Source organism: Dromiciops gliroides, chromosome 6 (genome assembly GCF_019393635.1).
Source record: "Dromiciops gliroides isolate mDroGli1 chromosome 6, mDroGli1.pri, whole genome shotgun sequence".
Lineage (NCBI taxonomy): Eukaryota > Metazoa > Chordata > Mammalia > Microbiotheria > Microbiotheriidae > Dromiciops > Dromiciops gliroides.
In genome coordinates, this window is record NC_057866.1 from 19811597 (window position 1) to 19872544 (window position 60948).

At 35.1% G+C, this 60948-nt stretch overlaps 6 protein-coding genes across 6 annotated transcripts in view; 1 reads left to right on the plus strand and 5 right to left on the minus strand.

The window, feature by feature from the left end:
* LOC122731894 (olfactory receptor 1020-like) overlaps window positions 1–3366 on the minus strand; it is a 5385-nt gene extending 2019 nt beyond the window's left edge. Inside the window, exons 1-2 of the mRNA XM_043972144.1 lie at window positions 3348–3366; window positions 884–1806 (exon numbers count right to left, since the gene is read on the minus strand). Coding sequence (XP_043828079.1) covers window positions 884–1806; window positions 3348–3366 — 942 coding nt within the window. The remainder of the gene's footprint in view (window positions 1–883; window positions 1807–3347) is intronic.
* An 11104-nt stretch (window positions 3367–14470) lies between these two features.
* Window positions 14471–15415, plus strand: LOC122732567 (olfactory receptor 5D13-like). Its single transcript, XM_043972797.1, has one exon. It carries the CDS (start codon window positions 14471–14473, stop codon window positions 15413–15415), a length of 945 nt encoding a protein of 314 aa, XP_043828732.1.
* Window positions 15416–25700: 10285 nt separating this feature from the next.
* LOC122731895 (olfactory receptor 5L1-like) lies at window positions 25701–26672 on the minus strand. Its single transcript, XM_043972145.1, has one exon. It carries the CDS (start codon window positions 26670–26672, stop codon window positions 25701–25703), a length of 972 nt encoding a protein of 323 aa, XP_043828080.1.
* Window positions 26673–36398: 9726 nt separating this feature from the next.
* LOC122731896 (olfactory receptor 5D18-like) lies at window positions 36399–37342 on the minus strand. The gene is given in 2 exon segments (XM_043972146.1): window positions 36399–37027; window positions 37030–37342. Coding segments are annotated over 2 exon segments (942 nt in total).
* A 6916-nt stretch (window positions 37343–44258) lies between these two features.
* Window positions 44259–45230, minus strand: LOC122731897 (olfactory receptor 5L1-like). Its single transcript, XM_043972147.1, has one exon. It carries the CDS (start codon window positions 45228–45230, stop codon window positions 44259–44261), a length of 972 nt encoding a protein of 323 aa, XP_043828082.1.
* A 9560-nt stretch (window positions 45231–54790) lies between these two features.
* On the minus strand, window positions 54791–55735 carry LOC122731898 (olfactory receptor 5D18-like). Its single transcript, XM_043972148.1, has one exon. It carries the CDS (start codon window positions 55733–55735, stop codon window positions 54791–54793), a length of 945 nt encoding a protein of 314 aa, XP_043828083.1.
* Between the last annotated feature and the right edge of the window lie 5213 nt (window positions 55736–60948).

Here is a 60948-nt window from a genome sequence, read left to right on the forward strand (position 1 = left end):
GCTGGTTTTAAAATGGAGGGAAAATGAAACAATAATAAATAGCAATAGTTGAACCAAATCAATTTAATTTAATTTAGTTCAACACAAGGAAACAAAAAAAAACATGTTAATTATATATTGAGAATTATTGCTAGGAGATGAAGAATGAAAGGACAAAACTAAGTAGTCCTTTTTCTAAGTTATTTTACATTATATTTTCATTAACACATTTGATGAATTGGAAGAGACAAGTACAGGATTTTTCTCTTAAGCACTATTGCATTAGCACAGAGAATATAAAAATGAAAATGGGTGGATTTTGCCTATTCTGATTTCAGTCTGCAACTTTATCACACATGAACACAGCCGCAAAATGACAGTTAAAAAAAAAAAAGAACAGAAAGAAAGAGAAATCTCTTTATTCTAGTAATTCAGTAATAGCTAAGTTGAAACCAGGGCCTAAATTTCTGCTGACTGTAATGATTGGAATGATGCCACCTGCTGGAGACTTACTGTAGGAAAGCTCCAACATGAGGAGAGGGCCTCTGAGGGCAGGACCATGCATCTTTTCTTTGGCATCAGGAAGTGACGTTTGCTTGTGGGAAGAAGAAGGGGGAGTCTGGTGCTCAGACTCTCTCACTTTCCTGAGGACTGGTGGAGAAGGGAGCTAGGAATGCTCTCTCCCTTTAATAGATAGATGAATCTTGGTCTTTCTCTCTCTCTCTTTACCGAATTCTTATTCTCCTTAATAAATGCTTAAAAGTCTAACTCTTGCTAAAGCTTATAATTTATTGGCGACCACTCATTAGATATTTTAGATAGTATCGCTAGAATTTTAGCCCCTTTCAAGACTAATACATAATATTCCAAATGTTCTCTTTCAAAGTACTCACTGAGAAAGTACTCTTTGGTGGATTATCTTTCTTAAGGCATTTTTAACATCTTTGTTCCTCAGACTGTAGATAAGTGGATTCAACATGGGGATAATAAGGGTATAGAAGACTGAGGTCACTTTGTCGATATCTAGAGAATGATCTGTGCTTGGACGTACATAAATGAATATCAGAGTCCCATGGTAGATGGTAACTACAGTCAGATGGGAGGCACAAGTGGAAAATCCTTTCCTTCTCCCTTCAGCAGAACCGGTCTTAAGGATAGTGACTATGATGTAGGCATAAGAAAGGAGGACAGTCAAAAGACATATGGCTTCAACAAGACTAGCAAAGACTACTAGAACAATATCGTGAATATAGGTGTCAAAACAAGACAGGGAGAAAAGAGGGGAAATATCACAAAAGAAATGATTAATTTCATTAGAACAAAAAGACAATTGGAATGTGTTTGTGGTATGAATAATGGAGCTCATGGTTCCACCCAAAAAAGCTCCAAAAACCAGCTGGCAGCAAACTCTCTTAGACATTACTACTGTATAGAGCAGTGGGTTACAGATCGCTACATACCGGTCATAAGCCATAGCAGCCAAGAGAAAAGATTCTGTATCCACTAAAGAACAAAAAAAATATAATTGTGTTGCACATCCATTATAAGAAATAGCCTTCCTCTCTGAGAACAAATCCACCAGCAACTTTGGGGCTATGACTGAAGAGTAACAAGCATCTATAAATGATAAAATACTGAGGAAAAAGTACATAGGGGTGTGTAGATGTGAACTGGTTGTGATCAATGTAATCATTCCAAGGTTTCCCAATAAGGTCATGGTATAGATGAAAAAGAACACTAAAAATAAGAAAATTTGAAGCTCTGGGTGATCTCTGAAACCCAGGAGAAAGAAATTTGTCTCCATGCTACTATTTTCTTTGTCCATCTCTGTAGTCCTCTGATTTCTGGCCTGTGTAAGAATAAGAATGGTTATGTAAATGGTGTAGATCAGAGATATCAAATACATAGCTTTAGGTGCACCACATTCCCTAGTGTTAAAGGAATTGATTGAAATGGAAATGGGAAATATTAAACAAAAAAGAAATAAAAATACAACAGAGATATGTAGTTCTCTAAGTTATTAGGCTATCTGTAGTATTTTTAGTGATATCCCCTCCCGCCCCTGCCATTTCTGTTTTCATTTGAGACCACTGACATGGAGTAAATGGTGGTGAATTGTGCCAGGGAAAGGTAAGAGATGTCTGGATTCATTTGGTTATCCTTAAATCAGTCATTGTAGAACTGATTTTTTTTTTCTTTTTTTGGTGAGGCATTTGGTGTTAAGTGACTTGCCCACGGTCACACAGCTAGTAAGTGTTAAGTGTCTGAGGCCACATTTGAACTCAGTTTCTCCTGAATCCAGGGCTGGTGCTCTATCCACTGTGCCACCCAGCTGCCCCCTAGAACTGATTTTTAATCATGATTTTTACCTTCCCTCATATCTAGGAAGGTTTAGAACTGCATCATAATATGAAAAGTAAAGCATAATATACTTAGTCCCCTCAGCCATCATTATTGTCCCATATCCCAGGGATGATGATCTACTGAAAATGCTGAATAATTTACTCTACCACTCCAAGCCTCTTCTCCTCCAGACAGGCCAACAATGCTGCACTGTTCTTATACTTAGTAAGGGCCCTGCTTGCACTGCCTTGGAAGTAATTAGAAGGTAGAACAATCTCTAAATATGCCATTACATTGTAATAGTACAGGCTAAAGGAAAACCAAAGTGTGACTATTTTTCTTTAAGTGATAAAACAACAGGTTTCAGTTTGCCAAGATTTCTATAAATGAACTAAGGTTTTGAGAGAGAAATATTTCCATTTTCAGTTCTCTTTATCCCATAAATTTTTTTTATCACATTTGTTTAACAATATGTAGAATTCCTTAAGTTATACTGACCACAGTGGCATTTGTCTGTTATACAATAGATTCCAAAAGGCCTTTATGTAAATATATATATATATATATATATATATATATATATATATATATATATACACACACACATATACACACACACACACACACACACACACATATATATATATATATATATATATATATATATATATGAGCAATCACATTTCTATGGCTTTACCATGAAATTTGAATAAAGCATGGAAAAGATCTGAACTTGTTTTCTCTTTTTTCCATGTTACTCATATTTCACTGCTCAATGATAATATAACAAAATACATCTTGCATTTATGTCATAACTGACTTCTTAATTAGCTGACTTAATTCTTCATTGATAGAATAGGATTATACTTTTAATAAAAGCAAATGCATGCCATGCTTAGGCTCCATTATTTATAGTAGAGTCAATTATTGATTATATTGATGCATGAAGATCATACAAATCCTGCAAAATCACACCCAAAAATGGGAATAAACACTGATGAATCTGTTTCTTCATCCTGGGTAGCTCCTACCATTTTTTATCATGAATAACTATTATTGGCATCAATATCATACTTTACTCAGCATACTTCCCTCATTAAACTCTAAGTTCCTAGAAAGGAAAAATTAACACAAATGAGTGTCAGATATTGTGAAACACAATGAATTTGAACTAAAACATACAAATTACAACTTACAAATTAATGGGTATATGCAAAACACATATGGATTATTTGGAAATAACTTTTAAGGGGTAACAATTTAGCCACTGGGAAACTATCTTTTTTCAGAAGATAAGCTTTGAAATAAATCAGAGGGGCAGCTAGGTGGCACAGTGGATAAAGCACCAGCCCTGGATTCAGGATGACCTGAGTTCAAATCTGGCCTCAGGCACTTGACACTTACTAGCTGTGTGACCCTGGGCAAGTCACTTAACCCTCATCACCCCACAAAAAAAAGAAAGAAAGAAATCATAGAGAATAATTGATCCTATGAGGAATGAGAAGGAGATGAAATAAGATGAGAAGAGAAAATGTTCAAGTAGAGAGATGGCATGGAGATATGATTTGATATGTTCTTCTCAAGGAAAAAAAAAGTAAGACTGTACTGATGTATTATTGAGTATATAAGGTATAAAGATAAATGTATGAAAGAGCCTGGTTCTGAAGTGCTTTAAATTCTAAACAAAGGCCTTTATATATTATCATTTAGGTAATAGGGAATCACAAGAATTTATTGAGGGGAAGAAATGGGGGAATGACATAGACAGATCTATATTTTAGTAAAATCACCTTGTCAGATGAGTAGAACATTGATTGCAGGAGGGAGAGATTAAATTCTTGGAGACCAATTATTGCAATGGTCCAGCCATTAGTCATTATTCTAACCTTCCTTCCTATGTAGGAAGGTTTAGAACTACATCATACTGTGAGAAGTAAAGAGTAATCTACTCAGTCCCCTCACCCACCATTATTACTCCATATCCAAAGGCTGATACTGGAAATTCTGCATGATCTACCTTACCACCTATAACCCATAAAAGATGGTGACTCTGTGAGTAGAGAGAAGGGAGCTTAAATGAGCGATGTTAGAAAAGTAGAAATAAGAATATGTGGCATTGGCCATAATATTATATTTAAAGGTGGTCTTAGACATTTAGTCCAGCCTTATCATTTTTCAGATAAATAATCAGAAGCTCAGTAAGTTAAAGTGATATATGCAGTATTACAGTTGTCACAGATGTCAGTGGTTATTTTGGACTGAATCTTCCTTCATATGCTTATTCCTGGACTTTTGTAATAGTCTGCTGATTGATCTCTCTGGTTAAAGTTTCTCCCCACTCCAGACCATCATTCACTCAGTTGTCAAAGTGATCACCCTATCACAAAGTTGACCATATCACACCCTCTATTCTCATTCAAATCACTCGTGGCTTCTTGTTAGATCCAGGATCAAGTATAATATGCTCTGGTTGGTGATTAAAACCTTTCATAACCTAGACCTTCCTCCATTTCTGATCTTCTTACACCTTTTTCCCTTCTACATTCTTTGTGACCCAGTGACACTGGACTCTTTGGCATTCCTCACATATGACACTCCAACTTCAGAATCTTTGCAATTGTATATGCTTTCCCCTAGGCTTGTAATTCTCTTCCTCTTCATATCCATCTTCTACCTTCCCTAAATGCCATTAAATCTCATCTTAAATTCCACCTTCTGCAAGAAATCTTTTTTGTTGTCCTTTAATTATAATTTCTTCCCTTTGAGATTATACCCAATTTATCTTGATAAGGACATCATCTGACAAATAATGAGACCTTAATATATTCTTGTTTTTACTGTGAATTTTTTTTTTAATTTTGGTCTCTGCTTTTTATGACTTTTCTTTCTCTCCTCTACTTTTCAGTGGTAACCAATCACTATTTTCACTTAATCTGCCTATGAATGACTTTCTCCAACCATTGAAATCTGTTCAGGGTTTGATAGCCAGATTACCAAATTTTTAGAGCAATGTTTAAAAGAAGAGTAAATAGACTCCTACTGGAAAATTTAAGATACTATTGTACAACCCTCATGACATTTAGTGAATTCACTTTGTCACTTTCACTTTATTCAAAAACTTTCTTTGCTTCCTTCATAATTTCCTACATTTTTATGGCTAAATAAAACTATGAATGATTGATGTTTTCTTTATCTCTGCTTGATACTTTATGCTTTTCAAATCATCATCATCCTGATCATCATCGCTACAGAATAGGTCACCCTATTTGCCCAAGTTGGAAATATAATGACTGCCTGACCCTACTAATGATTATGTTGGAAGCTTTGGTTAATTCTGCTACTAACCTGCATCAGTCTGCGCCTCCTTAAAGAGACCTGTGGCCCTCTTCTGGGAATTTAAGATTTAAGTATAAGATTCACTGTAGATACCCCATAGAATTAAATCTATTTTAGCTTAATAATCTTGACCTCACGAAATCTACCAGTCTCATCATTCTCCAGTAACAGGGATGAAAATGTATGCACCCATGATCAACTTCATTCTCTCTAGATCCTTCTTAAAATACAGCATTCAGGATGCAGAATGCTTTCCCAGGTATAGTCTTTCCAGGGCATTGTAGAGGAGCGATGTCTATTTTCCAGTCTTTAGCACTATTCTTCTCCATGTTGCTAGATTCATTAGATTCTTGTCATGTAATTCTATTCACACACATTAAGGTTAGAGGCCACTAAAACCTGCAGGTTTTTTATTTTTTTGAAAAATTGTTCTTTAGCAACACATTTCTCATTTTGTCCTTATGAAGTGGCTCCCCCTTTTATCACCATTTGAAGGGTAATATCACATTTTCTTTTGGACATAGTTGTTTAATCATCTTAAGTTCTACTGAAGCTCAGAACTTCTGAGCATAAGCAACTCACCAGTCTCAGCCTCCACAAATAGCAGGCATTATTGGCATGCGTCACCAAACTGGGCTCAATTCACTTTCATGTTGTTTTTATCGTTTGTCCCTCATCATCACTTTGTACTAGCTAGGAGATGTTCCACTAACCTCAATTTGGGGAAAAGGAACTGATCAATTAAATGATTTAATCAGAGCTTACAAATTGATGCAATAATAGAAGACTAGAAGGCAGGTATCTGAAAAAAAAAGGATCCTTTTTCTATGATCAAAATATGACAGTATTTAGAATTGCTATAGAAACAATTTCAATTCTTTAATTTTATAAATTAAGAAATACATTCCAAGGGAAGTCACATATTTTAGCTATATATACAGAGGTTTTGTCTGTATAGCAGGGCTTTTTCTATGGTGGTACACTGCATTGTGATATAGTCTTCACTTCTCATAAATCAACTTCTCAATGCATTTCTGATAGTTGAGTTTGGCTTAAAAGTATTCCTTATGGTTAGCTCTTATACACCATTATACCCTTCTCCTTTTAGACTGTTATATAATCAATAAACAGTTGTGTGTTTGTGTGTGTGTGTGTGTGTGTGTGAGTGCCAGGAAAAAATAATTTTAAAATTAAAATTGGGGAACTAACCTTTATGTACGAAATGAAGGTGCCTCAAACTTTTAAAAAAGGATTATCATGTCTTGTGTTATGAGTTCTTCCAAACCTAGAGTACTTACCAAATTATCACCTGTTTATCTGCTTTCTTTGTAAACTGTTATCTGTGTAAGATGGATGAGTTTTCAGTGGGAAAAAAAAATAAGTTCTCTTAGGCTAGTATTATTTCTTGATTTGGGCTACTAATACCTTAGTATCAAACACATCACATTTTCTAATTAGTGAGAAATAGCCCTGCTCTGGAAAAGAGCACTACTCCTCATATCCCAAATGCAGCCCATAGTTTCCTAGGAGATGTAGGGACATTTTATATTTGACTCTGTCTTCTTAAAGTCATTTCCTTGATAAGGTCACTCAAAGTTGCTCTCAAACTTTGATACTTCTAATTACCAAGTCCCAAAAGAAACAGACACATGGGGATTTGTGGAATGTACTCATTGGGAACTAATAAGATGCAAGATGTAATTTGTTCTTCATCATTTTCAGACACATGAGAGAATCATGTCTAGGTATTAAAAATGTCAGCTTTTTGAAGCTATGGAAAGAGGCTCGTCACTCTGTGATTCAGGTAATTAGTGAACTGGTAATCAATTTTATCCATCAGCTTTAGGAAATACAAAACTTGGGCCACCCATGTGACAATGGGCTTGTATGATAATATAATTCAATGGAATTCAACACAAAATTTTAAAGCATTTAGGATGTTACATGTAGTATGAGCCACACAGAGCATACAAAGACAATACGAAAAAGTAGTTGTCGTTGCACTTTTATTTGGAGACAAGAATGTGCACACATTTAAGTCATTACTGTAGGGCCAAATTTTAATTGGGGAGTGTTAGTTAGGCAGCTCTCTGCAATATTGGGGAAAGGAAGGAGAGTGACAGCCTCTTTTTAAAACAGAACAGGCGGGGCAGCTAGGTGGCACACTGGATAGAGCACCAGCCCTGGAGTCAGGAGTACCTGAGTTCAAATCCAGCCTCAGACACTTAACACTTACTAGCTTACTTAACCCCCATTGCCTCACTAAAAACAAAAACAAAAACAAAAAACAAAAAACAGAACAGGCTTTATTAACAAGAACCAACTTAAAAACACAAGTAAGATTAGTAGAATTAAGGGAAAGGAAAAAAAAAAGGAATGGGGGATGGAAAATAATACCACCTGAATCACACCAACTTTGGGCATAATTCCAAATTGCTCTGCAGAATGGTTGGATCAGTTCACAGCTCCACCAACAATGCATTAATGTTCCAATTTTCCCACAGCTTCTCCAACATTTATTATTTTCCTTTTTTGTCATATTAGCCAATCTGATAGGTGTCAGATGGTACCTCAGAGTTGTTTTAATTTGCATATCTCTTATCAATAGTGATTTAGAGCATTTTTTCATATGGAAAAAGATCGCTTTGATTTCTTCATCAGAAAACTGCCTGTTCATATCCTTTGACCATTTCTCAATTGAGGAATGACTTGATTCGGCTTTTAAGATGGCCTGTAATTGCCTTGGTTGTTTCCTCTCTAGTAAAAGTTTCCATAATTATCCTGGTTTCTCCTGAAAAAATTTTCAAGACCCTCAGTTACTGCTTGCCTAAGTTCTTGCTTTCTAGTTCTACATTCTCTCAATGAGTGTCCTTGTTTTTCACAGTACTGGCACATTTTTCCTTTCAATTACCCCTTCTTCTCCCATTATACTTTAGGTTCTTCCAACATAATTGACTCTTACCCTTGCCCTCTGTCTATGTAAGCTCCTTTTAAATGCTCTAATAATGATAAAGTTCTCAGAAGTTACATATATCATCATCCCATAGAGAAATGTAACCAGTTTAGTGTTATTGAATCTCTTATTATTACTCTTTCATGTTTACCTTTTTATACTCCTCTTGAGTCTTATCTTTGAATGTCAAATGTTCTATTCAGCTCTGTTTTTTCATTAGGAATAGTTGAAAGTATTCTATTTCATTAAACATCCATTTCATCCTATAATATTAGGTTGGTTTGCTGGTTAGGTTATCCTTGGTTATAATATTAGTTCCTTTGCCTTTAGGAATATAATATTTCAAGTCTTCTATTCCTTTATCTTGGAAACCTCTCAATATAGTGCGGCTTGACTGTGTTTGAATTTTTTGTTTCTAGATGTTCTTCTCTTCTCTCTCCCATTATTGTTCTTCTGTTCTCTAGGACAAAACTGTATGTGACCCAAGAAAATCCATGAATATGATAACTATTAAATTGATATTATGTTTTTCTGTCTGTCTCTGATCTATTTCAAAGGAGGATAGGTATCATGTTCTCTGATCTGATTCATTTTGTAAGAGATATAAGATGTAATTTCTTTGATCTGTTTATTTATGTTGTAGGAGATTAAACATTATTTTTCTTATCTGTTTATAGGAGACAGGCAGATACAAAGCTATATTTTAATATTTAATAGTTATTAGTATAGTCATTTTGTAAAGACATCACAACTTCATTGTGTAAAAAAGATGCAGCTTTTTAACTTTTTTGGAACAAAGAAAAATGGAAGGAAGGAATGAAAGAAGGAAGAAAAGAAGGAGAAAGGGAGAAATGGAGGGAATGAAAAATGGAGGGAGGAATGGGGAATGATCATTTATAAATTACATCAGTAATTTTAAAGGTAATAAAGAAATAAGATCTGATGTATGTTAAAGGAGATAAAAGGCATTTTTTTAATTTTTATGATTAGTTTTACTGTAGAAAAGAAAGGGCCCCATGAAAGATAGTAACATTGATGTTTGGGGTGCATTGCAAGATGCTATTAAGGCAATGTGATAGTTGACTTTTTATTTTCTTTTTGTTCTTTCCACAAAGCCCACCAGAAAAGCAAAGGATAAAAATGTTTAAAGAAAATTATAATCCCCCCCCAAAATATTTAAAGATTTGAAACAAAATTAAAAAACAACACATCTTGTTTGGATGAATTGAAAGTACCTGACCCAGACAAACTACATTCCTGGCACTGGGAAAAAATGGTAGATATATAATTTCTGTGTCATTGTCAGTGACATTTGAGAGGAAAAAGAGAGGAGATATAGGGTGTAGTTCATTATATCCATATATGTACATATATGGATAGAAAAATACATGCAGACAAACATATATTCAAACACACATATGTTTACATGTACATTTACACATGAACACACATCTTTACAAACACATACACACATGAACAAATATATATGTGTTTATATGTGCATGTACGCATATATAACATGCACATAGAAATACACATGCATGCATATGTATGTAAAATGATTTTCTGTGACTCAATCTGGGAGGGACCTACAATAATGTTTGTTAAGGGGTTTAGAACCAGCCAGAAATAAGGCAGTCAGTAAATAATTCTCCTGAAAGATGCTTCCTCTGTAATTTCAAGGACATCTAATTATGCAAAGAAGACACTATGGCTAATTACTTACTTTATGGCCCATGGGAATGAGGAAACAACAACAACAACAAAAATTAGTAATGGGTTCTCTAGAGTCTGGCTCTCAAAAGTCCTCGGGGTAGATTTTTGTTGCATACTATTGTCAGCATTCTTTTCTCCCATTTCATTAAGTTTTCTTATCTTTTACTTTTTAATCCATTCTTTAGAAATCACATATGTAGAGGCAGTAGACAGTGTCTAGGGTCTGTGTCCCAAGAGTCTTTGAATCAAATGCAAGTTCCTTAACATAAGGACCATAATAAGATTTCAGGTACAGTAAGAGGACATTTCTTTGACTCTGAGCTTTCTGTGAAGCAGAGAGAACCATATTCTCCATATAAAGTCAGTGAAAAGACTGTGATTTTCTGTTATAATGTATACCAATGAATTAAATCTTAGTTTTACCATTAAGGAGACATTAGGAAAGTATCTAACCATAAAATTGTTATATCACAAGTTACACTATCTGTATTATGGACATAGGAAATGAAGCATCTATGACAATCTATGTTCTGGTGAGTAGATGTATCTGTATTTTACTCCTATAACCTTTTTTTCTGGTCTTTTGACTGGAAAATAGAATATTCCTACATTCCCCAAACTGGAAATCAGAAAGGAACTAACCAAAAAAAATAAGGTATTGGGAGGTCTTATCTGAGACCATCCTCATCATCCTTATCACCATCATCCATATTTTGGTCACCATTCTTCTGAAGGGAAGCGAATATCAGTGAATATGAGGCAAGATCATAGAGAGTCTCTTACTATAAGAGGTTGTCAGTAGATGTGGGAAGATGAGACAGGTGTATAAAAATGCCAATACTAATACTATGTAGCTATTGCTAAATGTCCCCTAGAAATTACAATCAAGATTTTAGAAATTGAGGTAAAAGAGGAGTTCCTGTGGGTGACGAGAGTAGGATTGTCAACAAAAGCTTAACTTCATCAACCACTGTCTCAGATGCTAAATTTAATTTAGTAGCATTCAAAAGAGAAGTCATCATGCTCTTGGAGAAATGATATATACAAAGACAAGAAGGCATGAAGGGGTGTGCATGTGTGTGTATGTATATGTATATATGTGTATATCTATTTATCTATATCTATATATTGATATAGATATGGGAAATGAGCAGAACAATTTGGCAGCAACTGTGACTTCATATAATGAAATTGTTGGAAGATAATGTTGGAGATGATCAAAGTTCTATACCTGGCAAATATAAAATGAAAAATGCATACTGAAATTACTACAGAGGGGTAGAAAGGAATCATAATATGGTCTATATAATGATAAATTCAGAATAAGGGAAGCATTGGTTCATTTGTAGCCTATGAAACAACCAAGCTAAGTCAAAATTGGGGATGGAGGGAGGTAGGGAAATGAGTTTAACTTTCCACTCCTAAATAATTTTCAGAAGTTATAAATTAAAAAAGAGGTCTGCAGCTGTATACTTAGAGGTAGTTCAGATGTATGAAGCTTCTTATAACAATGGAATCAAAGATTCAGGCCAAGCACAAATATTTACCATTTAATTTTAAAACTTAGGGGCAGCTAGGGGGTGCAGTGGATGGAATACTGGCCATGGATTCAGGAAGACCTGAGTTCAAATCTGACCTCAGACACTTGACACTTCCCAGCTGTGTGACTCTGGGCAAGTCACTTAACCCCAATTGCCTCACCAAAAAACAAACAAACAAACAAACAAACAAAACAAATCACTTAATCACATTATTTGTTCCTATATTACCATTATGAAATAATATTCTTAAAATAATTCTTTTTAGAACTATACCCTCAAGAAGTTTTGGAGTAATATACAATTATAAAACCTAAACAAACACAAACTTGCCATCACCTTAAATATTTTTCAATAAGTTATTATTTTGATTACTTGAGATTCCTTAATATAATAAAACACTCTAATGTTCTCAGTATGAATAAGTATGAAGCAACAATAAGTCATGAAATGAAATTTGGATGGAAAGTGGAGAAATTTGAATATCTTGAATAGAATAGCATAGAACCAAAATTACTGCAGCAGAAATTGCAAAGAGTGAAATGTAGGCTTGATGTCAGACAGATCTTGTGAACACTGAAAGCTTATTAAAAGTGAAAGAGAGTGACTCAGTTGGTGAGGGGATCTGCAGGTTCCAAGGTCATTTCTCTTTCTCTTCCTTTTAATACTTGTTTTTGCCAATTGTTTACAACTTATTTCAATATTTTAAAAGACTAAAACTATAAAAAAACAACAATATAAAACTACATACAATGACATGAAGGAACTCATAATGCATGTTATACAGGTTAACATCTGCATACTAAGATCCATACTAGTACTTAAAATAAAAGCAAACACCTAAGGTGTGTTAAGAAATTGTCTTAAATCTTTGAGAAGAGAGACTTTCAGATTTATTCACTGGAAAGAGAATTGTCAAGGGATGTTTTGAAATTATAGATTTACTCAATTCTGAAGGGAAATTTTAAACTTTCTCCAATTAGAAAAGCAGATATAGATCATTGAGACAATAGCTATGGAGAGAGCAAATGTGTGGAGCTAATAATATCCAATGTAATGATGGTATAAAGAATATACACTTTTCTGTATACATGAGAAATAGGTTAAGCCTTTCAAAAGGGAACAAGGACAGATAGGTCAGCATAGAAAAGTCATGATAGTAGGTCAAGAGATGATGGAAATATTTGAAAAAATTAGGCAGTTCATGAAAATTTGTATAATGTCAACTATTTGCTCCAACATTACAGCAGAATGATGATAATTAAGGAAAACATATCCTCAAGAGATAAATTTTAGTCTGGGGGAAACAATGTTAAATAAATGGAATAAGCTAAAATTAGCACAGTTAATGAAGAAAAAGGAGAGAAAATATATAGAATAGATTTAATCTCCATGGCTGCAATGGAAAATTGAACAGTATAATTCTTGGATAAAAAGTGTCAATAGAATAAACCACACATCTGTATTCACAACTTTGGAATTTTCAGTTTTCAGACAGCATATACTCTCTGGCCCATTGTTCCTATATGGTCATGGAATTCATAACTTTTTCTGCTAATGTTTTATTAAAAGAGAAATAGAAATTGGAATGATAATTCCCATTCCTTTTTTTCATGGACCCATTTTCTAAGGCACAAACCCCAATCAAGAATAACAATCCTCAGGAAACTAAGTCTCACAGCTTTGATTTTTCTCTGCATCTGACTCATTCTCTGTCTCTGTCTCTATCTGTCTCTGTCTCTCTGTCTCTTTAATTTTATCTTTTTTTAGAATTGTTTCTCCTGTATGGAAGTGAATTACTACATTGTGATTTTCTTTAAAAGAATAGTGATTAGGACACCCTGGCAGAAAAGATAATACATCAATCCCAAAAACACCTCACTTTAGACTTTCTCTTCTTCCCAATAGCTTTAAATGACTTTTTTCCATTACACCAAAAGTTTTAAAGAAAAAAAAAAACTTCAGTGGTTGAATCTAGTATTCAGTTAATAAGGATCTACCTTCTTTTTATAGATGTTCTTTTCATCCTACTTAGAAAAAGTGGAAGGGACCATAAAATTTTAGTGTATAGATTTGGAAGTAACTGTAAAATATTGAATGTATAAGGTTGCTGGGAACTGAACTAGATTAAATGGGTAGAAATGCCATATTCAAGATGACACAGTGAATATAAAAGTGGAGGGGAGATGAACCACAATTGTCCTTATATTTTGATGCATTAAGAAATTAAATAAGCTGCCTTACTAGTTAATGGTTTCCCTTTCAATTCATGGTTCTGAATGAGCTTTATTTTCTGGAATGTACCTTTATTAAAGTCCAAATTATACTAGATTCAGTGAATATACCGTCATCTGTATATTCATACTTTTCTGTATGTCACACTTCCATTGGATCCTTTCATATTCCATTATTTAATCTCAACACAAATATATAGATCTTTAGAGTCAATGATGACTTTGAAAATAACACTATTATCATCACCATAGTGATTATAACAATAATAATTTTCTAATTCATACACCATCCTGCCTTATGCTATGTTCCCCGATTTCGTTGATTTTTTTTTCTTTCCATCATCCATTTCTAATTTTCTCCTACAGGAATCATGATGGGCACTGAGAAGAATCAGAGTACTGCCATTGTGTTCATCCTCTTAGGATTTTCTGATTATCCAGAACTCAAGGTGCCCCTCTTTCTACTATTCCTCACCATGTATGCAGTTGCTGTGCTGGGGAATCTGGGCATGATTGTGATCATCAAGATCAACCCCAAACTCCACACACCCATGTACTTTTTCCTCAAGCACTTGTCCTTTGTGGATTTCTGTTACTCCACTATAGCTACACCAAAACTACTAGAAAATTTAATTGTAAATGACAGAAGTGTCTCCATCAAGGCCTGCTTGACACAGTTTTCCAGTGGTGCTACCTGTGTGCTAACAGAGATGGCTATGTTGGCTGTGATGGCCTATGACCGCTTTGTTGCCATATGTTATCCTTTGATCTATACTATTACTATATCCCCAAAACGCTGTGCCCTATTAGTGACTGTGGCATATGCATGGGGCATAATTTCTTCGATTGTACTTACCTACTCACTTGTTATATTGTCATTTTGTGAGACCAAAATCATAGATAACTTTGTATGTGAATATGCTCTCTTCCTCTCTGCTTCCTGCTCTGATACACATTTCAGTGAAATAATGCTTTCTATCTTTACAAATCTCAGTGAATTTTGCACCCTCATCATTATCCTTACATCATATGTATTTATTTTTGTAACTATCCTAAAAATGCATTCAGCCAGTGGGAGGTACAAAGCGTTCTCTACTTGTGCCTCCCATTTGACAGCTGTCACCCTCTTTTATGGGACCATCTTCTTACTCTATTGTATTCCCAGTTTCCAATCTTCAAAACTTGTAATGAAAATGGGATCTGTTTTTTATACTGTGGTGATTCCTATGTTAAATCCCTTAATATACAGTCTAAGGAACAAGGATGTGAAGGAAACCTTTAGGAAATTAATGCATCTAAACACCATTTCTCAATAAAATTATTTATATGGAATATATTATTACTGACTGAACTATTCTGATAGTGTTTATGAAAATAATTAATTCCATGAGTACTATTCAGTTACTCCCTTTTTGGTGGTCACACCTTCAAATTATATGACCATCTGAAAAGTAGTTAGGAAAATTCTTGGGTAAATGAAGAAAGAAATTTGAAATGAAAAAAAAATCACAGCCATAAAATAATTAGAATATAATCTATCATGTGGTATTGACCAAATAATCTTTCATCAAAACTCCATAACAATTTGTTGTAAAAACAAGTCTACTGATTATCCAAGAGTGACTACATGCTATCTTTTTTACAATATTCACATTTATACTACTTCATATAAAACAAACAAACAAAAATCTAAGGTGTGAACTAGTGGCATGTGCTAGTTATGTAAGCAGGTTTTGGTGGCCTTACAAAAAGAAATTCATTGATGAGTGACTTGATTCAGTGTTGAAAAAGAATAATTGTCACTGACTCCTAGAGGAACTCAATGGGGTAATGGAATTCTTAGAAAGCCTAGGTCAGTCTTAACAACAAGTTTAGTATGGTTCTTGTAACATAGTAAATGCTTAATAAGTGCTGGTTGACTGATTAATTTGTAGCGTGAAAACAGATTACTGGTTCTCCCCTCTTCCAACCTGAGGAATTATACCTTTGAAATTGGCTTCCAATATATATTTTATATTATTATTTTTAATTTGTTTAATATTTAGAATTTTATTTTCCAAATTACATTTAAAAACAAATTGTGACATCAATGTTTTAAAACTTTGTGTTCCAACTTCTCTTCCTCCCTCCCTTCCCACCCCCACTGCAAGAACTCAAGCAATACAATATAATTTATTCATGAGTAGTCATGGAAAATATCTCCACATTAGCTAGGTTGTGAGAGAAACCAGATAAAAAACAGAACTTCAGATTAAAGAATCATTAAAAAATTGTTTCAGTCTGTTTTCAGATACCATAAGTTTGTCCTCTGTAGATGGATTACAATTTTCATAAGTCCTTCAGAGTTATATTGGATCATTTCCTTGCTGAAAATAACCACATGCTTCCCAGCAGATCATATTACACTATTGCTGTTATTTTGCATACAGTACATTTCAATCTGATTCAGTTCATGTAGGTCTTTCCAGGTTTTTGTGATAGCATCCTGTTCATCATAAGTTTTATACAGTACCTTCAACTTGACAAAGAATTTTCTTCCCAATAGCTCAGAAGAGTAGGTACCATATGTTTTGCAATTGTAGCCAATCATCATAACTATTTCCCTCCATCCTATTGCCTTCCAATGATATTTACTCTATTTTCTATTTTATTTTGCCCTATTCCTCCTCCAAAGTGTTTTGCTACTGACTGCCCCCTCCCCCGCTTTACCCTTCCTTCATTCACCCTTCCCTCCTTATCCTCTTCCCCCCCCTACTTTCCTGTAGGGTTAAATAGATCACTCTTCCCAATTGGGTATGTATGTTATTCCCTCCTTGAGCCCCCTCTTATGAGGTTACAGTCTTTGAGCTAATTCTATTTTCTTATTTTTTCTTCTTCCCTCCCTCCTCAACGCTCCCTATAAAATCAAGTAATTCAGTATATGTCATACATGTGCTATTATGCAGAACATCTTCACCTTCCTCAAAAGTGTTTTACTTTTTACAGTTCCCTCCCCCAAATTTTCTTTTTCTTCTTCCCTTCTTCTCCCCCCACCCCATCTCCTTCCCCTCCCACTTTTCCTCAGGGCAAAAATATATTACTATACCCACTTGAGTATGTATGTTATTCCCTCTTTGAGCCAATTCTGATGATAGTAAGGTTCATCACTCTCCCACTCCTTCCCTGTCTTCCTCACCCACCATAAGCTTTTTTCTTTTTTCCTTCATGTGAGCTAACTCTCCCCAGTCCACACCTCCCTTTCCCCCTTCCCTAGTCTATTCCTCCTTCTCCTCAACTCTATTTTAAAGATGTCATCATGGGTTAGCTAGGTGGCACAGTGGACAAAGAACCAGCCCCTGGGCCCAGGGCATGATTCTTGGCTGAAGTCTCAATTCCTTTTCCCTCTGGAATATCTTATTCCATGCCCTCCAGCCTTATAATGTAGATGCTGCTAGATCTTGTTTTATCCTTATTGGAGCTCCACAGCATTTGAATTCCTTTTTTTTCTAGCTGCTTACAATATTTTCTCCTTGACCTGGGAGTTCTGGAATTTGTATATAATTTTCCTGGAGGTTTTCCTTTTGGGATCTCTTTCAGGAGGTGATCAGTGGATTCTTTCAATTTCTATTTTACCTCCTGCTTCTAGAATATCAGGGCAATTTTCCCTCACCATCTCTTGGAGGATAGTCTCTAAGCTTTTATTTTGGTCAAGGTTTTCAAGTAGTCCAATGATTTTCAAATTATCTCTCCTAGATTTATTTTCCAGGTCAGCTGTTTTTCCAAGGAGATATTTCACATTGTCCTCTTTTTTTTTCATTCAATTGGATTTGCTTTGCTGTATCTTGCTTTCTCATAAATTCAGTAGCTTCCATTTGTTCAATCCTAATTCTTAGGCAATTATTTTCATCTGACAGCTTTTTAATCTCCTTTTCCATTTGGTTTTTCAAACTGTCGACTTTTTCTCATGACTCTCCTGCTTCGCTCTCATTTCTCTTTCCATTCTTTCCTCCCTCTCTCTATATCTTCCTTCTATTTCTCCTATTTTCTCTTCAAAGTTCCTTTCGAGACCTTCCATGACCTGAGATCAGTTCATATTTTTCTTGGAAGCTTGGAATATAGGGGCCCTGAGGTTGTCATCCTCTTCTGAGAGTGTATCTTGATCTTCCTTTTCACTGAAGAAACTTTCTATAATTCTCACCTTTCTTTGCTTGCTCATCTTTTACTTGACTTTTAACTCCCCACTGTGGGGGCCCTGCTTCTAGGCTACACTACTGTCCCCAGCTTCAGAGGGTCCCAGGTGTTTTGGTTTGAGGGAGGGCAGGTTTTTCTCTTGCCTGGCCTGTTCTCTGGTCTGAAAATAACCTCAAGCCAACTTGTTATTTAACTAGCCAGCAGAGGACTATGGTGATTCTTTGCTTTGAAGAGCCTGCGCCCCTACCCCACTTGGGCCTCCTGCCTGTCAGGATTTCTTCCTGGTTCCCTGCTGGGGTGGGACAGCTGAATTTCTCCCTAGGTCCTGCTGTCACCCCTGCACTTTTCCCCCTGGCCTGTCTTTCAGCTCTCTCACCCAACCACAAGCTCAGTTTCAGAAGACGCTGGTGATGCAGCTGATTCAGAGGCTCAGGGGTTAAGTTCCTCTGATGTGGCATGCCTGGGGTCTCTGATAGTGTGATCATGGTGTTGGACTTTACTAGTAACCCAGCACGGCACCCTTTAATCCATCTATGGTTGGAAAATAATCTCAGCCCTTATTTTTATGTGTTTTTCTGCTTATCTTTGTGCGTTTAATGTCTTTCCTCAGCTATCTTGGCTACACCACCTATGAAGTCCTGATATGTCTAATATAGTCCTACATATTCATTTGAGAACATACACAGATATCATGACTCTTTTCTATCTACTTTTCATATGTTGAGGAAAAAGGTTTTTGTTTGGTTTGTGAGCCAGTAGTTAACTTGCATTGAAAAGGAACCTAACAGCCAAAGTGATAATATTTTTATTCCCTTCCAGGCAGCATTCAAAAGAGAAGAATGAACTGCACAGTGGGTTTGGGAGAGGTCTCTGATCCTTTCTCCCCCAGTCACTGGGAAGTATTTAGACAAGGAAGTAGATGTAAATTCCAGATCTATCTTTGTTCTTTTCTGCTCTTAAGTGAATGATAATTGGAAACAACTGAGACTTTGTGAGCTTTAAAAAGAAAAGAAAGAAATAAGGTTTAGGAATTCAAATCCATACCAGTAATTACCTTAAATTGAGCCTGAGTAGGTGTAAGGGAAACTCTGAACGATCTAGTTGACTCAGTATAGCAGATGATCAAAGGCATCCAAGAACATACATCCTAAGAAAGGAAGGAACTCATCCAACCCTCATCATACTTTACAACAACCCCTTTATGTTTGAGATCACTTTTCCTGGGGACACAGATGTTAGAGGGGGAAATGTATCAACCCAGTCCCAGTAAAACACTTTGCAACTTCTATTTTTTTCTTTATTTGTTCAATAAATATCCCTTTATAAAAGCTAATTAGTGTTAATCAGTTGTTGTTGTTTATCCTTCTTTCTGATATTGTTATGTCATGACTTGCATTGAATTGTATTTAAGAGAGGGAGGACTGTGCAAAGTCACGAAACTCACTCTCTCCTCCTGAACCATCTGGGTTCAGTGACAAGATATACATCAGGATGACTGGAGATGGCCATAGATGTTTAAGGCAATTGGGGTTGTGACTTGCCCAAGGTCACACAGCTAAGTTAATGTTTGATGTCAGAATGGAGCTCAGGTCCTCCTAACTTCAGGGTCTGTGCTCTATCTGCTGTGCCACCTAGAAGCCCTTGTTAATTGATTAAATCAACAATATGGGAGAGATAATAACTATTGCCTGAATTTGTAGGAAACACATTAGTCTAAGAGTTTGAGTTGACAGAATTAAAGAGATTCTACTATACCTCAGATGTATCCCTAGCACACTAATTCAGTGATATAACTAGATTTGTTCTGGGGTCAAGGGTGGGGGTGGGGAAGGGGGAGGAAAGGGTGTCTGACTTGTCATGAGAATTGGAATAAGGATTCCTAGAGCTTATATAAGCTACACATAGATAGAATGAGAAAACACAGAGGAGTAGTTAGGGAAGGAAACTTGAGCTTGGGCATTCTATAGCTCAGAAGTTCTTAAATCGTTAGTAGAGCCATAGAGAAGTAAATCATCACACCTTTCACAATAGCAAAAGGAATATTAATATGTAATATTTATTATAAACTCCCAAGAAAGAGATGGAACATATAGAAGTTAAGATATTGAGTAATGGTGACAGAAATGAAACCCAGCCCCTGATTATTCCCTGATTATCAATGGAAGGCAGCAGAGAAATCATGGGTGCAGGCTGGTTATAATATAATTCAAATTATACCCATACATTGAAATAATTGAGAGGAAGACAATTAATTTAAGTTTACATAAATAATAGGACTATGATAGAATGTTGACCTATTATACATTAGGAGCAATGGGAGAAGCTAGGTATCAAAGTGGATAGAGCACTGGCCCTGGATTCAGGAGGTCTTGAGTTCAAATCCAACCTCACACCCTTGATACTTACTAGCTGTGTGACCCTAGGCAAGTCACTTAACCCCAATTGCCTCACCAAAAAAAGGAGCAATGGATTAACAAAGGACAGTTCTCAGGTTCTACTACTATACATGCAAAGTAAATATAAATAGAGGGAGACACTACTACTATACATGCAAAGTAAATATAAATAGAGGGAGACACAGTTAAAATATTCCATAGACATTGCAAGGTCATATATTGCCAGGATAAGGCAGGAAAAGCCTATAATCTGTACCAAAGGATAGACCAATATAAATCAACCATTTGATAATCAACAATCATTTATTTATTGCCTATTATATTCAACGGATTATGACATGTATTAAAGACAAAAAAGGCAGCTAGATAGCTGAGTGTATAGAGTTCAAGATATGGAGTCAGGAAGACCTAAGTTCAAATCTGTCCTCAGGCACTTAGTGTCATTGTGACCTGGGCAAGTCGCTTAAACCTGTTTGCATTGAATTATTCAGCTGTAAAATGTGCTGGAGAAGGAAATGGTAAACTACTCCAGTCTCTTTCCCAAGAAAACTTCAAATTGGATCATAGAGTTGGACAAGACTGAAATGCCTGAACAAGAAAGTGAAGTGCTTAGTAACAGATATTTTGTAATGATGATCAACTGTGAAAGATTTAAATATAAATCTTGGGCAGCTGGGTAGTATAATAGATAGAGCACTGGGCTTGGAATCAGGAATACTCTTTTTCCTGAGTTTAAATCTGGTCTTAGTCATTTACTTGCTGTGTGATCCTGAGCAAGTCATTTAACCCTGTTTACCTCAGTTCCTCATCTCTAAAATGAGCTGCAGAAGGAAATGGCAAACCAGTCCAGTACCTTTTCCAAGAAAACATGAAATGGGGTTACTAAGAGTCAGGTATGACTCAAAAGATTGGACAACAACAAGGATAACAAAAACAAAAAGAAATAAACAAAATAAAAAACCCATGCACTCAAAGAGTATGCATTCATTCTAGTTAAAAATGCAAATATGGAACTTTGCAATTTCTAATTATTATTTATTCCACCTGAACAATATATTCCTTCTAAGGATTAAGCATTTCAATAATTTATTCAATATAAAACTTCTGGGCACCATAGCTACATTTATATCTTTTCCCTTTCTTTACTATTTCGATTCTTGAATCATCAACTCCCATGGATTCAATTAAAGATGATTCTAAGGTCTATTTATCTAGCCCTTTCCTCCTTCCTTACATTTTGTCTCACAGTATATACAAAACTGAAGACATTTTTCCCCTAAAAGTAACCACCCTCATGTAGTCTCTCATCACTGACTAACTATATGAATTTGGACATTTCACTGTAGAGTGGGTCACAGTTTCTTCAGATCTAAAATGACTGGATTCAACAAGGTGCCCATAGAACTCTCACATCCTGTGATTCTATGATGCTACCTTAATATCTATGGTTCCATTGTCCTATGATCCGTTGAATAAGATCTACCCATTTAGGCACAAATCAAATGTCCTTTCACCCTAAATTCCTTCCTTGCTCTCCCCACCTATTCCCTCAGACTTCACAGTGTTTTCTTATGTACTGATCACTATATTAATGATGTTTCTGTCATACTCCTTTCATACTGTAGGGTGCTTAAGCAGAAAAGCTGCACCATATCTAAACAGAATGTTTTTATCCCAGAACCTTTCAAAGTACACTGTGTACTATACATTCCCCAAATTTCACATTATATTCAGCTTTTAGGGATAAAGAGAAAACAGGAATGGCATCCACCTTCTCTCTGATTTTGACTTTTGTTTTAAAATGTAAAGTTGAAGGCTGATCAAAGTATATAACAACCACTTTTCTTTACAAGGTTCTTAACAGTATTAAGACTTTTGTTGTATTAATATTTCCTTTTAGTTAAAATCATATTATAATTATTCCTTTCTCAATCTTGTGTTATGGTAACAAAATAGTAACTCCCAAAGAGTTAACTTTCACTACAGACAGATCTATTTATATTTTGTTTTTATATCCTCTTTATTTTTACATATCCATTTCTTTTTAGATGCTAGAATATAGAAAAAGAAGTGGAAAAATCAAAGTTTGGCAAAAGAAAATAAGACATCAACAGAAACCATTAGCATGTACTTTATTTAACATTCATTGTCCTGCTACAGGGATAAAGGGTTGAGTGAACATTTACTTGACTCAGAAGCCAAGATAGAATCTTATTATTACAAAGTGTTCTTTTTTGTTTGTCTGCTATAGTTCTATTTGAATTGCTTAAAACATAGTATATATTGGTTTCTTAGTTCTGTTTACTTCAATTTATATATTGTCGTGATTTTACAGATGAAGAGAATGAGGCACACAGATATTAAAGGTAACTTGCAGATTCAAACTCAGGGCTTTATGACTACAAGCCCAACATCTATTCATTGTTCTAACTAGGTAAGAAATGAAATGACAATTATTACACTAAAAGTTATATTAGAGGGGCAGCTAGGTGGTGCAGTGGATAGAGCACTGGGGCTGGATTAAGGAGTACCTGAGTTCAAATTCAGCCTCAGACACTTGATACTTATTAGCTGTGTGACCCGGGGCAAGTCACTTAACCCCAATTGCCTCACAAAAAAAAAAAAAAGTTATATTAGTATAGATATATATTATTTCTATTTACCCTTGATTTCCAGTTGGTGTGTTAATGTAGAATTGGATTTCTTCACCTATTTTTCAGCTATCCCAGTGACAGTATCAATCTGGTGAATAACAAATGAAAATAGACAATATGTCTTATGAAGCTCTCATATTGCATGACTCCTATTCATTTCAAAAAATCACACAGTATTCTTCCATCAATAAAAGGTCTTAGAAATACATCTAATCCTACTTCTTCATTTTTCAGTGAGGGGCCAGAGAGATATATTTGTTCAAAATATTAATATTTTGTTGTTATTTAAAGAGCATACCCTTTGTCCAGAATACCATTTTATACTCAGTGTATTTTCATATAGAAAGTGCAAAATACTTACCAGGTAGATCTTGAAATATTAATTAAACCCATAATTTTAAAAGATTCTGCAAGTCAAAAATTTTCATCTTTCTAATTCCTTTTTTGACCAACTCAATTTACAACAAATTCTAAATATATTTTTGGTTGTAAATCAGAGAAACACTTTGTGCAAAGCTTTGATATAAAGAGACCACGTACATATATGCGTTCATACACATATATACATACAGTCATACATATATTCATACATATATATATATGAATACAGTATCAATAATGGTCTTAATATGAAAATTTGAATTTATAGCATCAGTGACTCCTATAAACTGAAAAGGTTATCTGATAATGACAAGTAATGGATGCATAGGCCAAATATTTCATTCATGTACAATAGATACACACATTTTTAATATTCCCATTAATTTAGTTATTGTATTCTGAAATTAATAAACATGTAATCAAATGTAAATTTTCATATAAAATTTGGAACGTAAGATGTTAATTTCAGATGCTACATCAGAACTATATCATATAGAACTTGTACCCTTAGTAAATAGAGCAAATTCATCATTTAATTTTTTTTTTTTGGTGAGGCAACTGGGGTTAAGTGACTTGCCCAGGGTCATACAGCTAGTAAGTGTTAAGTGTCTGAGGCCGGATTTGAACTCAGCTCCTCCTGAATCCAGGGCCAGTGCTCTATCCAATGTGCCACCTAGCTACCCCCATCATTTAATTTTTATAGGAGTTCTCCTTGCCCATAATTCATGTGGACTTCCTCACTTTCTCTTATTTTGGGGGGAGAGGGAAATCTTTATACTAATCCCGTAAATTCCCCACTTTGGAAAAAAATAGCAATACAAGAAGTGCTTAAACCAAATATGGATAGTTTCACAAAACAAAATCTCTCATTGGCCATAACCAAAAATGTATGTCTCTCTTTACATATTGAATTCATCACTTTCCTGTTAAGAGATGGGTTGCGGATCAGCTAGGTGGTACAGTGGACAGAGCACCAGCCCTGAAGTCAGGAGGACCTGAGTTCAAATCTGGCCTCAGACACTTAACACTTACTAGCTGTGTGACTATGGGCAAGTCACTTAACCCCAATTGCTTCACAAAAAAAGGGAAAAGAAAAGAAAAAAGAGAAAAGAAAAGAAAAAAAGAGATGGGTTGCATATTTCATCATAAGCCCTCTGGAATTCTGGTTGCTCATTTCATGGGTCAGCATACTTTAAAATTTCAACATTTGTTTAGTACTCTTTTTATTGCATAAATTGTTCTACCTCTGCTCACTTTGCCCTATTTTGATTTATACTGATTTTTACAGATTTCTCTGAAAGTTTCCTTTCGTTATTTCTTGTGGTAGAATAGTATCCGAACATATTAATATAGTTGAAGTTTTAAGCAAGTTTGTAATAGATGGAGAACTCCCCTCCCATCCCCATCTAGTTTCTACATTTTTGCTAGTAGAAAAAAGAGCTGCTATAGACATTTCTTTACACATGAGTCTTTTTCCTCTGTCATCAATCTTGTTGGAGTATAGACATATTAGGGGTATCCCTTTTATGTAGATTTAGGCCCTTTGGATGTACAGTTTTAAATTCCTCTCCAAAAGAGTTGCAAAGATTAACCAACAGTGTAATACTTACTACACAAAACACATTTAAATAACGCCTTAGCACATTCTGTAGATAATGTCAAGAATTAATGAAAATCTTTAAAAATTCATATTCAATAATGAGATATCCCCTATTATACTTTTATCCTCTCTCCCTACCTTCTCTGATCCATGTACTCATTAAATCCCATAATTCCATGTTGATACCTTCCAGATCCATAATTACCACCTAGTGTATATATATATATATATGCATATACACATACATATAAATATATACATATATATTTACTACTCTGAGTAGTTTTTATAAGATGTACACAAACACTCAGTGCACCAAAAATACCCTTGTAGGGGACTTCAAAGGGAAAAGCTCAGTGATCAGTAAGCTAAAACAGTTAATTGATAGTGATATAAATTCTTAATCCCCTCTCCTTCCGCTCAATTTGGGACACAGAGACCCCATTTCAGAGGCTATTACTTTCCTGAGAGACTCTTTTACATCTTTGTTCCTCAAACTGTAGATGAGAGGGTTTAACATTGGTATCACCACAGTATAAAACACAGTAGCAACTTTGTCTGAATCTAGAGTATTTCCAGATCCTGGGCGGCAATAAATGAAAAGGATCGTGCCATGAAAAACCACAATGGCAGTGAGGTGAGAGGCACAGGTGGAGAAGGCTTTCCGCCGGCCCTCAGAAGAGCGCATTCTCAGAATGGTGATGAGGATAAATATGTAAGATGTGAAAATAATAATGATGGTGCTGATCTCATTGAAACTGGCCACTATAAAAAGTAGCAACTCATTGGTAGACACATCAGAGCAGGACAGAGACAAGAGTGGAGGGATATCACAGAAAAAGTGATTAATGATGTTGGATCTATAAGAAGATATCTTAAGGGCTAAACAAGTGTGAATCAGAGAACACACTGTACCACAAATATATGAGCTACAAACCAACTGGATGCAAAGCTTCTGGGACATGGCAATCATGTATAACAATGGGTTACAAATGGCTACAAAGCGATCATAGGCCATCACTGCCAGCAACATAATTTCAGTGACCACACATGTGCAAAACAAATAGAACTGTACAGTGCAACCAAGGAAAGAGATGATCTGGTCTTCTGTTAATATATTGACCAGCATTTTGGGTACAATGCAAGTAGAATAGCAGAGATCAACAAAGGACATGTGACTGAGAAAAAAATACATAGGGGTATGAAGGCGAGGGCTGATCTTGATCAAGATAATCATTCCAAGATTTCCCAAAATTGTGATGAAATAAATCACCAAGAATACCAGGAAGAGGAAAATTTGGAGTTCTGGATGATCTGAAAATCCTAAGAGTATGAATTCAGTAACCGCAGTGCAATTTTCTTGCTCTTCCATTATTTCAGTATATTGAACGTTGAATAAAACATAAATAAAAAATCCTTCTTTTATGTAGTCCCATAATAAGTTTTAGCCATGTCCTAGAAAAACAATATTAGATTCAAAGTTAACAAATGGTTAATAGGAGAAAAACATTATATGGTTACATATGTATGTATTATCTTTTTGTCTGCACGTTAAAGATCTTAAAAAATATAATCAAAATTGCACACACCATCCAGACACCATCCAGATCAAACAACATCCATGATGAAAGATGTTTGTACAAATCAACATGTCATACAGATAAGGACAACATCTAGAACATGGAAAATATACTCACCATACCTACTACCTATTCATGTAAATTTCAGTGTGTATCTCTGTGTGTTACAAACTCCTAAGCAAAATAAGGCACAGCCTCTCAGTCTACATATCCTACACATAATATACACCTTGGTCCCAGTTCAAATCATACATACAATGTAGCCTGTGTATTTTGTGCCAATCCCAAAGAAACAAAAATTCATTTACATCTCTGTCTCTGTCCCTCTGAGTCTCTCTGACTTTCCCTCTCTCTCTCTCTCTCTCTCTCTCTCTCTCTCTCTCTCTCTCTCTCTCTCTCTCTCTTTCTCTTTCTCCCTCTCTCTCTCTCTCTCTTTCTGACACACAAATACAAAAACATCACCCTTTAAAAATAATACTAGGCGCAGCTAGATGGTGCAGTGGATAGAGCACCAGCCCTGGTGTCAGGAGTACCTCAGTTCAAATCCGGCCTCAGACCCTTAACACTTACTAGCTGTGTGACCCTGGACAAGTCACTTTAACCCAATTGCCTCACTTAAAAAAAAATACTGCTCAACTTACTTATGAGAGATTCTTCATTCAATCAATAAAGCCAGACGTGAATGTTTGCATTTTTCCATCAATAATTTTCACACCCCTGGATTACTGCCTTAGAGCAACTCTGAGATTTTGTAGATGGAATTTTGCCTAGTTTAGCATACACAGTGAGTTCAATTCTTCACTAAAAGGCATGATGAAAAGTTATATCTGGCCATTTATATGATGCCTATCTTATTCATCCTATATAGAAATTTAAAAAACACATTTAAACATGCATACATTTATACATAAATACACATACGCATACATATAATCTGTGTATGTCTATATATGTATGTATGTATGACATTTACATACATAAAGTAACTTGAGTCTGTCTAGGAAAGGACAAAAGATTGAGAATCATAGGAATATAGTTGCAAAGATTTGGAGCTGGTCGATTCTTTAGAGTCCATCAAGTCTAATCCCATCTGGGAAGACCTGGGTTCTAATCCTAATCCCAACATTTATCATTTGATTGATCATATGCAAGACATTTAAGTTCTCACAACCCCAGGTTTATCTTGACCAAAAAGGAGATATTAATGCTTAGTATATCTACTTCATAGGTGTACTGTGTCACTCAATGATATGGAAATAAGAAATAAATTATTTAACCCTTGAAGCTCTATGGAAATGTTATCTATTATTATGAGTGGGTGTATTCCACCCCTCACACTGTTATTATGGTCTCATTCTTATTAGAATACAAGCTTCCTTAAGATTTTATCTCCATCCATTCCTTTTATGTGATGGAACTGCAAAATCAAGGAGAGGTAATGTTTGACAAAGACTTTTTTGGGGGAAGTCAGTTATCTATAATGTCTGATTTGGTAAAGGGCAAACATATTCCAAGAAGAAATAATGTCATGCCCCACTTACCAAAACTTCTGGTTTCAAATACTCATCTCGTGAGGGAACATTGATTTAGTCATTTTGTTCCAAAGTAGATAAGTGAAAACCATATATCAGTAATGCACAAAACCACATTTTGAAAGTGGAGGGAGTTTCTTATATTAGAAAAGTGAGTCTTTCCTTGAACTGAATATGCATACAGTTTGAGAGGGAAATAAAGAAGAGAGGCAGAGATCAGCAAACTATATCTCTCCATTTCTCTAATTCAAAGAGGATCATTGATTAGAAAATTTGGAGTGGAAAGGGATTTTAGAAGTTAGTTGTCCAATCCCTTCATTTTACACTTGAAAAGTGAGACTGAGTGTATTGCAGTAGATTTTCCCCATTTACATGTGTAATTAGTAACAGTGCTGGTAAAATTTTCCTGTTTATACTATGTAAAAAAAAAATTAGTCCAATGTCCTAACCTGTAAGCAGGAGGTAGCTCTTTTGTTGGTGAATGAAGGGCAGTTCTTGTGATTTTTCCAAGGCAAGGGCTAACAGAAAATATGTCATTACCTGAAGTGTGAGCAGAAGGAGATTCAGGTGGTGTGTCTCTCTGTGCATACAGAGTCTTAGAAGTTGTTTCTTTGCACCTTGCTGGTCACAAAGAGAAAACTGAGATGAAGATATGGACACATCATTGGACCCATATCCAGGTACGATACATGTATTCATTTACGTGGAAAATGTTTCAAATGAGAATGGTGCTTTTTTCTGTTAGTTTCTCAAGTAAGAGGTCTTGAATGTTACCTCCAATTATATCTTCTTCCCTTAACGCAGAGAAAAAAACACGGGTTATGACCTATTATATGTAAAGCTATTGACAAACTTCATAGCACTTTATATGCATGAAGGTTACCCATTATTAATAGTATTATTTTTACTGTTATTAATAACATTACTATTACCTAATGTTCATTCTCCATTCATTAGAGTATAAAAGAAATCCTCAACAGATGAATTCTTCAACAAAAGGAGTAAATATTTCAGCAACCAGAACTCTAGAATGAAAACATAATTAACATTTTTCTTTCCCCAATGGATTTTAAAATTATTTCTATTTAAAAAATCACAAGCACTCCAATTTTTACCTAGCAAAATAGCCTGAAACTGCACAAAAAATCTGAAGGGCAGAGAGATTACTGATTCTCTCACTCAGAAAAACAACAACAACAACAATAACTGTCTCTATGTTCAATTCAAGGGTTTTTATAATTCATTTCCCCCCTGGGAACTAAGGCTCCAAAGTATTCTCCTGAAATTTTGGATCTCTGTGGGTTGGAAAATTTTTATGAAAACAAATGCATACTCTCTCTGGGAACCTGAATCAAAGTTTGTATGCTATCCTACCCTAAGGGGAAAAACGTACAATTCCATGATATAAAGATGATATAGGTGAGCATTTGTCTTTTTTCTTCTTTTATACATGATAACAAAGACTTGCCATCTAAATTCATATTCTTCTCCACCTGGGTCAAAATTGTTTTAATCAGATGGAAATAACCTAGAATCTTCCTAGAAATCTCAAACTTCAGTTTTGTTTAGTTACTATACCTGAATTTAAGGTCAAATTTAGCATTATAGTTCACATCTACTACTTTTAGTTTTACACAATGTTTTTCACAGTCAATCTTTGACATAGAGAGGGAGCATGTCTGTCTCCATTTAACAAATTGCTTAACTGAGGTTCAGAGCTATTTATATTTCAGGGTGACAATATGTACAGGGCATTCACACACACAGAGCCCCAAGCTAATTGGCTGGCAGCCCTGATTGACAGAATTAACAGGCAGCTGTAGAATAGTCAGCCTCCCAGTTTCTGCAATCTGAAGGTCACTTGACTGCCCTCCCCTGGCTTCCCATCATTATAATTTGGCCAGGCCCATGTAGGCATTGGCATGAGATGGATAGAGCACTGTGCTGACAGGGAGGCATGACGCCTAAGCCCTGGCCGGGGCACTGGGGCTTCTAATTTTAGCCAAAAGATGGGGTCATAGAAACCTCAAATCACAATTAATTCTTTACAACGCCTACCTTTTCCTGATATTGTGAGAATAAAATGACAATATTTCTAAAGCACTTAGAGCTTTGCAAAATTTAGTTTATAAATGCTATTATTAGCATTACTGTTATTGCTATTATCATCATAATTATTATTATTGTTACTATTGTTTCTGCTGCTAGTACTGGTATTGCTAACAGTATCGCCAACACTAATACTCTTAGGCTACTAATAAAATCAACTAAAGGTTACACTTCTTACTAGCTTTCTCCTCAGTGTAATCAGCGACAGTTTCCATTTCTGCCACCATGCACTTTAGTGTACTTAACAGGGTAGAAAGCTTAGGATTAGCCAAATTTTGTCCCTACAGGATGATGGGACAAAAACAGGAGTGCAATAAAGGGTTTCTCAAAAATCTTACTGCAGTATTAATATTTAATAAGTTAAAAATTCACTATGACTTTTTTTGGGGGAAAAAAACCCTTATACCAAGGTCAAAAGTCCCATTCTGTTCCTGAGGTCTTACTGACAAAAGCTCTAGAGGTGATTTGCATAGACTTGGGCTAGTAATAGATTTGATTGGATTCTATTAAACTGGATTTTGTGTTATAATGTTGAATTACTCTCAATAATACTCCATCCCCTTAATTAAAACAAAAAAGGAATTTAGCTCTGAGGTTATGGGATAAAAAAAAAATCTGTTGCAAATAAAAAAAAAATAATCATTGCCCTCAAGGAACTTACTTGGAGGGGAGTGATGATCAGAGAAGGGAATTTTGGTCCAAGCACTCATGGATTTTGTTTGTTTGTTTGTTTTTTGCAGGGCAATGAGGTTTACATGACTTGTCCAGGGTCACACAGCTAGTAAGTGTCAAGTATCTGAGGCTGGATTTGAACTCAGGTCCTCCTGAATCCAGGACCAGTGCTTTATCCACTGTGATACCTAGTTACCCCATAGACTGTGAAAGAAAACATAAATGATTAGATTCCCAAGGCATTTCCAGTACCTATGGGAGCATTGACAGGAAGTAGTAAGTAGAAGTGCATATGTGTTCAGAGAGAGATGGTGTTGGTAATGGTAAAGGAACAGTAGGTCAGAATACAAGATGTAAGATGCTCATACTCTGGTATACTCATGAGCATCTGAATGGGTTGATAAAAGGCCCTGAAAGCAGTTAAATATAATAGGTTAGAATTTTTCCCACTTCTTTACCCATCATGACCTAGACCCAGAGAGAAACCTAGAAGTTATGTGCATTCACTCCCATTAGATTTGGAGTTGGATAGGGTCCAAGAAGTCTAGGTCTAGAAAATGTTACTGGTATTTAATTTTGTGAGAACAAGAGCAGAGAAATTGTAAAATGCCCATATTTGCTAATTCTTCTTGTACAGGATGATGGTAACTCAAATAAAAAGATTTTATTAAGGGCATATGATGTACCAGGCATTGGGATAAGAAAAAAGGCAAAAATATCCCCTAGGCTCAAGGGTATTCTAATCCATATGCATTATGTTTTGGGTCTTTATTTAAATCATTATGTTTTGTTTGTTGTCATGTCATCCACTTATCTTCACTTCTCTTCATAACACACTTAATTTTTTTGAAATTGGAAATCTTATGAAAACAAATGTTGAGAACTATCTCTACATGTAACTGAAAAATAACAAAATATTTTTATTAAAAATAAAAAATAAAAGTAATTCAGCTAAAAATAATAATACATTTCATTTTTCTTCAAATCATCCTCATATGACATAAATTCACGTCTTTCAATTCTTTTTGCCATGATTTTGACAGTTAGGCTGACAATGAGCAAAATACTTAAAATTTTGTCTAATCAGTGTAGACTGTTGTAGACCAATAACCATACTAAATAGTTGATGTTACTGAAATAATCAATTGAATTTTTGTTTAAAAAAAAAGAGGAAAACAAATGAGAATGAGTATTTTTATTGAGGTTAAAAATGACTATGAAGTAAGCATTTGATTCCTTTATTTATTTTACTTAACAGCAACCACATTTCAGACTGCACAAAGAAAATTACATTGTATATCCTGAACCATAATTTTTTATTTTATTTTTTGTTTTGTTTTGTTTTTTTGTTTTTTTCTGTGAGGCAATAAGGGTTAAGTGACTTGCCCAGGATCACACAGCTAGTAAGTGTCAAGTTTCTGAGGCTGGATTTGAACTCAGGTCTTCCTAAATTCAGGGCTGGTGTTTTATTCACTGCACCAACTAGCTGCCCCCCCAAACCATAATTTTATAAAGACAAATGTTACAAAATAAAATAAGAATTCATTTGGATCATCGTTCAGAGCATCAAATTCTATTTGGAGTGTTGTCACACTGCAATACCTCTATAGTATATAAAGCAACAGAAAATAAAATATGTTATTGTTCTAATGAAGCCAAATAAATAAAATACAAATAAAACATACTCTTTTTTTAGGTGAGTATATACAATACTTTACAAATATTTCCATCATAAAATATTTAAACAACAACAACAATATTCCAAAAGGTTTTTATTATTCATCCATTAAGAAATTTTAGTTCTGCTAAACATCTAGTTTGTCTAATAATGCCAGGCAAATGAGTCATTATCACCTCACTCAATATTTTCCATTTCTTTTTGAAAAACAATAATGTTATTAAAATAAAATTATACTTTTATGCACCCATGATAATAGCTGCATTGACACTCAAATAGAAGGACTTATGTCTAGAGCATATCCATGAGGCCGGAAGACACTGAGCATGAGAATAAGAGAAATACACCCCTTTCCCCAAACATTAAATATAGTGTTTTCTTTTCCCAGTGTGTCTTGATGGCCTGTGATACTGAAGAAGGAGCTATGCCCTAAAGCTATCTTCATTCAAATATGTGTCTTTGTCATTTTTTTACATCTCATTTCTACCAGCAAAAATGGATAATGTTCCCAGTTAGGCCATTGAAGTCCATGTACTCTGTAATGTTTTTACTTAAAGTTGCATTATGCACCTTACAGGGAATCTATTTAACATTTGTTTTATTGGGAGGGGGAGGGGGAATGTATTCCAGGTAAAAAAAAAGTATTTTTTAATATGAACTCTATATAGAAGGTTTGCTGAAAAATCAAGTACCATGTCCACTTAGAGCACTTCCCTCCCTCCCTCTCTCTCTTTAAAAATACATAGACATGTTAAGATGTTGCATTATAAATATTTCCAAGGACGGAGAGCCAAGATGGCAGAGAGACACCAGGAAGTTGTCTGAGCTTTCCACAGTTTCCCTCAGAAACTATGTTAAATGAAGCCTTTAAATGGATTCTGGAAAAACAGAACATTCAAAAAGATGGAGTGAAACAGTCTTCCCACTTAAGATAATTTAAAGGGATTTCAGGAAAGGTCTATCTCAGTTGGGTAAAAGGGGATTGCAACTCAGCACAGAAGGTGTCAGGGCAAGCCAGCAGGGGAATTTTAGCCACAGCACAGATCAGTAACCAAGGCCCCTTAGCTGGCTCAGAAGGCCTCCAGCCACCAAAGAAGGTAAACTGTCAGCTTAGAAACCTCTCCTACCCTCTTCCACATGACAGGCATGACTAGGCTAGGGCAAGTCAGAACAGTGAGTAAGGTAAGCCCCTGAGGACTTAGATCAGAAAAGTAGTAAGGAGGCCCCTGGCCTCCAGCACAAGAAGCTTAGGACAGTGACCCCTATGCCCTAGGAACAAAGCTCAACTTCCAAAGTCATAAAATAGGGTAAAGTAACATAAAGTAAAATAAAATAAAATAAAATAAAATAATAACCCTGACCACAAATAGCAATTATGGTGACAGGGAAGGCCAAAACACAAACTCAAATGAGGATAACACTGTCAACATGCTTAGATTCAAAGCCTCAAAGAAGGAGATGAATTCTACTCAATACAAAAAAGCATTCTTGGAAGATTTAAAAAAGGATTTCTTAAATCAAATAAGAGATAGAAGAAAAATGGCAAAAGAAGTCAGATTAATGCCAGAGAGTAAAGAGCTTGGTAAAAGAACAAAAAAATGCCTGAAGAAGCAATTCTTAAAAATAAAATACAATTGGCCAAATAAGAAAAAAATAAATGAGGAAAATAACTCCTTAAAAAGGAGAATTGGCCAAATGGAAAAGGAGATACAAAAGCTAACCAGAAAAAAAAAATCCTTAAATATTAGAATTCGGCAAGTAGAAGTTAATGATTTTATATGAAATCAAGAATCTCTCAAAATCAAAAGGATGAAAAAAATAAAAGAAACTGTAAAATACTTTAGTCGATAAACATTTCCAGATATCCCAACACTATGAGACCTCCCCTTAACAAAAATACTTTAAAGTAAAACTCATAAGCACTGACCTCATCTGATATTGCATGCAATATTCCTTATTTGTAGTATCCTTGGAGTTTATTAATTTTATATTTTTAATTAACAGAATAACATTTTTCTCCCTTTCATAACATAAATCATTGAAAGAAAAGGAAAAAAAATAGATTCCTGTAACTGATAAGTATAAGAACTTCCCTCACTGATTGTTTGCAAATATTGATGTATGTATATACATATGTAAGTTAATTTTTCTGCATCCTGAATTCATCATCACTCTGCCAGGAGGCTGATAACAGGTATAATCATTTTACCTTTGAAAAGACAAATGGTTATTATATTTATAATAATTCTTACAATGAAGCCTCTAAATGGATTCTGGAACTATAAAATGTATCTTATTTGCATTTCTACTGGCATTTCATAACTGACTCTTCCCTGATTATTTCAGTCTACAATTTAAAAAATTGTTCCAAAGTTTTCAATTTCATAATATTGATTCTAGTTCTACTGTAGTCTGCATTAACTCATATAGGAATTTATCTCTTTGAAATCAAGTCTCCTCATTTCCTTCCACACAATAATATTCCATTACATTCATATATCAGAATTTATTCCACCTTTAGCTATTTGATAGGTATAATTTGATTTTCCAAGCTTTTTTGTACAGACAAGGATGTTTTTGTTTCTTTGATCTTCTTACATATATGTCTAGCAATAGAATCACTGGATTAAAGGGACACACTGTTTTTTCACCTTTTTTGGAACAATTCCAAATTGCACCTCTTTGTTGTTGTTGTTGTTGTCTTTTTGGGGAGGTTTTGTTTTTTTTCGTAGGGCAATGGGGGTTAAGTGACTTGCCCAAGGTCACAGAGCCAGTAAGTGTCAAGTGTCTGAGGCCAGATTTAAACTCAGGTCATCCTGAATCCAAAGCTGGTACTTCATCCACTATGCCACCTAGATGCCACCAAATTGAATTTCTTAATATTTGTCTTAATTCATGGATCTACCAACAGTCCATTACTATGTCTATTTCCCCACAGCCTCTCCATTATATATTTGGTCATATCTAACAATCTGAAAGGTGTGAAGGAATCTTGAATTTCTTTCATTTGCATATTTCTAGTTTACAGGTCTTGGAAAAATTTGTTCATATATCCAAAGATAACCTAGGTTTCTTCTCTTAAGAACTATTTGTTCATATACTTTCCCATGTATCAGTTGGAGAATGGATCATATTTTTGTAAATTAGGATGAGAAATGATCAGGGAATCAGGGAAATTTGTTCCAGATATTTTCCCCATGTTTTCCTTTTTAAACTTATCTTTAATATTTTCTGTAAAAATGTCTTAATTATATCTAATCAAAATTAACCATTTATCTTAATCCTCTTCATCCATTATTTGGTCATGAACTTGTCTTATATATTGATCTGATAAGCTATATTTTCCATTGTTTGGACATTAATTTGTCTTCTATATTGATCTGATAAGATGTATTTCTGATATTGCTTTAATTTGATTGTTATGTGATGGTTTCCATCTAGGCCATTTATCCAATAGGACATTATCAGGTGTACGTTATTGGTGAATATGTTTATCATTAGAAAAATATAATTAATAAAAGATATGATCATGGAGAAGAAATTTTAATTTCCATTAATTTGATGACTGTTTCTTTCACATCTTTGTTCCTCAGGCTGTATATAAGAGGATTGAGCATGGGGATTACCACTGTATAAAACACAGAAGCTACTTTTACTGTGTGCCGAGAGTTCTTGGAGTTGGGAACACAATAGAGGAAGAGGATGGTCCCATGAAAGATGGTGATAGCCATTAGGTGAGAAGCACATGTAGAGAAGGCTTTATGTCGACCACTGGATGAATTCATCTTCAGGACAGTGACAAAAATGAATACATAAGAGGCCAGGATAATCAAAAGTGAGCTCACTTCATTAAAAGTGGCAGATATGAAAAGCATCATCTGGTTCAAATATGTATCAGAAAAAGAGAGACTAAGAAGTGATGAGAACTCACAGAAAAAGTGATTAATTGTGTTAGAACCATAAAATGATAATTGGACAGCAGAACATGTGAGCATAAGGGCACAGGCTATCCCCCATGTATATGATCCAGCCACCAACAGGGTACAAGGCTTCTGGGACATGGCCACTGTATAGAGCAAAGGATTGCAAATGGCTACAAAGCGGTCATAGGCCATTACTGCCAGCAGAAAGAACTCAGTCACCAGGAAGGTACAAAAGAAAAAAATTGTACCAAACACCCAGAGAAGGAGATGCTTCTATCCTCTGTGAGTAAATCTGCCAACATCTTGGGAGCAATAATGGAGGAATAACAGAAATCCACAAAGGACAAGTGGCTGAGGGAAAAGTACATGGGGGTGTGAAGTTTGGGATTGATTCTGATAATGCCAATCATTCCTAGATTTCCCACCATAGTTATAGAATAAATGATGAGGAACACCAGGAAGAGGGGCACTTGAAGGTCTGGGTAATCTGAGAAACCTAAGAGGACAAATGTTGCAACAGAACTGTGATTTCCCTTACTGGTCACCATGATTCATGCTGGAGAAAAAAATCTGAAAGTTAGTACTGGAAACAAATTTAATGATATTAAGTGCTATTAAATGTCTATTCTTTGCATGGTACTAGGGTCCTCATTAAGGGTATAAAGTAAAAACAAAACAAAACTTTTGCTTTCAAGGAGCTGGGAGTCTAATGGGAATTTTCTAAGGTTGATGATGTCAGGAAGAATTCATCATGTTGATTGGGGTCTCTATTCTACTACTGACTATCAAAATCCATATGAAAACTTCAAATAATTTAATTTTGAAGTACAGAGTCTATTGCATCCAATCTATAACTGGACAAGACTCTCCTCTTTGACATATGTGACAAGTGGTCAGCCAGCTGCTTTTTGATAGGGTCCAGTGACAGATAGGATACTCCTTCCCAAGGGCACCCCATTTCACTTTTGTGAAGATCTAAATGCTAACAGACTACTGTATTCCTCACCTTGTATTACTTCTCTTCATTTTCTAACCATTATTTATTGTTTCTCCTGTGGTGGCATGCAGAACAACATCAATGGTGGCAATAGCTACCAGAATTTTTATTGGATGGTAGATAGTTTGAGTTAATCTCAATGAGGACAGATGACAGTGATAGAAGTCAAGGGAAATATTTAAAGTGAAATCAAATTGTTACCTCTGAAGAAGATATTTCAGAGAACACTGTGGTAGGAATGTGGGGTTTTTTTGTTTGTTTTTTCTTTTGTTTTGTTTGTTTGTTTGTTTTTGTAGAGCAATGTGGGTTAAGTGACTTGCCAAGGGTCACACAGCTAATGTCATGTGTCTGAGGTCAGAGTTGAACTCAGGTCCTCCTGAATCCACAGCTGGTGCTCTATCCACCGTGCTACCTAGATGCCCCTAAGAAATGGGTTTCTTTAAAATTGGATGTTGGGACAGCTGGGAAAAAGAGGATTGAGATAAGGAAGCTAACACTGTAGAATGCACAATCACTCTGATGGGGAATATATGACTAAAAAGGTATTTTTTAATACTCGAAAATTGAATTCAGGTGTCTAAGAACAGGCCTAGTATTTGTTTTCAGTATAAAGTCTATCCAGGATATTTGATAGCTGAGTCCTGAGAATAATATGTGTCATGTTCTTCCAAGGTAGGAAACTTGGATAAGATGGAAATGTGTTTCTGTAACTATATTTCCCCCTTCCTGTGAAGTCAGAAATTAGGTGAGATATGGAGTAGCATTATTTAATTAGCTTTTCCCTCTACCGCATTTTAGGATAAAGGCTTTGAATTTAGTATTTGAAATGGACAGAACACACTTCATACTCACCTTTCCATAGTTTTATTCAAAAGAAATGTTAAGGATATCTCCCTACATGAAGTCTTTCCAGATATACTCAGATGCTCATTCCTTTTGCCTAAAGTGTCTTGTATTTATATAGCATGTACTTTAAAAAATACACATTTCCTCTTCCCCAATAAAATGTAAGATCCATTAGGCAAGGTATATTTTGTTTTGTTTTGTTTTTTGGGGGGATGAGGCAACTGGGGTTAAGTGACTTGCCCAGGGTCACACAGCTAGTACTTGTCAAGTGTCTGAATCTGGATTTGAACTCAGGCCTTCCTTATTCCATGGACAGTGCTCTATCCACTAAACAAGCTAGCTGCCCCATATTTTGTTTTGATCTTGCATGAGTGTCATTGTATCCCTACCCAATGCTTAGTACCATAATTTTTATCTAATAAGGAATTTTTAAATGCATATTGATTCATTGTTTTTCTTTAGATTAAGTTCAATGCTGTAGCAAATCCAAACCTTTTTAGAAACTTTATTCTTGTGCAGTGTGGTACACATCCTTCTGAGCTTTCTGTTATACAATTTATGTAATCATTTTTATAATCAGATCATTTATACATTTCCCCCAAAATTAATTATTCCAGTGTTCAAGTAAATGGGAAAAGGCACAGATCACTAAAGCAGTTCACTAAATAATTCTTCCTAAATTGACATGGAATTATTTTCCTTTTAATCTTACCATTCAATTATTTATAAAATCAAGAATTATGATTATTATGTGTAGTAATCATAGCAATAATTAATATTAAATAAAATTTTGACAACACTTGAAGTTTTGGTAAATACTTTATAAATATTTTACTTTATCATCACAAAAAAATTGGGAGTTAGGTGTTATTATTATGCCTATTTTATTGATGAAAAAGCAAGGCAGATAAAAGCCAAGTAACTTGTCCAGAGGCACATAACTACTAACTACCTGAGTCTGAATTTGAATTCATATCTTCCTGACTAAAACATCTACTGTGCTAAGTTTATTGAGCATTTCCTTTTTCTATACTTTTATCCTAATATCCCCATTATTTCCATGAAAATAGGAATCCCCCCTTCTATCAGAGGTTGTTTTATTTTAAACTCTGGTCCACTGAAACAAGGTTATCAAATGTACTATTTCATTAGTATTCTTATTATTAGTCATTATTAAATGTTACTCTCTTACTTTTAACCTTTATTAACTCTCACATTTGAGGCCTTTGTTATTACCACCCAACAGTGATCACGTGTGGAAGGATGTTAAATGATTTTGTAGAATAGTTCACTTAAATTCCTGAGTTCTTCCTAGGTGGAACTGAAAATAGTCCCAGTGCAGCGCACTAAGGATTGAAGCTCAAAGATATAATCCCATTGAGGGCAATGCCTGAAAATTTATAAAACTGTGAAACAGGTTGCTTTATATCAACTCCCTTTTTTCATTAAAAAAAGGAAAATTGATGTTTACAGAGGGAAAATAACTTGGAAAAAGTTAATAATGCATATAGATACACACACACACACACACACACATATATATATATTTGCGTGGCAATGAAGGTTAAGTGACTTCCCCAGGGTCATACAGCTAGTAAGTGTCAAGTGTCTGAGGGCTGATTTGAACTCAGGTCCTCCTGAATCCAGGATGGGTGCTTTATCCACTGCACCCCCTAGCTGCCCCCAGTGCATTTTTTTCTTAAAGGTGTATAGGTATAATTTATTTCATTGTATTATTTTAGAGAGTTCAGGTTTAAAGAGGAATGACAAAGACTCTAGTCAGAATGAGAATTTAAGATGTTTGCAAATATTCTATTTTGGAGCCTTTTCTATTCTTCACACAATCATCTGAATTTTCTTCTAACCTAGGTTCATATAAGTCGGAGCTGGGAGAGAAGATATATGATGAGTCAATGCATTGGAGCTATGGGTAGAAGACCCAGGCAGGAATCTTCCTATTGGATTTTTTGGGGGGATGCCTATTAAGCTATTTAAATGCATATTGGTGTCCATTGAAAGACAGTAGGTTTATTGGATAAAAGTATACAAAGCTGAAAGAGGGCTTATAGAACATAAGTTTTAAGCTATTCATTTTAAGAATTGGTAAAATTGATCCTTAGAATTTCACTCAGTAAAAGGACTGGGCATGAAGCCCATAATATCTAACTCCAAATCCAGTGGTTTTTTTGCTGCAAAACGAGTTCCAATTCTGCACCTTTAGGAGACTGTTCCCTAACTATAGGTAACAGCAATAGAACACCAACTCCCACAGACTCAGTATGCTGGGTGCTCCTTAAGAAAAATATCCACCAGGAATGTACCACACAGAGAGCCAAGTGACTGACAGAGATTAGGATTGAGAGACAAAAAGAACCGTTGAGGTACTTTACTATAACCATAACATTTCACAGTGGTGGAACCTTGAGGCTAGAGAGGATAAGGCCCACCACCAAACAAACAGCAAGTGATAGATCTAGGACTCCAGTTACTACTTTCTTGTGTTATAGTCAAATGTATCAAAGGTGGAAAAAAATAATCATCAAATGTTTGTTCAAAAATAAATAAAATGAAATTATCAATCAAGAAGCATGCAATTTTCTTCACAGGACAGAAAGTTTTTGTTTGTTCTTGGTATCCCTACTAGTTATATCCATGATTCACCCATAGTAGATGCTTAGTAAATGATGTTTGTTATTGAATGAATGAATGAATGAATAAGAAATGTTGAATGTTTTCTTTCTTTACTGACACTGACAATTTGTGGGGGTGTTTCAGGGGGTGCAACCTGAACTCTCACTGACTTCCTCAATGAAATGATATCATCTTTGGCCAGACTTCCTGAGGGAAGTAAATTTTATTTGCATCACGGAATAATAGGTCATAAGGTATAAGGGACCACAGATAACACAGAGTTGGTCACCTTATTTTATTGATTAGAAAAGTAAGACCTCAGGATGTTAGAAGACCCACTCATTATCACAGAGGTAGTGTTGGGTGTTGTGTTGCAACCAAAGTCCTCTGATTGAAGAGTCAGTATTTTTTCCCAATGTACTAGAACTGGAGGATACTATCAAGATAATATCATTATCTTTATATGCTGGAAGTCCATTCTAGGCATACAGAGGAGGTATATAGCCCATTTTGGGAGAAATTCCTACTAGAGAAATGGTGGGTTTTGTATACCTTTGTTCAGGGGCAGCTAAGTGGTGCAGTGGATAGAGCACCAGCCCTGAAGTCAGGAGGACCTGAGTTCAAATCTGACCTCAGATTTTTAAAGTAAGTTGTTACTTAACACTTACTAGTTGTGTGACCCTGGGGAAGTCACTTAACCCCAAAATAGAAAATATGTCTTATGAAGCTCTCACATTGCATGACTCCTATTCATTTCAAAAAATCACACAGTATTCCATCAATAAAAGGTCTTAGAAATATATCTAATCCAACTTCTTCATTTTTCAGCAAGGGCCCAGAGAGGTAAATTTGTTCAAAATATTAATATTTGGTGGTTATTTAAAGAGCATACACTTTGTCCAGAATACCATTTTATGCTCAGTGTATGTTTATATAGAAAGTGCAAAATAGTTACCAGATAGATCTTGAAATTTGAATTAAACCCATAATTTTAAAAGATTCTGAAAGTCAAAAATTTTCATCTTTCTATTTCCTTTTTTGACCAACTCGATTTACAACAAATTCTAAATTTCGTTTGGTTGTAAATCAGAGAAAAATTTCATGCAAAGCTTTGATATAAAGAGACCACATACATATATGCATTCATACACATATATACATACACTCATATATACATTCATACATTTATATGAATACATTATCAATAATGGTCCTTATATGAAAATTTGAATATATAACATCAATGACTCCTATAAACTGAAAAGGTTATCTGATAATGATAAATAATAGATGCATAGGTCAAATATTTCAATCATGTACAATAGATACACACATTTTTAATATCCCCATTAATTTAGTTATTGTATTCTGAATTTAATGAACATGAAATCAAATGTAAATTTTCATATAAAATTTGGAACATAAGATGTTAATTTCAGATGCAACATCAGAACTATATCATATAGAACTTGTACCCTTAGTAAATAGAGCAAATTCATCATTTAATGTTTTTTTTTTTTGGTGAGGCAACTGGGGTTAAGTGACTTGCCCAGGGTCATACAGCTAGTAAGTGTTAAGTGTCTGAGGCCGGATTTGAACTCAGCTCCTCCTGAATCCAGGGCCAGTGCTCTATCCACTGTGCCACCTAGCTACCCCCATCATTTAATTTTTATAGGAGTTCTCCTTGCCCATAATTCATGTGGAATTCCTCACTTTCTCTTATTTTGGAGGGAGAGGGAGATCTTTATACTAATCCCATAAATTCCCCACTTTGGAAAAAAAAATAGCAATACAAGAAGTGCTTAAACCAAATATGGATAGTTTCACAAAACAAAATCTCTCATTGGCCATATCCAAAAATGTATGTCTCTCTTTACATATTGAATTTATCATTTTCCTTTTAAGAGATGGGTTGCGGGACAGCTAGGTAGTACAGTGGACAGAGCACCAGCCCTGAAGTCAGGAGGACCTGAGTTCAAATCTGACCTCAGACACTTAACACTTACTAGCTGTTTGACCCTGGGCAAGTGACTTAACCCCAATTGCCTCACAAAAGAAAAGAAAAGAAAAGAAAAGAAAAGAAAAGAAAAGAAAAGAAAAGAAAAGAAAAGAAAGAAATGGGTTGCATATTTCATCATAAGCCCTTTGGAATTCTGGTTGCTCATTTCATGGGTCAGCATACTTTAAAATTTCAACATTTGTTTAGTACTCTTTTTATTGCATAAATTGTTCTACCTCTGCTCACTTTGCCCTATATTGGTTTATACTGATTTTTACAGATTTCTCTGAAAGTTTCCTTTCATTATTTCTTGTAGTAGAATAATATCTGACCATGTTAATATAGTTTAAGTCTAAGCAAGTTTGTAATAGATGGAGAACTCCCCTCCCATCCCCATCTAGTTTCTACATTTTTGCTAGTAGAAAAAAGAGCTGCTATAGACACTTCTTTACACATGAGTCTTTTTCCTCTGTCATCAATCTTGTTGGAGTATAGACTTATTAGGGGTATCCCTTTTATGTAGATTTAGGCCCTTTGGGTGTACAGTTTTAAATTCCTCTCCAAAAGAGTTGCAAAGATTAACCAACAGTGTAATACTTACTACACAAAACACATTTAAATAACGCCTTAGCACATTCTGTAGATAATGTCAAGAATTAATGAAAATCTTTAAAAATTCATATTCAATAATGAGATATCCCCTATTATACTTTTATCCTCTCTCCCTACCTTCTCTGATCCATGTACTCATTAAATCCCATAATTCCATGTTGATACCTTCCAGATCCATAATTACCACCTAGTGTATATATATATATATATGCATATACACATACATGTAAATATATACATATATATTTACTACTCTGAGTAGTTTTTATAAGATGTACACAAACACTCAGTGCACCAAAAATACCCTTGTAGGGGACTTCAAAGGGAAAAGCTCAGTGATCAGTAAGCTAAAACAGTTAATTGATAGTGATATAAATTCTTAATCCCCTCTCCTTCCGCTCAATTTGGGACACAGAGACCCCATTTCAGAGGCAATTACTTTCCTGAGAGACTCTTTTACATCTTTGTTCCTCAAACTGTAGATGAGAGGGTTTAACATTGGTATCACCACAGTATAAAACACAGTAGCAACTTTGTCTGAATCTAGAGTATTTCCAGATCCTGGGCGGCAATAAATGAAAAGGATCGTGCCATGAAAAACCACAATGGCAGTGAGGTGAGAGGCACAGGTGGAGAAGGCTTTCCGCCGGCCCTCAGAAGAGCGCATTCTCAGAATGGTGATGAGGATAAATATGTAAGATGTGAAAATAATAATGATGGTGCTGATCTCATTGAAACTGGCCACTATAAAAAGTAGCAACTCATTGGTAGACACATCAGAGCAGGACAGAGACAAGAGTGGAGGGATATCACAGAAAAAGTGATTAATGATGTTGGATCTATAAGAAGATATCTTAAGGGCTAAACAAGTGTGAATCAGAGAACACACTGTACCACAAATATATGAGCTACAAACCAACTGGATGCAAAGCTTCTGGGACATGGCAATCATGTATAACAATGGGTTACAAATGGCTACAAAGCGATCATAGGCCATTACTGCCAGCAACATGACTTCAGTTACCACACATGTGCAAAACAAATAGAACTGTACAGTGCAACCTAGGAAAGAGATGACCTGGTCTTCTGTTAATATATTGACCAGCATTTTGGGTACGATGACGGTAGAGTAGCAGAGATCAACAAAGGACATGTGACTTAGAAAAAAATACATGGGGGTATGAAGGCGAGGGCTGATCTTGATCAAGATAATCATTCCAAGATTTCCCACAACTGTGATGAAATAAATCACCAGGAATACCAGGAAGAGGAAAATTTGGAGTTCTGGATGATCTGAAAATCCTAAGAGTATGAATTCAGTAACTACAGTGCAATTTTCCTCCTCTTCCATTATTTCAGTTTATTGAAACATTAAAAAATCCTTCTTTTATATAGTCCAATAATGAGTTTTAGCCATGTCCTAGAAAAACAATATTAGATTCAAAGTTAACAAATTGTTAATAGGACAAAAATATTATATGGTTACATATGTATGTATTATCCTTTTGTCTGCACGTTAAAGATCTTAAAAATATAATCAAAATTGCACACACCATGCAGACACCATCCAGATCAAACAACATCCATGATGAAAGATGTTTGTACAAATCAACATGTCATACAGATAAGGACAACATCTAGAACATGGACAATATACTCACCATACCTACTACCTATTCATGTAAATCTCAGTGTGTATCTCTGTGTGTTACAAACTTCTAAGCAAAATAAGGCACAGCCTCTGAGTCTATATATCCTACACATAATATACACCTTGGTCCCACTTCAAATCATACATACAATGTAGCCTGTGTATTTTGTGCCAATCCCAAAGAAACAAAAATTCGTTTATGTCTCTGTCTCTGTCTCTCTCTCTCTCTCTCCCTCTCTCTCTCTCTCTCTCTCTCTTTGACACACAAATACAAACACATACACATTGCAAACACATCACCATTTAAAAAAAATAATGCTCAACTTACATATGAGAGATTCTTCAATCAATCAATAAAGCCAGAAATTAATGTTTGAATTTTTCCATCAATAATGTCCACACCCCTGGATTATTGCCTTAGAGCAACTCGGAGATCTGATAGATATAGTTTCGCCTAGTTTAGCATACACGGTGAGTTCAATTCTTCAGCAAAACTCATGATGGAAAGTTATATCCAGCCATTTATATGATGCATATCTTATTCATCCTATATAGAAATTTTAAAAATCCACATTTAAACATGCATACATATATATAAATACACATATGCATATATAGTCTGTATATGTCTATATATGTATGTATGTATGCATGTATGTATGTCATTTACATACATAAAGTAACTTGAGTCTATCCAGGAAAGAACACAAGATTGAGAATCATAGGAGTATAGCTGCAAGGATTTGGAGCTGTACGAGTCCTTAGAGTCCATCTAGTATTATCCCATCTGGGAAGACCTGGGTTCTAATCCTAATCCCAACATTTATCATTTGATTGATCATATGCAGGACATTTAAGTTCTCAGAACCACAGGTTTATTTTGTCCAAAAAGGAGATAGTAATGCTTATCATATCTACTTCATAGGTGTACTGTGTCACTCAATGATATGGAAATAGGAAATAAATTATTTAACCCTTGAAGCTTTATGGAAATGTTATCTATTATTTTGAGTGGTTGTATTCCACCCCTCACACTGTTATTATGGTCTCATTCTTATTAGAACATATTCCAAGAAGAAATAATGTCATGCCCCACTTACCAAAACTTCTGGTTTCAACCACTCATCTAGTGAGGGAAAACTGATTTAGTCATTTTGTTCCAAAGTAGATCAGAAGTGAAAACCATATGCTAGTAATGCATAAAACCACAATTTGAAAGTGGAGGGAGTCTCTTATATTAGAAAATGAGTCTTTCCTTGAACTGAATATGCATACAGGTTGAGAGGAAAATAAAGAAGGAGATTTTGGTTGTATGTCTGTCTGTACATACACAGTTTTAGAAGTTTTTTCTTTGCACCTTGCTGGTGACAAAGAGAAAATTGAGATGAGGATATGGACACATCATTGGACCCATATCCAGGTATGATACAAGTATTCATTTACGTGGAATATGTTTCAAATGAGAATGGTGCTTTTCTCTGTTAGTTTCTCAAGTAAGAGGTCTTGAATGTTGCCTCCAATTATATCTTCTTCCTTTAAGGCAGAGAAAAAGAGGGGTTATGAGATATTATATATAAAGCTATTGACAAACTTCATAGCACTTTATATACATGAAGGTTACCCATTGTTAATAGTATTCTTTTTTACTGTTATTAATAACATTACTATTACCTAGTGTTCATTCTCCATTCATTGGAGTATAAAAGAAATCCTCAACAGATGAGTTCTGTAACAAAAGGAGAAAATATTTCAGCCACCAGAACTCTAGAATGAAAACATAATTAACTTTCTTTTTCTCTAATGGATTTTAAAATTATTTCTGTTAAAAAAAAATCACAAGCACTCCAATTTTTACCTAGGAAAACAGCCTGAAACTACACAAAAAATCTGAAGGGCAGAGAGATTACTGATTCTCTCACTCAGAAAAACAACAACAACAGCAATAACTGTCTCTGTTCAATTCAAGGGTTTTTATAATTCATTTCCCCCCTGGGAACTAAGGCTCCAAAGTATTCTCCTGAAATTATGGATCTCTGTGGGTTGCAAAATTTTTATGAAAACAAATGCATACTCTCCCTGGGAACCTGAATCAAAGTTTGTATGCTATCCTACCCTAGAGGGAAAAATGTACAAATCCCATGATATAAAGATGATATAGGTGAGCATTTTACTTTTTTCTTCTTTTATACATAAGAAAGACTTGCCATCTAAATTCATATTCTTGCCCACCTGGGTCAAAAATAATTGTTTTAATCAGATGGAAATTACCTAGAATTATTCACCTAGAAATCTCAAACTTCAATTTTGTTTAGTTACTATACCTGAATTTAAGGCTAAATTTACAATTATAGTTCACATCTACTACTTCTAGTTTTACACAATGTTTTTCAGTCAGTCTTTGACATAGAGAGGGAGCATGTCTGTCTCCATTTAACAAATGGCTTAACTGAAGTTCAGAGGTATTTAAATTTTAGGGTGACAATATGTACAGGGCATTCACACCCAGAACCCCAAGCTAATTAACTGGCAGCCCTGATTGACAGAATTAACAGGCAGCTGTAGAATAGTCAGCCTCCCAGTTTTTGCAATCTGAAGGTCACCTGACTGCCCTCACAGAGCTTCCCAGCATTATAATTTGGCCAGGCTCAAGTAGGCATTTGAGGTGGATAGAGCACTGTGCAGGCAGGGAGGTGTGGCAACTAAGCCCTGGCTGGGGCACTGGGGCTTCTAATTTTAGCCAAAAGATGGGGTCATAGTAACCTCAAATCACAATTAATTCTTTACAACGCCTACCTTTTCCTGATATTGTGAGAATAAAATGATAATATTTCTAAATGTCTTAGAGTTTTGCAAAATTTAGTTTATAAATGCTATTATTAGCATTACTGTTGTTGCTATTATCATCATAATTATTATTGTTACTATTGTTTCTGCTGCTAGTACTGGTATTGCTAACAATATCACCACCACTAATACTCTTAGGCTACTAATAAAATCAACTAAAGGTTATACTTCTTACTAGCTTTCTCCTCAGTGTAATCAGCGACAGTTTCCATTTCTGCCACCATGCACTTTAGTGTACTTAACAGAGTAGAAAGTTTAGGATTAGCCAAATTTTGTCCCTACAGGATGATGGGACAAAAACAGGAGTGCAATAAAGGGTTTCTCAAAAATCTTACTGCAGTATTAATATTTAATAAGTTAAAATTTCACTAAGACATTTTTTTGGAAAAAAAAAAAACACCCTATACCAAGGTCAAAAGTCCCATTCTGTTCCTGAGGTCTTACTGACAAAAGCTCTAGAGGTGATTTGCATAGACTTGGGCTAGTAATAGATTTGATTGGATTCTATTAAACTGGATTTTGTGTTATAATGTTGAATTACTCTCAATAATACTCCATCCCCTTAATTAAAACAAAAAAGGAATTTAGCTCTGAGGTTATGGGATAAAAAAAAAATCTGTTGCAAATAAAAAAAAATAATCATTGCCCTCAAGGAACTTACTTGGAGGGGAGTGATGATCAGAGAAGGGAATTTTGGTCCAAGCACTCATGGATTTTGTTTGTTTGTTTGTTTTTTGCAGGGCAATGAGGTTTACATGACTTGTCCAGGGTCACACAGCTATTAAGTGTCAAGTATCTGAGGCTGGATTTGAACTCAGGTCCTCCTGAATCCAGGACTAGTGCTTTATCCACTGTGCTACCTAGGTACCCCATAGACTGTGAAAGAAACCATAAATTATTAGATTCCCATGGCATTTCCAGTACCTATGGGAGCATTGACAGGATCATTGTTTCTAAACAAGAAGAGGAAGTGGTAAGTAGAACTGCATATGTGTTCAGAGAGAGATGGTGTTGGTAATGGTAAAGGAACAGTAGGTCAGAATACAAGATGTAAGATGCTCATACTCTGGTATACTCATGAGCATCTGAATGGGTTGATAAAAGGCCCTGAAAGCAGTTAAATATAATAGGTTAGAATTTTTCCCACTTCTTTACCCATCATGACCTAGACCCAGAGAGAAACCTAGAAGTTATGTGCATTCACTCCCATTAGATTTGGAGTTGGATAGGGTCCAAGAAGTCTAGGTCTAGAAAATGTTACTGGTATTTAATTTTGTGAGAACAAGAGCAGAGAAATTGTAAAATGCCCATATTTGCTAATTCTTCTTGTACAGGATGATGGTAACTCAAATAAAAAGATTTTATTAAGGGCATATGATGTACCAGGCATTGGGATAAGAAAAAAGGCAAAAATATCCCCTAGGCTTAAGGGTATTCTAATCCATATGCATTATGTTTTGGGTCTTTATTTAAATCATTATGTTTTGTTTGTTGTCATGTCATCCACTTATCTTCACTTCTCTTCATAACACACTTAATTTTTTTGAAATTGGAAATCTTATGAAAACAAATGTTGAGAAATATCTCTACATGTAACTGGAAAATAATGAAATACTTTGATTTAAAAAAATAAAGAAATAAAAGTAATTCTGCTAGAAAATAATAATACATTTAATTTTCCTTCAAATCATCCTCATATGACATAAATTGACATCCTTCAATTCTTCTTTTTGCCATGCTTTTGACAGTTGACAGGTAGACAATGAGCAAAATATTTAAAATTTTGTCTAATCAGTGTTGACTGCAGTAGACAAATAACTGTGATGTTTAAAATCTAAATTGTGGTCACCTTAAATTAGAAGCTTTAGCACCAGTCCTTGGGCATTAAACATTTATTAAAGCATACAGATATTCCCATGGAGTTCAGAAAGTTAAGAAAAAAGCCTATTTTGCCTAGAGTTCCAGCCTGGTCTGGTTCTTCCTCTAGTCCTCTGCCACAAGCCTGCTTCAATCCCAATCTCTCTAGCAAGCTGATTGTGGAAGCTTTTTATAGGTCTGTAACAGAGGCAGTCCTTACACACTGCTTCAAGCTGATTGGTTGGCGTCATCCAAATCCATGGGTTTTGAAGGTGTTCTCAAGATCAGTTCACAGTCTAGCTTCTGAGAACAATACCTTCTTAAGGGATAGCCAGGTGTGATTACAATCCAATTAACTTCAAGTAGACAGCAGTCAATCACTCTCACTTGATTCAATCAGTATAGATTAATCTCCAGGTGGGTCTTTGAGTATCTGCTAAATCCCATTATTTCATCACATAACCATACTAAATAGTTGTTGTTACTGAAATAATCAATTGAATTTTCATTAAAAAAAACAAGAGGAAAACAAGTGAGAATGAGTATTTTTATTGAGATTAAAAATGACTATGAAGTAAGCATTTGATTCCTTTATTTATTTTACTTAATGGCTACCACATTTCAGACTGCACAAAGAAAATTACATTGTATATCCTGAACCATAATTTTATTTTATTTTTTGTTTTGTTTTGTTATGGTTTTTGTTTTTTGTGTGGGGCAATAAGGGTTCAGTGATTTGCCCAGGATCACACAGGTAGTAAGTGTCAAGTGTCTGAGGCTGGATTTGAACTCAGGTCTTCCTGAATTCTGGGCTGGTGTTTTATTCACTGCACCAGCTAGCTGTCCCCCCCCCCAAACCATAATTTTATAAAGACAAATGTTACAAAATAAAATAAGAATTCATTTGTATCATCTTTCAGAACATCAAATTCTATTTGGAGTGTTGTCGCACTGCAATACCTCTATAGTGTATAAAGCAACAGAAAATAAAACATGTTATTGTTCTAATGAAGCCAAATAAATAACATATAAATAAATCATGCTCTCTTTTTAAGTGAGTATAGACAATACTTTACGAATATTTCCATCGTAAAATATTTAAACAACAACAACAATATTCCAAAAGGTTTTTATTATTCATCCATTAAGAAATTTTAGTTCTGCTAAACATCTAGTTTGTCTAATAATGCCAGGCAAATGAGTCATTATCACCTCACTCAATATTTTCCATTTCTTTTTGAAAAACAATAATGTTATTAAAATAAAATTATACTTTTATCCACCCATGATAATGAGTGCATTGACACTCAAATAGAAGGGTTTATGTCTAGAGCATATCCTACTCGACATCCATGAGACCTGAAGATACTGAGAATGAGGAATTATGAAAGAAATACACCCCTTTCCCCAAACATTAAATATAGTGTTTTCTTTTCCCAGTGTATCTTGATGGCCTGTGATACTGAAGAAGGAGCTATGCCCTAAAGCTATCTTCATTCAAATATGTGTCTTTGTCATTTTTACATCTCATTTCCACCAGCAAAAATGGATAATGTTCCAGTTAGGCCATTGAAGTCCATGTACTCTGTAATGTTTTTACTTAAAGTTGCACTATGCACCTTACAGGGAATCTATTTAACATTTGTTTAATTGGGAGGGGGAGGGGGAATGTATTCTAGGTAAAAAAAAAATTATTTTTTAATATGAACTCTATATAGAAGGTTCACTGAAAAATCAAGTACCATGTCCACTTAGAGCACTTCCCTCCCTCCCTCTCTCTCTTTAAAAATACATAGACATGTTAAGATGTTGCATTATAAATATTTCCAAGGACGGAGAGCCAAGATGGCAGAGAGACACCAGGAAGTTGTCTGAGCTTTCCACAGTTTCCCTCAGAAACTATGTTAAATGAAGCCTCTAAATGGATTCTGGAAAAAACAAAACATTCAAAAAGATGGAGTGAAACAGTCTTCCCACTTAAGATAATTTAAAGGGATTTCAGGAAAGGTCTATCTCAGCTGGGTAAAAGGGGAATGCAGCTCAGCACAGAAGGTGTCAGGGCAAGCCAGCAGGGGAATTTTAGCCACAGCACAGATCAGTAACCAAGGCCCCTTAGCTGGCTCAGAAGGCCTCCAGCCACCAAAGAAGGTAAACTGTCAGCTTAGAAACCTCTCCTACCCTCTTCCACATGACAGGCATGACTAGGCTAGGGCAAGTCAGAACAGTGAGTAAGGTAAGCCCCTGAGGACTTAGATCAGAAAAGTAGTAAGGAGGCCCCTGGCCTCCAGCACAAGAAGCTTAGGACAGTGACCCCTATGCCCTAGGAACAAAGCTCAACTTCCAAAGTCATAAAATAGGGTAAAGTAACATAAAGTAAAATAAAATAAAATAAAATAAAATAATAACCCTGACCACAAATAGCAATTATGGTGACAGGGAAGGCCAAAACACAAACTCAAATGAGGATAACACTGTCAAAATTCCTAGATGCAAAGCTTCAAAGAGGGAGATGAATTCTACTCAATACAAAAAAGCATTCTTGGAAGATTTAAAAAAGGATTTCTTAAATCAAATAAGAGATAGAAGAAAAATGGCAAAAGAAGTCAGATTAATGCCAGAGAGTAAAGAGCTTGGTAAAAGGACAAAAAAATGCCTGAAGAAGCAATTCTTAAAAAAATAAAATACAATTGGTGAAATAAGAAAAAAATAAATGAGGAAAATAACTCCTTAAAAAGGAGAATTGGCCCAATGGAAAAGGAGGTACAAAAGCTAACCAGAAAAAAAAAAATCCTTAAATAATAGAATTGGGCAAGTGGAAGGTAATGATTTTATATAAAATCAAGAGTCAGTCAAAATCAAAAGGATGACAAAAATAAAATAAAATGTAAAATACTTCAGTTGATAAACATTTCCAGATATCCCTACACTATGAGATCACCCCTTAACAAAAATACTTTAAAGTAAAACTCATCAGCACTGACTTAATCTGATATTGCATGCAACATTCCTTATTTGTAGTACCCTTGGAGTTTATTAATTTTATATTTTAATTAACAGATTAACATTTTTCTCCCTTTCATAACATAAATCATTGAAAGAAAAGGAAAAATAATAGATTCCTGTAACTGCTAAGCATAAGAACTTCCCTCACTGATTGTTTGCAAGTATGGATGTATATACATATGTAAGTTAATTTTTCTGCACCCCAAATTCATCATCACTCTGTCAGGAGGCTAATAACAGGTATAATCATTTTACCCCTGAAAAGACAGATGGTTATTATATTTATAATAATTCTTTAAATGAAGCCTCTAAATGGATTCTGGAACTATGAAATGTATCTTCCTTGCATTGCTACTGATATTTCATAACTGACTCTTCCCTGCTTATGTCAGTCTACAATTTAAAAAATTGTTCCAAAGTTTTCAACTTCTTAATATTGCTTCTAGTTCTACTGTAGTCTGCATTAACTCATATAGGAATTTATCTCTTTGAAATCAAGTCTTTCCTCATTTCCTTCCACACAATAGTATTCCATTACATTGATATATCAGAATTTATTCCACCTTTAGTTATTTGATAGGTATAACTTGATTTTCCATGCTTTTTGGTACAAAGATGTTTTTGTTTCTTTGATCTTCTTACATATATGTCTAGCAATAGAATCAATAGATTAAAAGGGACACTGTTTTTCCACCTTTTTTACAACAATTCCAAATTGCATTTCTTTTTTGTTGTTGTTATTATTGTCTTTTTTGTTTTTGTTTTTGTTTTCTTTTTTTTGGAAGGGCAATGGGGGTTAAGTGACTTACCCAAGGTCACACAGCTAGTAAGTGTCAAGTGTCTGAGACCAGATTTAAACTCAGTTTGTCTTGAATCCAAAGCTGGTACTTTATCCACTATGCCACCTAGATGCCACCAAATTGAATTTCTTAATATTTGTCTTAATTCATGGATCTAACAACAGTCCATTACTATGTGTATTTCCCCACAGCCTCTCCAATATATATTTGGTCATATCTAACAATCTGATAGCTGTGAGGGATTCTTAGAATTTCTTTCATTTGCATATTTCTAGTTTACAGGTCTTGGAGAAATTTGTTCATATGTCCATTGATAACCTAGGTTTCTTCTCTTGAGAACTATCTGTTCATATACTTTCCCATGTATCAGTTGGAGAATGGATCATAATTTTGTAAATTAGGATGAGAAATGATCAGGGAATCAGGGAAATTTGTTCCAGATATTTTCCCCATGTTTTCCTTTTTAAACTTATCTTTAATATTTTCTGTAAAAATGTCTTAATTATATCTAATCAAAATTAACCATTTATCTTAATCCTCTTCATCCATTATTTGGTCATGAACTTGTCTTATATATTGATCTGATAAGCTATACTTTCCATTGTTTGGACATTAATTTGTCTTCTATATTGGTCTGATAAGATGTATTTCTGATATTTCTTTAATTTGATTGTTATGTCCAATAGGACATTATCAGGTGTACGGTATTGGTGAATATGTTTATCATTAGAAAAATATAATTAATAAAAGATATGCTCATGGAGAAGAAATTTTAATTTCCATTAATTTGATGACTGTTTCTTTCACATCTTTGTTCCTCAGGCTGTATATAAGAGGATTGAGCATGGGGATTACCACTGTATAAAACACAGAAGCTACTTTTACTGTGTGCCGAGAGTTCTTGGAGTTGGGAACACAATAGAGGAAGAGGATGGTCCCATGAAAAATGGTGATAGCCATTAGGTGAGAAGCACATGTAGAGAAGGCTTTATGTCGACCACTGGATGAATTCATCTTCAGGACAGTGACAAAAATGAATACATAAGAGGCCAGGATAATCAAAAGTGTGCTCACTTCATTAAAAGTGGCAGATATGAAAAGCATCATCTGGTTCAAATATGTATCAGAAAAAGAGAGACTAAGAAGTGATGAGAACTCACAGAAAAAGTGATTAATTGTGTTAGAACCATAAAATGATAATTGGACAGCAGAACATGTGAGCATAAGGGCACAGGCTATCCCCCATGTATATGATCCAGCCACTAACAGGGTACAAAGCTTCTGGGACATGGCCACTGTATAGAGCAAAGGATTGCAAATGGCTACAAAGCGGTCATAGGCCATTACTGCCAGCAGAAAGGACTCAGTCACCACGAAGGTACAAAAGAAAAAAAATTGTACCAAACACCCAGAGAAGGAGATGCTTCTATCCTCTGTGAGTAAATCTGCCAACATCTTGGGAGCAATAATGGAGGAATAACAGAAATCCACAAAGGACAAGTGGCTGAGGAAAAAGTACATGGGCGTGTGAAGTTTGGGGTTGATTCTGATGATACCAATCATTCCTAGATTTCCCACCATAGTTATAGAATAAATGATGAGGAACACCAGGAAGAGGGGCACTTGAAGGTCTGGGTAATCTGAGAAACCTAAGAGGACAAATGTTGCAACAGAACTGTGATTTCCCTCACTGATCACCATGATGCATGCTGGAGAAAAAAATCAGAAAGTCAGTACTGGAAACAATTTTTCTATGATATTCAAAAATAATAAATGCCTATTTTTTACCTGGTGCTAAGATACTCATTGAGGGTATTAAGTAAAAACAAAACAAAATTACTAAAAAACAAAAAAACAAAAAGAAAATTTGCTTTCAAGTAGTCTAATGGGAATTTACAAAGGTTGATGATGTCAGGAAGAATTCATCATGTTGATTCGGGTCTCTATTCTACTACTGACTATCAAATCCATATGAAAACTTCAAATAATTTAATTTTGAGGTACGGAGTCTATTGAATCTAATCTATAACTGGACAACACTCTCCTCTTTGACATATGTGACCAGTGGTCAGCCAGCTTCTTTTTGATAAGGTCCAAAGACAGAATACTCCTTTCCAAGGGCATCCCATTTCACTTTTGTGAAGATCTAAATGTTAACAGACTACTGGATTCCTCACCTTGTATTACTTCTCTTCATTTTCGAACCATTATTTATTGTTTCTCCTGTGGTGGCATGCAGAACAACATCAATGGTGGTAATAGCTACCAGAATTTTTATTGGATGGTAGATAGTTTGAGTTAATATCAATGAGGACAAATGAAAATGATAGAAGGGAAATATTTAAAGTGAAATCAAATTGTCACCTATGAAGAAGATATTTCAGAGAACACTGTGGTAGGAATGGGTTTCTTTAAAGTTGCATGTTAGGATAGCTGGGAAAAAGAGGATAGGTAAAGAAGCTAATACCATAGTATGCACAATCACTCTAATGGGGAATACATGTCTAAAAAGGAGTTTGTTGGTACTTGAAAAATAAATTCAGGTAACTAAGAAGTGGCCTAGTGTTTGGTTTCAGTATAAAATGTCTCTAGGATATAAGCAGATCATTTATACATTCCCCAAAAATTAATTATTCCAATGTTCAAGTAGATGGGGTAAGGCACAGATCCCTAAAGCAATTAACTAGATAATTTATCTGAAATTGACATGGAATGATTTTTCTTTGAATCTTCCCATTCAATTTTTTTAAAAAATCAATAATAATAATAATAATTAGTAGTAGTAATCATAGTAATAATTAATAATACATAAAATGTCTATTATACTTGAAGTTTGGTAAATATTTTATAAACATCTTACTTTAATCATCACAAAAAACTGGGAGTTAGGTATTATTATGCCTATTTTATAGATGAAAAAGCAAGACAGATAAAAGAAATTGACTTGCCTAGAGGCATATAACTACTAACTACCAGAGTCTGAATTTGAATTCATATCTTCCTGACTAAAACATCTACTGTGCTAAGTGTATTGAGCATTCACTCTTTCTATACTTTTATCCTGCTCTCCCCATTATTTCCATGAAAATAGGAATCCCCTCTCCATCAGAGGTTGTTTTATTTTATACTTTGGTCCATTTAAACAAGGTTATCAAATGTAATTTTTAATTGGTATTCTTATTGTTAGTCATTATTAAATGTTACCATCTTACTTTTAGCCTTTATTAACTCTCACATTTGAGGCCTTTGTTATTACCACCTAAAAGTGATTATATGTGGATTACACTGAGGCTGTTAAATGATTTTGTAGAACACTTCAATTAAATTACTGAGTTCATTGTAGGTAGGACTGATAATAATCCCAAATATAACACACTGAGGAATGAAGCTCAAAGATATAATCCCATTGAGGACAATGCCTGAAAATTTATAAAACTGTGAAATAAGTTGCTTTCTATCAACTTCCTTTTTTCATTAAAAAAAAAAGAAAATTGATGTTTACAGAGGGAAAATGACTTGGAGAAAAACATTCATAATCCACATGGTTCTTAAAGGTGTGTGGCTGTATTTTATTTTATTGTATTATTTTAGAGAGTTTGTTTTATAGTTATCAGGACACCACTGTATGTATACATCAGATTTAAAGAAGATTGACAAAGACTATAGTCACAATGAAAATTTAAGATGTTTGCAAGTATTCCAATGTAAAACCATTTCTAGTCTTCATTTGACCATCTGAGTTTTCACCAGACCTAGTTTCATATAAGTCAGAGCTGGGAGGGAACTTATTTGATGAGTCAATGCATTGGAGCAATGGGTAGAAGATTGAAGGAGGACGCTTTCTATTGGATTTTGGGGGTGGATGCCTTTTATAGCTATGTAAATATATGTTAGTGTTCACGGAAAGATAGTAGATTTATTGGATAAAAGTATACAAAGCTGAAAGAGTGGTTATAGAACATATGCTTCAACCTATTCATTTTAAGGATTGAGGAAAATGATCCTTGGGATTTCACACAGTTTAAAGTATTTGGCTTGAAGCCCAGAATATTTAACTCCAAATCCAGTGTCTTTTGCTGCAAAATGAATTCCAATTCTGGCCCTTTGGAAGACTGTTCCCTAACTATAGGAAACAGGAATACCACACTTACTCAGCATGCTGGGTGCTCCTGAGGAAAAATGTCTACCAGGAATGCACCACACATAGAACCAAGTGACTCTGAAAGAGATTAGTATTCAGGGACAGAAAGAACTTTTGAGGTACTTGAGTTTAACCATCACATTTCAAAGTGGTGGAACCTGAGGCCAGAGATTGTAAGGCCCACCACCAAACAAATTGTGACTGATCTGGGACTCCAGTAACTACTTTCTTGCCTTATAGTCAAATGTATCAAAGATGAAAAAAAAGTTAATCATCAAATGTTTGTTCAAAGATAACACAAAGTGAATAGAAAACCAAGCAAATATTATCAAGTTATCTCTCTAGAAGCATATATTTTTATTTATTTTTTTGGCACAGGGCAATGAGGGTTAAGTGACTTGCCCAGGGTCACACAGCCAGTAAGTGTCAAGTGTCTGAGGCAGGGTTTGAACTCAGTTCCTCCTGAATCCAGGGCTAGTGCTGTCTCCACTGCACAACCTATCAGCCCTCAAAGCATATAATTTTGTTAGTGGCAAAGGAAGATTTGTTTTTTCTTGGTATTCCTACTACTTATATCAGTCATTCACCCATAGTGGGTCCTTAGTAAATAATGTTTATGTATTGAATGAATGAATGAATAAAAATAATGAATGATTTCTTACATTACTGGCACTGACTATTTGTGGGGGTGCTTTCAGGGGGTGCAAACTGAACTCTCACTGACTTCCTCAATGAAATGGTATTATCTTTGGCCAGGCTTCCTGAGGGAAGTAAATTTTATTTATATCACAGAATAATAGGTCATAAGCTATAAGGGACCACAGATAACACAGAGTTGGCAACCTTATTTTATTGATTAGAAAAGTAAGACCATGCGCAGCTGGGTGGCACAGTGGATAAAGCACCTGCCCTGGATTCAGGAGTACCTGAGTTCAAATCCGGCCTCAGACACTTGACACTTACTAGCTGTGTGACCCTGGCCAAGTCACTTAACCCCAAATGCCTTACGAAAAAAAAAAAAGAAAGAAAGAAAAGAAAAAGAAAAATAAGACCTCAGGATGTTAGAAGAACCGCTCATTGTCACAGAGGTAGTGGTGGGTGTTGGGTTGTAACCAAAGTCCTTTGAATGAAGAGTCAGTATTTTTTCCCAATGTACTAGAACTGGAGGATACTATCAAGATAATATCATTATAATTATATGCTAGAAGTCCATTCTAGGCACACAGAGGATGGATATAGCCCCATTTGGGAGAAATTCCAACTAGAGAAATGTTGGTTTTTGGATACCTTTGTTCTGGTACTAAATTACAACTTATTTCCAGTCCACACACTTCTTTCATTGGCAGAATCTCTGCTCAGTCAATGTTTAGCTATGTGACCTAGTGAAGAACTCTCACTGGATTTGAATTGGGATCACAAAGGTTCAAATCCTGAGTTTCTTTTAACTCAATTCACCTAGGAACCTTCACTTTACTGGAAACAAGTATGGCTTTTAAAGCCAAAGCATATGAACCCAAGATCGTCATTGGCTTCCAAGGTATCTATGTTAATACCTTTTTTTCAACATTAAAATGTAGTAATGGAGAAAAAAACAAAACCTTTCCAATTTCTTCCTTTCTTTTTCTTTTTTTTCCACTTTTTTTTTGGTGAGGCAATTGGGGTTAAGTGACTTGCCCAGGGTCACACAGCCAGTAAGTGTTAAGGGTCTGAGGCCAGATTTGAACTCAGGTCCTCCTGACTCCAGGGCAGGTGCTCTATCCACTGTGCCATCTAGCTGCCCCCTCTTCCTTTCTTTATATCTATATGTTCCTAAACATGAAAGACTTAGTATGGTCCAGTAATGAGGATGGACTATGCACCGTGAGGTAAATGCTTCCACCTCTGTGGGCTTCAGCTCACTCACCTGTAAAATGAGGGGAGGGTAGTTGCCCTCTGTGATCCCTTGTAGTAACCAAGACTAGGAGCTCTCACCCTTCACTTTCTTGAAGCACAGTTCTATGGCACAGCAGGCTTACAGGCTTCCACTCTTCTTAAATATTCAGCCAGGGCCCCAGCCAGTCTAATGACATGAACATAACCAAGGAGCCAGCTATGAACAGAAAACAACTTGGAATCAGATACATCACGTTCCTTTACAGAGAATGTTAAAAATCACCTCTTAATAGGCATTCAATTCAACTAAGCTTTATTAAGGTATACTATTTGTTTGGCATTATCCAAGTCAATGGAGATGCAAACACAAAACCAAAACTGTCCCAGCATTCAAAAGCTTTACATTCAAATCAGGAAGCTACATATGCTCTGTGAATTGAAATGAGTTCTTTGAATGATCTAATGACCATTTCATGTTGCAGAGGAGTAAATTGTAGTGAAGCTGGAAGGGGAGGACTCTCTTTAAGGAGAGACTGATTGCTAATAACAATGTCTTCTGAAGCCCAGTCAAGTCTTCTCTTTATTTCAGATTGCTAATTATTGTTAAATAGATGTTTCCACTTCTTACTTTTAATGGAGGTTTCCCCAGACAGAGGATAGTGTCGATGGAGACACCCATAGTCCCTTTCTGCTAAACGATACCTTTCTACTCAGTACATTCCTCCACCATACCTTCTCATCAACCTTCCATTGTAATTGAAACTATGACTTTAATAGGATCCCTTTTGGTCAATGCATTTTCCCAATGTCTTCTGGTGAAAATGAACCCACTTTATTTGTTAGATGCATCAAGATCACACAAAGTAGGCAACCTATTTATTTGGCTCTCCTACTGACAACC

Coding starts and splice junctions, on each gene's coding strand:
- LOC122732567 (XM_043972797.1), top strand. CDS start 14,471: ATGATGGGCACTGAGAAGAATCAGAGTACTGCCATTGTGTTCATCCTC.
- LOC122731895 (XM_043972145.1), bottom strand. CDS start 26,672: ATGGAAGAGCAAGAAAATTGCACTGCGGTTACTGAATTCATACTCTTA.
- LOC122731898 (XM_043972148.1), bottom strand. CDS start 55,735: ATGGTGATCAGTGAGGGAAATCACAGTTCTGTTGCAACATTTGTCCTC.
- LOC122731897 (XM_043972147.1), bottom strand. CDS start 45,230: ATGGAAGAGGAGGAAAATTGCACTGTAGTTACTGAATTCATACTCTTA.